A 72,089-nucleotide genomic window follows, 5' to 3' on the forward strand; every position below is an offset into this window, starting at 1 on the left:
TTCTATTGTTTGCAATAGTTTCAGAAGGAACAGTACCAGCTCTCTTTGTATCTCTGGTAGAATTTGACTGTGAATCTGTCTAGTCCTGGGCTTTTTTTGGTTGGTAGGCTATTAATTGCTGCCTCAATTTCAGAACTTGTTATTGGTGTATTCATGGATTCGACTTCTTCCTGGTTACTCTTGGGAGGGTGTATGTGTCCAGGAATTTATCCATTTCTTCTAGATTTTCTAGCTTATTTGCATAGAAGTGTTTACAGTATTCTCTGATGGCAGTTTGTATTTCTGTCAGATCAGTGGTGATATCCCCTTTATCATTTTTTATTGTGTCTATTTGATTCTTTTTTTCTTACTAGTCTGGCTAGCGGTCTATTTTTTAATCTTTTCACAAAATCAGCTCCTGGATTGATTAATTTCTTTAAGGGGTTTTTGTGTCTCTGTCTCCTTCAGTTCTTCTCTGATCTTAGTTATTTCTTGTATTCTGCTAACTTTTGAATTTGTTTGATCTTGCTTCTCTAGCTCTTTTAATTGCAATGTTAGGGTGTGGATTTTAGATCTTTCCTGCTTTCTAATGTGGGCCTTTAATTGCTATAAATTTGCCTCTTAACACTGCTTTAGCTGTGTCCCAGTGATGCTGGCACATTGTCTCTTTGTTCTCATTGGTTTCAAAGAACTTTGTTAGTTCTAGCCTTAATTTTATTATTTACCCAGTAGTCACATTCTGGAGCAGGTTGTTCAGTTTCCATGTAGTTGTGTGGCTTTGAGTGAGTTTCTTAATCCTGAGTTCTCATTTGATTGCACTGTGGTCTGAGAGACTATTTGTTATGATTTTCATTCTTTTTCATTTGCTAAGAAGTGTTTTACTTCCAATTATGTGGTCAATTTTAGAATAAGTGCTTTGTGGTGCTGAGAAGAATGTATATTCTGCTGATTTGGGGTGAAGAGTTCTGTAGATGTCTATTAGGTCCACTTGTCCAAAGCTGAGTTCAAGTACTAAACACCCTTGTTAATTTTGTCTCGTTAATCTGTCTAATATTGACAGTGGGTATTAAAGTCTCCCACTATTATTGTGTGGGAGTCTGTCTCTTTGTAGGTCTCCAAGAACTTGTTTTCTAAATCTGGGTGCTCCTGTACTGGGTGCATATATTTAGGATATCTAGCTCTTCTTGTTGAATTGATCCCTTTACCATTATGTAATGCCCTTTTTTGTCTTTTTTGATCTCTATGGGTTTAAAGTCTGTTTTATCAGAGACTAGGATTGCAACTCCTGCTTTTTTTTTTTTTTTTTTTTTTTTTGGCTTGGTAATCTTCCTCCATCACTTTATTTTGAGCCTATTTGTTTTTTTTTTTTTTGTTTTTTTTTTTTTTTTTTTGAGACGGAGTCTCGCTCCATCGCCCAGGCTGGAGTGCAGTGGCACGATCTCGGCTCACTGCAAGCTCCGCCTCCCGGGTTCACGCCATTCTCCTGCCTCAGCCTCCCGAGTAGCTGGGACTACAGGCGCCCACAACCGCGCCCGGCTAATTTTTTGTATTTTTAGTAGAGACGGGGTTTCACCTTGGTCTCGATCTCCTGACCTTGTGATCCGCCCGCCTCGGCCTCCCAAAGTGCTGGGATTACAGGCGTGAGCCACCGCGCCCGGCATTTTGAGCCTATTTGTGTCTTTGCATGTGAGATGGGTCTCCTGAGTACCGAACACCAATAGGTCTTGACTCTTTATGCAATTTGCCAGTCTGCATCTTTTAATTGGGGCATCTAGCCATTTACATTTAAGGTTAATATTGTTATGTGTTAATTTGATCCTGTCATGATGTTAGCTGGTTATTTTGCACATTAGTTATACAGTTTCTTCATTTTATCCTTGGTCTTTATATCTTGGTGTGTTTTTGCAGTGGCTGGTATCAGTTTTTCCTTTCCATATTTAGTGCTTCCTTTGGGAGTGCTTGTAACGCAGCCCTAGTGGTGTCAAAATCCCTCAGCATTTGCTTGTTTGTAAAGGATTTTATTTCTCCTTCACTTATGAAGCTTAGTTTGGCTGGATATGAAATTCTCGGTTGAAAATTCTTTTCTTTATGAATGTTGAATATCGGTCCCCACTCTCTTCCAGCTTGTAGGGTTTCTGCAGAGAGATCTGCTGTTAGTCTGATGGGTTTCCCTTTGTAGGTATCCTGAACTTTCTCTCTGGCTGCCCTTAACATTTTTCCCTCCATTTCAAACTTGGAGAATCTGACAAGTATGTGTCTTTGGGTTGCTCTTCTCAAGGAGTATCTTTGTGGTGTTCTCTGTATATCCTGAATTTGAATATTGGCCTGTCTTGCTAGGTTGTGGCAGTTCTCCCGGATAATATCCTGAAGTGTGTTTTCCAACTTGGTTCCATTCTCCCTGTCATTTTCAGGGATGCCAATCAACGATAGGTTTGGCCTTTCCAAATAAGTTTGCCCTGTTTCAGTAAGTAGGCCAAATAAGTTTATTTCGGTAAATAGGTCAAATAAGTTTGGCCTATTTCAATCGTAGGTTTGGCCTTTTCAAATAAGTTTGGCCTATTTCAGTAAGTTGATCTTCAATACCTGATATGCTTTCTTCTACTTGGTTGATTTGGCCGTTGATACTTGTATATGCTTCATGAAGTTCTCGTGCTGTGTTATTCAGCTGTATCAGGTCATTTATGCTTTTCTGTAACCTGGTTATTCTAGTTAGCAGTTCCTATAACCTTTTGTCAAGGTTCTAACTTCCATGCATTCAGTTAGAACATGCTCCTTTAGCTCAGAGGAGTTTGTTATTACCCACCTTCTGAAGTCTACTTCTGTCAATTCCTCAAACTCACTCTCTGTCCAGTTTTGTGCCTTTGCTGGAGAGGAGTTGCAATCATTTAGAGAAGAGGCATTCTGGTTTTTGGAATTTTCAGCATTTCTGCACTGGTTTTTCCTCATGTTCATGGATTTATCTACCTTTGATCTTTAAGGCTGATGATCCCTGGATGGGGTTTCTGTGTGGGAGTCCTTTTTGTTGATGTTAATATTATTGTTTTCCGTTTGTTAGTTTTTCTTCTAACAGTCAGGCCCCTCTTCTGCATGGCTGCTGCAGTTTGCTGGAGGTCCACTGCAGACCCTGTTTGCCTGGGTATCACCAGCGGATGCTGCAGAACAGCAAAGATTGCTGCCCGCTCATTCCTCTGGAAGTCCCAGAGGGGCACCAGCCTGATGCCAGTTGGAGCTCTCCTGTATGAGGTGTCTGTCAACCCCCTTTGGGAGGTGTCTCCCTGTTAGGAGGCATGGGGGTCAAGGACTCACTTCAGGAGGAAGTCTCCCCCTTAGCACTGCTCAAGTGCTGCGCTGGGAGAACTCTCCTTGTCAAGATCCTCTGCTATCTTCAGAGCTGGCAGGCAGGAATGTTTAAGTCTGCTGAAGCTGCACCCACTACTGCCCCTTCCCCCAGGTGCTCTGTCCCAGGGAAATGGGAGTTTTATGTATAAGGCCCTGAATGGGTCTGCTGCCTTTCTTTCAGAGATGCCCTGCCCAGTGAAGAGGAATCTAGAGAGGCAGTCTGGCCGCAGCCACCTCGGTGTGCTGTGTTGAGTTCTGCCCAGTCTGAACTTCCCAGCCTCCTTAACACTGTCAGGGGAAAACTACCTACTCAAGCCTCAGTCATGTTGATGCCCCTCTCCCTACAAAGTTCAACCGTCCCAGGTCAACTTCAGACTGCTGCGCTGGAAGCAAGAATTTCAAGCCAGTGGTTCTTAGCTTGCTGGGCTCCTTGGTAGTGGAACCCACTGAGTGAGACCACTCAGCTCCCTGGCTTCAGCCTGCTTTCCAGGGGAGTGAACAGTTCTGTCTCGCTGGGGTTCCAGGCACCACTGGAGTATGAAAAACAAAAACAGAAAAAACTCCTGCAGCTAGCTCAGTGTCTGCCCAAACAGCCGCCCAGTTTTGTGCTTGAAACCCAGACCCCTGGTGGTGTAGGCACACGAGGGGATCTCCTGGTCTGCGGACTGCAAAAACCATGGGAAAACTGTAGTATCCAGACTGGGTAGGACAGTCCCTCATGGCTTCCCTTGGCTGGGAAAGGGAGACCCCCCTCCCAGCTCCTTGCACTTCCCAGGTAAGGCGACACCTTACCCTGCTTTTGCTTGCCCTCTGTGGGCTGTACCCACTGCCTAATCAGTCCCAGTGAGATGAACAGTGTATCTCAGTTGGAAATGCAGGACTCACCCACCTTCTGTGTTGGTCTTGCTGGGAGCTGCAGACCGGAGCTGTTCCTATTCGGACATATTGCCAGATCCCCACATGCTTCTTTATTTTGAGATGGAATTTCATTCTTGTTGCCCAGGCTGGAGTGCAATGGTGAGATCTCGGCTCACTGCAACCTCCACCTCCTGGGTTCAAGTGATTCTCCTGCCTCAGCCTCCCGAGTAGCTGGAATTACAGGTGCCTGCCACCATGCCCAGCTAATTTTCTTTTTTTTTTTTAAAGTAGAGATGGGATTTCACCATGTTGGTCAGGTTGGTCTTGAACTCCTGACCTCAGGTGATCCACCCACCTCGGCCTCCCAAAGTGCTGGGATTACGAGCATGAGCCACCATGCCTGGCTGCACATGCTTCTTTGAAGGCCTTTTCGTTCAAAGAATTCCTTCCATATATGTTTTAATGTAGAAATATATGTTTGGGTGTAAGAGGGACAATGAAACACATGTCTTTCCCTCCCCTCCCAAATCCCACTGAAATGACAGCAAAGATTCACAGAAAGGAATAAACCTGCTACTTCTCTGATAATAAAACCAGAACCCATGAGTAGACAGACTTAGACACTTTGATAAATTTCTGTAGGAAAGAAAGGGGAGAAGAGTGTATCAAACAACAAACCAGAATGCAGGGAGCTACAGCCCAGAACACACAGAGAAGGCCAATGGGACTTTTCTATTCTGCTGACAACCCCTCCAAGTCTCCAATCCGTGATCAAGATAAATGGAGGAGTGCATATGGGACACCTGGGATATACCGTCTGCACTGCACACATACAGAGTGACTGGCAGCAGTTAAAATCTGTCCCGTGCTGAAATCTCTTCTTCAGTGAAAATGCATGATCTGCCTGAAGGGAGCCAGTGTTCTGGGTGTTGGTGTACAGGGTAAAGCCCTTTGGGTTTTTGTTTTTGTTTTTTGAGATGGAGTCTCACTGTCGCCCAGGTTGGAGTGCAGGGGCGCAGTCTCAGCTCACTGCAACCTCCGCCTCCTGGTTTCAAGCGAGTCTCCAGCCTCAGCCTCCCAAGAAGCTGGGATTACAAGCAGGCACCACCATGCCTGGCTAATTTTTGTATTTTTAGTAGAGATGGGGTTTTGCCATGTTGGCCAGGCTGATCTTAAACTCCTAGACCTGCCCGCCTCAGCCTCCCAGAGTGCTGGGATTACAGGCAAGCCACCACACCCAGCCAACCTTTGGGTTTTCACATTGAGGGGAGGAGAAAGCCTGCCTACCTGCTCCTTGTTGGAGCACATCCTGCAATAAAGCCTGCTAATCAGTACCCCTGCTCTCACCACACACACCTCCAACAACTTCTGTTTTGTTAACTATTGCTGCTTAACAATTTATTCAACATGCTGTGGTTTAAAATATCAGCCATTTTATTATATTTCATGGTTACTGGCTCAGGAATTCAGGCAGTGCTCAGATGGACATTTTTTCTGCTCCCTGTGGCCTTGGCTGAGGTCGCTTGGTAGAATTCAGATGGGGGATGGCTGGTCTAGAGGGTTCAAGGGGTTTCATTCACATGTTTGGCACCTTGACAAGCGTAGGTGGAAGACTGGGCTCAGCTGGATGGACCACTGGAGCGCCTATATATGACCTTTCCTACATGGGGGTCTCAGGGTAGTTGGACTTCTTATATGGTCACTAAAGGATCCCAAAAAGGATGTACTAAAAGACAGGAAAAGCCAGGCCCGGTGGTTCACGCCTGTGATCCCAGCACTTTGGCAGGCGGATCACAAGGTCAGGAGATCGAGATCATCCTGGTTAACATGGTGAAACCCCGTCTCTATTAAAAAGTGCAAAAAAAAAATTAGCCAGGTGTGGTGGCAGGCACCTGTAGTCCCAGCTACTCGGGAGGCTGAGGCAGGAGAATGTTGTGAACCAGGGAGGCGGAGCTTGCAGTGGGCTGAGATCGCGCCACTGCACTCCAGCCTGGGTAACAGAGCGAGACTCCGTCTCAAAAAATCAAAAGACAGGAAGAAGAAACCTTCAATTTTGTAAGGCCTGGTTCCAGCAACCTGGACCATGGTCCCAGTAACATGGTCACATTTACCATTTTCTATTAGTCAAGCAGTCAGAAGGTCCATCCATATCCCAGGGAAAGGAACATAGACCTTGCCACATATTCTAGCAGGGAAGGGAGGAAAAAAAACAAGCCATGAAATACATAAGACACTTTGAGCTATGAAGAAAAATAAAGCAGTCAAAGGGGTTAGGAAGTGCCAGGAAGGTAGGAGGGATACTATTTATCCAGGGCTGTCATGGGGGTCCTCACTGCTTAGGTGGCCTTCGAGCAGGGACTGGAAGGAAATGAAATACAGCCATGTAGATTTTTGGCTTTTATTCTAAGTAAAATGGGAAATCCTTGGAGAGTTTTCATCAGAGGATTAATAATATAGTCTGATTTTAGCCAGGCACAGTAGCTCACGCCGGTAATCCCAACACTTTGGGAGGCTGAGGCAGGTGGATCACCTGAGGTCAGGAGTTCGAGACCATCCTGGGCAACATGGTGAAATCCTGTCTTTACTAAAAATCCAAAAATTAGCCAGGTGTGGTGGCACATGCCTGTAATCTCAGCTACTCGGGAGGCTAAGACAGGAGAATCGCTTAAACCCAGGAAGCAGACAGAGGTTGCAGTGAGCTGAGATTGCACCACTGCACTCCAGCCTAGGCAACAGAGCAAGACTCCATCTCAAAAAAAAAAAAAAAAAGAAAAAAGAAAAAAAAATACATATATATATATATATAGAGAGAGAGAGAGAGAGAGAGTCTGATTTTAATTTGAGAGAGACAGTCTGATTTTAATTTTAAAGGCATACTCTTACTGCTAAATAGACTGCAGGGGAGATGAAGGGGAAAGTAGGGATGCTAACTAAAAGGTTATTTTGATAATCTGGTCAAGAAATCATAATGTCTTGGACCAGCAGTGGATATATTAAAAAGTGGCCAGTTCTGTAAAGACACTCTGTAGATACAGTGTAGATACAGATGTACCTACAGATGTAAGTTAATGAATTAAATTTTTCATTGATATATCATAGCAAATACATAGTTTATAAGTTCTTGGTAAGAAACCAATAATATAAACCAATATTTCTTTTTATTGAAGTATAGCTTACATTAATGTGTGCAGATCTTAAGTGAACCTTCATTTGTTCATTTTCACATATGTGTACACTTATATAATCACATACTAATAGAAGAGTCCCTCCTGGCCCTTTCTGTCAATATTCTCTTTAGAGATAACCACTATTCTGACCTCCATGAGTAAAGATTGAGCTTGTCTGTTTATGCTCTTTATATTAACAGAATAATATAATACGTATGCCTTTATACCTGGCATATTTCATTTAATATTAGCCTATGAGATTCATCTATCTTTCCATAAGCAGTGGGTTCATTCCTTCTCATTAATGTGTACTGTCCATTGTATGAATGTAGCATTATTTATATATTAAAGATAGCTAATAGTACTTGCTGATGGTTTGAAAAAGCTGAGAAAGCAAACTAACACAGGAACAGAAAACCAAACACTGCATGTTCTCACTCATAAGTGGGAGGTGAACAATGAAAACACATGGACACAGGGAGGGGCATCATACACCGGGGCCTGTCGGGGGGGGGTAGGGGACAAGGGGAGGGAGAGCATTAGGACAAATACCTAATGCATGAGGGGCTGAAAACCTAGATGCTGGGTTGATAGGTCCATCAGACCACCATGGCTGATGTATACCTGTGTAACAAACCTGCACATTCTGCACATGTATCCCAGAACTTAAAATGCTGAGAAAGATAGAAATAATTTTTAGCCTGAGTTGTTAGAAGGCTTGGAATTACAATGGAGAAGGCTGTAAGAGGAACAATTTCAGGTGAATGAGCTGGAAAGTAAATCTGTTTGGCGCATGCTACATATGAGATGCTTACTAGACACCAAGTGGAGAGACTGAGAAGACAGTTGGATATGCAACTCTGAAGTGATGAGATAGCTCTGAGCTGAAGATACCCATCTGGGAGTCATCAGTGTGTATAGATGTATCCAGACTTTGGGTCTGGACAAGGTCAATCAGAGGGTGAAGGTAGCTGGAGAACAGAAGAGACTGAGGACTGAGCTCCTAGCAACATTGAAAGCTCAGGGAGGTGGACGAAAATACAAAGGAGACAGAGAAGGCGTGGCTAATGAGGTAGGAAAAGAACCAAATGGCGTGTGAAAAGTAAAATAGGAAAGTGTTTCAAGGAAGTGAACTGCAGCAAAGGTTGCTGACAGGCCAATAATGACTGGGATTGATGTGACAAGAGCTGTCTCATTGGAGAGCTGGAGAAAATGCCTGATTGAACTCATGTGGAAGTAACTGGACTCCATCCAAAAGCCATGTGCTGTTCTTTTTTGGTAACAAGAATTCTAGTTTTATTTAAAATGTACCCAGTTACATTTTTCAATCTTTCTCTCTTCAACAAATGACTATGTGACAAGTAATAAGCAGAGGTGTGGGGGGCATTCCTAAGAAGCCAACCAATCTAGCCACGAGGCACCCCTGTGCCCTTCTGCATTAGTCATATTTTTACTGTGACAGTACTAAGAAACAACCCAAAAATACATCAATAGCTTGCAACCAACATTTTATCTCATACTTCTGGATTAGCAGTTTGGCTTAGCTAATCTGAGCTGAGCTTAATGGGCTTGACTGGGTGAGCCTGTACTCCAGGCTTTGAATGAGATCTGGGCTGCCTCAAAACCAGGCTGGAAGAAAAGCATGTTGTTCCTATTGGTAGGCTTGGAAGCTCCAAGAGAGCTTATGGAAATGTGCCAAGACTCCTAATGCTTCAGCTCAGAACCTGTACGGTCACTTCTACCCATTGGCCAAAGATTTTGCATGTCTGAGCCCAAAGTCAGTGAAGAGGGTTATTACTCTCCACCCATTGTGAAGCCATTGTGAGGCAGGTGAGTGGGAGTAGGCATTATGACTATACCTGCTTTTGTTGATGCCCTCTATGCACTAAAACTCAGTGTGATGGCTGGGGTACCACTAGCCTTTGTGGACCATGTGACCTTAGAAGCACTAAGCTAAGATGGTAGAGTAGAAAGGTGTATCCCATATGTCCGTGGAGTCACCACACCAACCCTAACCAAACTACCTCTCACCTTGTTTTATGAGAAACAGAAATTATGACTATCTTTTCATTTACTTTTATGTTGTATTTTCTACTATATGCAGTCAAACCTAATACTGATAGACACAAGTGGGTTTAAGTAAGAAGAGGAGGAATGTGGACAATACTTCTTCCAGAAATTTTTCAATACAGAAGTACAGAGAAATGGGATAGTAACAGGAAAGGGCAAAGTAGTAAGGGAATTTTGTTTTTCACTCTAAGTTGGAAATATTATACCATATTATATGATTATATGATAATGAGAAAATCCAGTAATAAAAAAGTGCTTAATACAAGAGAGTACTTATTGAAGTTTTATCCTTCAATAAGCAAGTAAGAGTAAGTAAGCAAGAAGAGAAGGGATCCCGTATATACCTTGACCTGTGGTACTAAAAGGTGCATTTGTTTTTACTTAAATCCGTGAAATTCGTACTGATTATACAACCTAAACTATGTGAATTCCATGAATATTTTCAAAGAGTTTTTGAGGTAACTTCCACACAGTAAAAAATTTGTTGTTGTTTTGTTTTCTTTGAGATGGAGCCTCACTCTGTCATTCCAGCTGGAGTGCAGTGGTGAAATCTGGGCTCACTGCTGCCTCAGCTTCCCAAGTACCTGGGACTACAGGCATACACCAACGTGCCCAGCTAATTTTTTTTTTGTGGGGGGGGGGGATTTTTGATAGAGACAAGGTTTCACCACGTTGGCCAGGCTGGAAAAATGTTTTTATTTGAGGATTTTTGTATAAATAATAATTGAATCTTTCACAGATACTAACTCCATCCCTCCTCACATTGTTTTTCATTTTCAAGTGAGAAAGATATTGTTTGGGATCATATGAATAATCAAAAGATTGCCCAATAGCCTAAATTAAAAGAAATTGCTCATTAAATGGCATAAAGCATCTTGCAAATAAGAAATGCAAGACACAGAAAGCTGATAAAGCAAGTAAAGAAAAATCCTATTTTTTCTGAGTCCCCTGTTAAAATGGAATTTTTAAACCCACAGATGTTCAAAGGAGGTAAAAATATATTTCTTCTTTGATGGAATTGCTACAATTCCAAATATATAAATCCACCCACAGCATTAATTAAAGTTTTAAAAAATGTTCTCCCTCTGGTTTGAGAAGCATAGTATTTTTACCTGAATAAGCCACTTTTTTTCTTCCATATTCTGTCATGTAAGATTCAGTATCTTTTCCCATAAGGAACAAGTATTAGGAGAAATATCAGAAATTACATTTGAGATCTGTTACCTTTGAGATACCCATTATCACCCCAGTGGAGATGTCAGTAGGAAGTTGGATATATGGATCTAGAGTTCTGGTAAAGATCCAGGCTGGAGATAAAATTTCTGGAGTCATCAGCCTTTAGTATATTTAAAGCCATGGAGCCCATCATCTAGGGATTTCATGTATGTAAATTACAACAAGGACAGGTTTCTAGACTAAGCCCTGGAGCATATTTTGAGGTTAGGAGACAGGAAAAAAAAAAAAGGGAGACTGAAAAGGAGCAGCTGGTGGTAAAGGGGGAGAAAACAGAAAGAGTGGGATCCTAGAGGCCAAGAGAAGTGTTTCTGAGAGGAGGTTTGTGTATTTTGATAAGTAAAAATGGAGAAAGAGCATTAGATTGTGCAAAGTGGAGGTCATCCGTGAGCTTCACAAGAGCATTCAGAGTGGAGGCTTGGAGGGAACGCTTGTTTGGAGGGAGTTCAAGAGAGAACTGAAGAGAAAAAGGGGGAACTGGAATAGATGATTTTCCCTAGAGCTTTTCTGTAAACAGCAAGAGAAAGAAATTGGGTGATGAGGTCAAGGAAGTTTTGTTTGCTTTTTAAACAGGAGAAATAACAGCATGTTGCTGCATTTATAGTAATGACCCAGAAGAAAGAGGGAAGACAGATGATGCAGGAGAGAGATGGGAAAATTCCTAGAGGGATGTGATTAAGAGGGGATGGGATCTTTTGCACAGAAGAGAGCCTTGTTTCAGCTGGAAGATGAACAATTCATCCAGAATGATAAAAATTTATAAAATATATAGACACCAATGCAAGTAAGGAGTTAGATGCAGTGGTAGGAGTTTGTGGGAGCTCTTTAACTTATTCACTTTTCTCAGTATCATCAACTAAGTGAAGGTAGGGAGAAAATATGGGAGGTTTAAGGGTGGTAGAGAAAGTAAGAAACATCTATCTAGAATAGTAGGAAGGAAAATTAACCTGGAAAATACGATGTGATCGCCTGGCAGCTGTAAAGATACACTTGAGATTATTGATCATGGATGTAAAGTGAGAGCGGTGAGCATGGTTGCATATTTTACTACAGCCATTTCATCAGTGGTTTTACTGAGCAGTATGACAAACTGAAAAGAGTCAAGAGAGTTGAGGGTGTATGCAAGAGAACCATTAAATGACTGACCACAGAATTTAGGCTTAGCTCATAAGGGAGAGGGAGATATGAAGATGATAATGAATTAAAGCTCTAGGTGGACACTGAAATTACTGAAGCCAAGTACTAAAAGGGATGAGCAGGAAAGCTGATGGGAGAGTTGTAAAGTGCTTGAAGTCACAGTTTTAGAGGGGATGAAGTTTTGGGGCAAGATTGAGGCTTACCACGAAAGTGAATACCAATGTACAGAAAAGGGTAAGATCACTAAAGAAAAGGTTAAGTAAGGCACCACAAGTCCAGGGAATTGGAAGATTATCCAAATGTGTGTTTAAATTACCAAAAATTACAATAGGAGTAACGGAGAGAATGACAGTGACTGGAAGCCAACACCTTCATGGACATGACCTGGCAGCCATAGATGGCCACATGAAGATGAATCCTGGCTGGGCACAGTGGCTCACGCCTGTAATCCCAATACTTTGGGAGGCTGAGGTGGGTGGATCACCTGAGATTAGCAGTTCAAGACCAGCCTGGCCAATATGGTGAAACCCCATCTCTACTAAAAATACAAAAATTAGCCATGGTGGTGGGCTCCTGTAATCCCAGCTACCTGGGAGGCTGAGGCAAGAGAATCACCTGAACCAAGGAGGCGAACATTGCAGTGAGATGAGATCACGCCACTGCACTCTATAGAGCCTGGGCAACAGAGTGAGACTCTGTTTCAAAAAGAAAAAAAAAGATGAATTCTGATTGGCCAATCCCATAGTCTAATGTTGACACGCAAAGCTCAGGGTTTTTATGGTGAGAGCAGGAAGAATGGTAAGAATTTGCCATGAGAAGCAGGAAGGACACTTCCCCACCTCTGAGGTCCAGCGGTGTGAAGACTGTGTGAAGGAAGAGAGCGACTTTTGGGAGAGCTGCCAGGAAGCAGGGTCCTGAGGTGAAGGCCAGGCTTCAGTTTTAACAGGAACACTCTGTTCATTGTGTTTAAAATGAAGTCACGCTATGGGTAGAAACAAAATGACAACTTAGGAAGCGGCTATTGCAATAATATAAGCAAAAGATGATGGAAGTTTATCCCAGGAAGATGGCAGTAATGCTGTTAAGAAATGGTCAGATTCTGAATATTTTTCATATGTCATATTATACTGCATCATTGATTTTACGATGTCTCACTGTTTTGTGTCACTAAGAAAGAAAACAATGCTATCAGTTAAACAATATTATTTTTTATCAATTTTAAGATGCATTGAAATCTCAGATATTAAAATATGAAAATGTGCATCTTAGAATTGATGAAATATGGTATATCGGTTAAATATACTACTGTACTGAGGAAAAAACTCTCTTTCCAAGAAACTGAGAACTCCACAAACTGAATTTCAGCATCTTTGAAAGCTTGCTAGAAAAATTCACCAACAGCTGTTTGAGGAAAAGCAAGACTGTGTTTCTGTTAGCTGACCTCACTTGATACATTTTGCGTGTATTTACTAATTGGCTCCTGACAAGAAATAACTCCTTGTTGTTTGTTATGTCTAATAGCCACAAATCAATTTGCTTATCATTTGCATCTGCATATACTGCTTATTATTTGTAGTTCATGGTCATGTCTGATCATTATGGGAAGATGGCTCAGAATTATCCATGTTGTGAATTGAACCCTGTCCCTAATGAACAAGGCCATGGAAGGCAAAACTGCAGTCTGTGCTAAGTTAGAAGTCTTATATTTGTACACCCATTTTTTCCCATATTGTTGGGAATAAGAGCTCCAAGTGGCAAAGAAAACCAGCACTTAGACTGAGAACGTCTCAGCAAGGCAAATTTACATCTGCAGAAGGGTCCATCTCATATATGGAACAATGGCGAGAGCACACAGAACAAAGGAAAGCAGGGGTTTTTAGTATCTCTAACGCAGCTTCTGCTTCTGTGTATTTCTCCTATTGGTGAGGGTTAGACTGCACTGTCTAAACTAGTCCCAACTGGCTAAACATTTAAACTTTCTCAGATAAGGTAGGCACTTAAGGTAGGTGAGAAAAGAGAGAAGGGGGGTCATTTACGGGGGGATACGAAGGTAACCTATTTCCTAATAAGGAAAGGAATGTGGACTGGGGTTGTAGAAAGTTCAGGCATGCCTAGGCATATTCAGACAAGTTGGGGTGCAGCAAAAGCAAGGGGTATTTGGAATTATAGGATAGAGAATGGGGAAACTGGATAAGCTGTTTGAAGAGGGAACCTAACTGGATCTAATGAGAGGTGACAATGTGCTAGCAGCCCTCACTCTCAGCACCTCCTGGGTCTTGGTGTCCACTCTGGTGGTGCTTGAGGAGCCCTTCAGCCTGCCACTGCACTGTGGGAACTCCTCTCTGGGCTGGCCAAGGCAGCGCCAGCTCCCTCTGCTTGTGGGGAGGTGTGGAGGGAGTGGGACAGGCGGGAACTGGGGCTGCGGGCCTCGCTCCCAGGCCAGTGCGAGTTCCCGTTGGCCTGCGGAGTAGCCAGCCGGTGCCATCAGCCAAGGGCAGTGAGGGGCTTAGCACCCGGGCCAGCAGCTGTGGTGGGTGTGCCAGGTCCCCCAGCAGTGACAACCCCCTAGTGCTGCACTGGAGTTCTCGCCTGGCCTCAGCTGCTTCCCTGCAGGGCAGGGCTCAGGACCTGCAGCCTGCCATGCCCCAAGACCCCCAACCCCCCCACCCCCGCCCCAACCCACCCCACAGTGGGCTCCCATGCTGCCTGAGCCTCCCCGACGAGTGCCACCCCCTGCTCCACAAGGCTCAGTCCCATCAACCACCCAGGGGCTGAGAAGTACTGGTGCACTGTGCAGCACTGGTCTGGCAGGCAGTTCCCCCTACCGCCCAGATGCAGGATCCACTACTTGAAGCCAGCTGGGCTCCTGAGTCTAGTGGGGACTTGGAGAACTTTTATGTCTAAAGGATTGTAAACACACCAATCAGCACTCTGTGTCTAGCTAAAGGATTGTAAACGCACCAATCAGCACTCTGTCAAAACAGACCAATCACCTCTCTGTAAAATGGACCAATCAGCAGGATGTGGGTGGGGGTCAGCTAAGGGAATAAAAAAACCAGGCTGTCTAAGCCAGCTGTGGCAACCCTTCCACACTGGTGGAAGGTGTGTTCTTTTGTTCTCTGCAATAAATCTTGCTGCTGCTCACTCTTTGGGTCCACGCCCCCTTTGTGAACTGTAACACTCGCGGAAGGTCTGTAGCTTCACTCCTGAAGCCAGCAAGACCACGAGCCCACCCACCGGGAGGAACAAACAACTCCAGACGCACCACCTTTAAGAGCTATAACACTCACTGCGAAGATCTGCAGCTTCACTCTTGTCAGCGAGACCACGAACCCACCAGAAGGAAGAAGCTCCAGAAACATCTGAACATCTGAAGGAACAAACTCCGGACATATTTAAGAACTGTAACACTCACCGCGAGGGTCCCCGGCTTCATTCTTGAAGTCAGCGAGACCAAGAACCCACCAATTCTGGACACACTAACACATACTACGTCAAACTGGCATATCTTCCTCAGTGATTCATAATCCTGGCTGCACATTTGAAACACATTGGGGTGCTTTTAGAAAACTTACTCTTGTACTCCATCTCTGATCAGAGTCCCTGGAGGTGAGCTCCAGGCTTCAGTGTTTTTGAAAACTTCCCAGGTAATTTAAATATACAAAAATATACAATGAACCTTGAGAACCATTGGTGCTAAGTAGTTTCCTCATTAATGATAAGCTTTGATGTGTTCAGGTCGTCACACAATGTCATATAGCAGGCATCAGAAATGAATATGGAATATAGGAAGTTACAATGTGTTAAACTGTAGAGTATTAAGTTATGTCTATCGTATTTTTGAGAGTGTACACATGTCTAATAGCCACAGATCTCTACACCTATAATTTCCCTCTATATATATTGCTTATTTTCCAGTTAATGGTTTATATCTGACCATTTTATAGAAAGATGATTCTGAATCATCATGGTGCAAATTTAACCCTATCACCGTTGAATACAACTTGCGTGTGTCTGTGTGTGTGTATATCTCCATACATACACGTGGCATATATATACATACATATGATGAAGGGCTATAAAAAATGTTATCAACTTTAAATGCTCAAGATTACAGGAGTTTTTTGTTTTTGTTTTATTTTAATTTTGAGATGTTGTCTCACTCTGTTACTCAGGCTGGAGTTTAGTGGAGTCATCATAGCTCACTGCAACCTCAAACTCCCACGCTCAAGTGATCCTTCTCCCTCAGCTTCCCAAGTCAGTAGGACTACAGGCATATGCCACCACACCTGGCTAAGTTGTTGTTGTAGAGACGAGATCCTATGTTATCCAGGCTAGTCTTGAACTTCTGGTCTTGAGCAATCCTGCTTTGGACTCCCACGGTGCTGAGATTACAGGCGTGAGCCACCTCACCCAGCCTGCAGGACATTTTAATTTTCTTCTCTTTTGTCTTCATTTCCTAGAATGTAAATGCATTTTCTTTGTAATAAAAATTTATTCCCCTTGAAACAGCCAAACCTATTTATTAGAGAAAATATGGAAAATTCAAGAAATTATGAATAAGAAAACTAAAATGGTTCATAGTTCTACCACCCAGAGATGACTGTGCATTTTGGTTCATTCTTTCCAATTATTTTCTGTGTCTGAGAATGTGTATACAGAATTACACTTACATGGATTTTTAAAAATATTTTTAAATATTTTTGTCTATTTTTTCTCTTAAATGTTTTACCATATCATTAAAAATTTTTATAAAATATACTTTTAAATGAACTACATAGTAGTATATTGTGTGGATGTATCATTATTTATTCAAACTATTAAACTACAAGTTATATAAATATGTAGAAATATAGCATCCAATGTTGTTAAGAGTGCCGTGAAACAGTCATTTTATTCTTTTCTGTTGGTGCAAAAGTTCTAAAACCTCTTAAAAAAAAAAAAAAAAAAAAAAAAAAAAAACAGGCAAACAGTGCCTATTAAAAGCCTTAAAAATGTGTACATGGTTGGCCCAAGAAGTCCAATTCTAGGAATTCATATAAATGCACACCATTTGCATAGAAAGAATATTTACATTTAGGAAAAGTGATACATTCATATTTAGGCAAAATATTGGAAACAACTTAGAAGCTAAATAACAAGCCCTCCACCTCCCTGCCCCACCTTCACTCCTGGTATTTAGAAATGATTCTCTTGAAGTCCCCCTGCCTCCTGTTTCTTTACCATTATTAGTATATGATGTGCTAGAGTTGGTGGCAGGGCTTATTTTAAGACTAAAACCTTTCAAAAGACTGTCAGCTGGTAGATTTCTGAATTTAGAATATGGGTAAATGACAACTTTTGTCCCTGGGTTTAGGTACTAGCTATGATTCTTGGACAATGGAGCAGCCTCTGTGGACTCTTCTCTTTTCTCTTCTCTTTTCTTTTCTCTTATTTGAGACAGAGTTTTGCTCTTGTTGCCCAGGCTGGAGTGCAATGGTGCGATCTCGGCTCACCGCAACCTCCGCCTCCCGGGTTCAAGCAATTCTCCCGCCTCAGCCTCCCGAATAGCTGGGATTACAGGCATGCACCAGCACACCCGGCTAATTTTGTACTTTTTAGTAGAGACAGAGTTTCTCTTATGTTGGTCAGGCTGGTCTCCAACTCCCGACCTCAGGTAATCTGCCCACCTCGGCCTCCCAAAGTGCTAGGATTACAGGCGTGAGCCACTGTACCTGGCCTGCTTTTTCATCTTTTGTGGTTTCCAATGCCTTTAAAATGAAAGACTAAAATCCTTAATACGACTTCTCACACCCTCCTGGCACTTCCAGACAATTCTTAGGGAAGCCTCATATGCTTCATACCCTCCTCCCTCAGGGAGTTTATTCCCCATGTGGCTGTAAAGTCCCCAATCCTTCAATTGCTTAACCCCAGCAATCCTTCAGACTCTGTCTTGGGTGAAGCTCTTTCTGGCCTACACAGCGTGGTCATTACATACTTTCTTGTAGCATCCAGGCAGAGACAAACCATAGTGTGATGATCAGAGCTGGCAGGGAATGTTGTTCCTTCCAGAAACTGAAAATCACCCAGTATCACTAAAACAAAGTAATTGAAAAGTGGTCCTGGGTGATCTTAGAGAGTGGGTTTTAAGTACTGCTGTGACATGGTCAGGTGTATATTAAAAAAAGAAAAAAGAAAAATACTCTGTAACTTCCAGGAGGCAGAGAATGGAAAGAAGAAAAAGTAGTGCAAGAAGATTGATGCAGAAGTGAAAATGTCTTGGCCTAGGCCAGTGGTGGTAAAGGTGAAAAATGAACAAATTCACTAGATATTTAGTGGCTTCTAGTTAAAGATGACAGGTCCAATGCATCCTGCCCAGCTAACATGTCTCCCATTGCCAAATAAGGATGAAAGAAATTTGCCATGAAATTGATGGTGTTTAAAGTGCCTTAAAGATGGGAAGTGAGAGGCTCAACAAAGTAGTGAGGTCACTGAAATTCTGGAAGACAGACAGTGAGCGGGGTATGTTGTATCCTTTTACCTTATTGCCATGTCTTCCCAAGTGAAGGCAACAAAATGAGGCCCTGCAGTTAGTTGTACATGCTTTTAAGAAATACTGAAGTATCTCGGTGTGGCCCAAATGAATTACAAATTGCTAAATTCTCAGATGATGTCTCTATACGACTCACCCACCAGCTGTCTACTGAGGAGGTGGTGGTCCCAAGACCTTTGTACATACATATGTACATACCACCTATGTTCTTTCTCTTTGCCTGGAATGTGTCCCTGCCACCAACTCTTTAACAACCTAACTCAAATTCATCACTCATGCCTCGGCTGAAACATCACTTCTTCAATAAATCCTTCCTCGCTCCCCTTCCTGAATTGTTACCCTATTAAAACCCCTAATCCAAGCTTCACTTTTCCTTCAGAAACCCAGCACAATTTGTAATTATATATTTTCTTGTGTATTTGTTCATGTCTTACTTAGAATATAAATTGCATGAAAATACAGAATATGTCTATCTTTTACTGCTGTATCCCTTATGTCTTGGAACACTCAATAAATATTGAATGAATGAATGAAATGTATAAATCAAGGACTACCAGGCCATGGTGCCATTTGTAGGAGTTAGGCTAAGCAAAACAAAAGACTTTAAATGTCTTCCGTGTAGAATTTTCTTTTGGGAGAAGGAAGCGTTGTTGATCATTTTCCAACAGAGTTGCACCAACTGCTGCAGTCAGCTGGACCTATGTTGCTCTTCTTCTGACTAGGAAAAGGTCACCCTCTTCCCCATTAAAAGGCCAAACAGGTTAAAAAAAAATACCATGAGCAATAAATGCAGTCCAGTTAGGTCTTACGCCAGAGAGGATCAAGGGGGCAATAGTTTGGGAGATTAGAGAGCTACCTGCCCTGGCAAGCAGAAATGTATGTTTTTATCTTTGAGTGTCCTCTGCTTGTATCTCCTGAAAACTTCAACAAGGGAGCTGTGAAGCAGGTGTCTCTGACATTTCTGGATGGAAATCCTGGCTGTTTCACCATATAAATACAGTTAATAGCTCAGATAATTTGGCAAAGTGAGGTGAGTTAATAAGAGGTTAAAAGATGAGACACTAACCTAGGTTACCACAGTGTATTCATTTCCAAGGCTAGTATGCCTACACAGCAAGAACAGCATCCTATTTGGTTATCAGCACCTGTGAAAAGTGAGATTCATCAATGAGGTCACCAAAGGTACTTGGGGGAAAAAACTAGACTTTTTGTTGGGCCCCATGCACTGTTGGAGGAAAACATTTTTGCTGCCCCAGATTTTCCCTCATTAACTTATTCTTAGCCATGGATGGATGACTAGCATAAGGAATACAAGGCTATCAATCTGCTGTAGGTGATCTGTAATTTTTTTTTTTTTTTTTTTGAGATTGATCTCTATCGTGCAGGCTGGAGTACAATGGTGCAGTCGTAGCTCACTGCAGCCTCAAAACTCCTGGGCTCAAGTGATCTCCCTGGTAGCTCAGACTAAGGTGCACACCATCACACCTGGCTAATCAAAAAAAGAATTGTAGAGATGCGGTCTCACTATGCTGCTCAGGTTGATCTTGACTTCCTGGCCTCAAGTGACTTCCCTGCCCTGGTCTCCCAAAGTGTTGGGATTACAGACAGGTATGAGCCATTGTGTCTGGCTAGTTATCTATTATTAATATGGAATCTTTCTGTTCTCATGATAGCTGAGGCTGTGTCCTGGAAAAATCCAAAACAAGATAGAACTGGGATTCCAGAAACAAAGAAATATTGTATTATTCAGGGTTCTCCAAAGAAACAGAACGAATGGGGGGTGTGTGCGCATGTGCATGTGTATGTGTGGAGAAAGAGATTATGAAGGCTAAGAAGTCCCCCAATCTGCCATCTGCAAACTGGGGACCCAGAAAAGCCAGTGGAGTGATTCAGTCCTGTGAGGCAGGGGAGCTGATGGTGTGAATCCCAGTTTGAGGGCAGAAGATGAGATGTCCCAGCTCAAGTAGTAAAGCAGAAAATAAAGGGGACACATCCTCCTTCCTCCACCTTATGCTCTATTGGGGCCCTCTATGGATTGGATGACCCACACTGGGAATCATCCAATGCCCAGGGCCGTCTGCTTTACTGAGTCTACCAATCAGTGTGAAATCTGGAAACACCCTCACAGACACACCTGGAAACCATGCTTAGTCTAGACACAAAAAGTTAATCATTACAATATGAATAGGAGGGGAAGGGTATGCAAAGGGAGGGATGGAGAAGAAATAAATGGTCAGAAATGTGAAAGAGAAGCTGTAGTTGGAGCCATGAGCCAAGCCACTCTCCCAGACCAATGCCAGGGGCCAGTCAGTGCCATGTGCAAGTGCACCCTATCTGAGGAACATGAGCTGCCACTTCAGTTCCCCTTCCAAATCTCATACAAGCAGCGCCTGTGGCCAACCCTCACCTGGAATCATAGAGGGAAGAGAATTGAGAGAGGTATTAATAGCTCCACTTTCGCTAACTTGGACAGCTCAAAACCTCCACAATTTTCCCAAAATGATTGACAGTTACATCCCTTCAATCCTCCATCTCATCACTTTCTGCTTTGTCCAAAAGATAAATTGACTTTATTAGCTATTTGTTTTCTATCAGAATGAAATACATTCCAATTCTCTTTTCAACATTTATTTAAATGAGTACCTTCTATCAGTACACCGTTTTTGCAGTTTTGTTTGAATCAGGTCATGGAGTAGCACAGTGTCACGATGGCTTTCCCCTGTCAAGCACAGACCCTTCTGTAATGCACATTTTTCTTTTCTTGGGTGGGTCTTGGCTGAGCAGGTTCATATCTCAGTTCAATTCCACTTCTAAATTCTGACTGTAGGCAAAATTCTAGGAATCCTTATTGCTGTCTTTCCATTATCACTTTGTAATTTTTTAATTTTCAAAAAACTTCATTTCAAATCATCTGCACACAGCAAACTCATCAACTCTCTCTTTGAGAGAGTTCAAATTGCATGCTACCTATAGTCTATACACACTTTCTGTAATTAAAAAATTGTTAAAAGTGAATAATAGACAATTGAATATAGACAATTTCCCCCTTAAGATAGACACTGTTTTACAGTGTGATATAATTGGGGGAGAGAGTAGAATTGGGACACTTCATATTTAATTATTTTTCCTATTATTTAAAACTTAAAAAATAAGATTTTCCTAGTCTATTTATTTCATTTCAGAAGAGTGTATTTCAATAAGTAAAAAGCAACTTAGTAACAAGTCAATTGTTTACATTCTGCCAGATCAACGTATTGTGAAGATTCTTTTGTGTTTATCCATTATTATGGTACATAAGTGTCAGATATTCCAAATTATACTTCTAAAATTACACAGCACCTGTGCCACATTTGTTTTCTTCCAATATTTTTTAGCATGACTCAAAATCTTATGCTTCTGGTTAACACTTTTCTACTTAATGTCATTGAAGATTTCATTGGAAATAGTTTTCTAGAGCCCACAGATGTTTTATTCCTGGCCTTTGACTTCCAGGATTAAATTTCAGACACCAAGCTTCTTTGTAGAATCAGTAATGTGTTATCAAACAAAACACTCATGATAACAAGTAGATTAAATATTTCTGAAATAGGAAACAATCATTTGAAGGAAGGAGAGCTAAGTGCTATTAAATTGCAAACTTTATGTGTTCTTCTAGACAATGTACCAGGCCCTTTTTCCATCTTCCTGAACTACTCACAGTCCACAGGCTCTCGGAAATAAATATTCATCAATAATTGATGACATCGGGCCCACTCTACTCAGCATCTAATACCCTTGGATGTTTACTGAGCAGCCAACGTCAGTGAAATTTTCATCCCATGGCTCAAATGGGTTCCCTGCCTCCAAGATCTCCTCGCTGCAATCTGCCCTGTGTCTCAATATAAATTAATCTTTCCGAAGCCCTACTTTTATAATATCACTACCTTGTTTAAAAGTATGTAATGCATGCTCTTTGCCAACTGGGCCACGTCCAAATCCCTTAATGTCACTGAGAAGACCTTTCATATCCTGGCCCTGTCTCCTGCCAACCACCTCCCCACCAGCTTCTCCCACCCTCTCTACTGCCAGCCAAACCCTAAAGCAGCTAGGTCTTCAAATGGGTCAGGCATGCTGTGTCTTCCAGGCCTTTGCTTCAGCTATTTGTTGCTTTTAACAGCCTCTCAATTCCATGCCCTGATTTCCTTTGCCTAGGTATTTTCTGTTAATCCTTCAAATGCAGCATTTGTATTCCTTACTCCTTGAGAAGCCATCCCTCGATCTAGTCGACTGGTTAAGCCCTCCCTGCTCTGTGCCTCCCTAGCACCTTGCACTTCCCTCTCTGTGGTGGCTGGATATGACTGCTCAAAGATACTGAGTCCTAATCTCTAGAACCTGTTGGTTTTATACAGAAAAAGAGTCTTTGCAGATGTGATTGATTAAGGATCTTGAAGTAGGAAGATTATTCTGGATCATCTGTGTGGACCCTAAATGCAACAATCACAAGTCTGAATAAGAGGGAGGCAGAAGGAAATTTTACACTGAAGAAGGAAAGACACGCCTAGAAGAAGAGGTGGTGTGAAAATGGAGGCAGGGATTTTCTGCCAAGGGTGGCTGCCAAGGGATGCCAGCAGCCACTCAGGAGCTGGAAGAGGCCAGAGACAGACTCTCCCCTGAAGCCTCCAGAGGAAATACAGAGCCATAGGACATCCTAATTTCCACCCCCGTGATTACTGATTTCAGACTTCTGCCCTCCAGTAATTTAACAAAACAAATTTCTTTTAAGACACCGAACTTGTGGTAATTTGTTGCAACAGCCTCAGGAAACAAATACACTATCACATCCTATCAGTCAGGAGCCCATCAGGCAGCAGATGGCACAGGTAACAGTGCTAAGTGAGGGGAGGTGGAAGCGCTCCATGGCTTCCGATACCAAGTTGCCATCACTGCTTCTGAAGGAGCAAGAAAAGAGGGCAGTTACCAGAACTCAAAAATGGGCTGTGTGGAGAGGGCTCCCCAGTAGGAGCCATGTCCTTCAATGGAAGGACATTGCCAACTCAAAGTGACCAGGAGAAAGACAGCTGGGGAACAAGTGTCCCAGCCTCATCCTCCACTCTCGAACCTCCCAGGAGGCCACGGGCAAGCATTCCACAAAAGTCAGAGCATTCCACTTTTCCTGCATTCCACAAAAGTCAAAGCACAGAGCAAGGTGGAAGGCACTAGTGGAGAGTGGATCATTGGGGAAAACAGATGACATCCTACACAACATGGATTGTTCTATTCTATTCAATTGCTCATTTCATCATCTGATTCTTCCACTCTGCTTTAAATACCATGAGTGTGACTACCCCAACCACCCTCTGTATTATGAATGCCAGTGCCCGGCAGGGTGTCACGGTGTCAGGCACAGACTGGGAACCTTATAAATACTTATTTAACAAAACTAATTAATAAAATACAGACAAGAGACTCTCCACACAGGATCTAGTTTTCTATTTCTGGTCTCATTTTCCATGATTTTCCTTTATGAAACTTTTGCTGGAACCCAGAATGGACCACAAAATAAAACTCAACAAGCTTCATTTTTTTCCCATCACTGTACCTCTCCTTGGGGCATTTCCTCTTCCTAAGCCACCATCACCACATCTATGGAATTGCTATTACACTTTGAAGACCATCTTATATGCTACGTCCTCCATTATGTCTGTCTGGACCACCTTGTCAAAAATGATCTCTTCCTTCTTGGCGCTCTTTCAGGTCCTATGTGTATTTTCCTTGAACAAGTAACATTTTATTGTTGTGTCTTGTTGATATGCCTGCAGTGTCATAAGTCAACTTGAAGACCACAGTTCCCTGGAGAGCAGCCTCTCAGTCTCATATTATGAATCCTAAACAGGATTTAGCCAATGACTTTCAGAAGTCAGTTCACAATCAACATTGTTGAATAAATAAATTAACTGGAACCTTTCTGGTAATTAGCATTTCATGGTCACTTATTTATCCTAGTCACTCCTTGGCTTTACTATCGAAAGCAAAAAGAATCTTTGAATGTCAATTCTATTTCTTTCAATAACAGTGGTTTTATTATTTAATAAAAGTGATTCAAGAAAAGGCTTGCAAACAAAGTTTAGGTTCTTGCTCTTGACTTAGTAGTTAATAATCCATAACAGTACTGTGTGTTTTATTGTGAAGCATCATTACGGCAGATTTGCCTCAGGGGTGGTGGGTGGTAGAAGTAGGGGCAGTAACAGATCTTTAGGACCACTCTGGCATCCCTGGGGTTTGCCTGAGGTATGAATTTACCAGTTTTTGGCATTCCTCAGAGCAATTTAAAACTGCCTTTTAGTGCAACTGTGTATAAAAAAAAGAAAACAGCTATTGGGATTCAAAGGAGTGGCATGTACACTAACTGAGTTCTACGACATTTTAATAAAAGTTATATTAAAGGAACAAATACCAGATTCAAGGCTAAAATGACATATTCTGCCACAAAGTGAATATACCTCTTAACATCAGAGTAAACATTTAAAACAATCCTTACCCATGATTACCAGGAATATTTAGCAACACTTATGATAGTTTATGAAATTTGCTGTCTCATTTTATTATAGTATCACCTTAAAAGAGAATATAGAGCTGACTATATCTCCTGAAGGACTATAAAGGATGGCATGAATACTTAACATATTGACTTTATTGCTGTCAAAAAATAAAGGCATACTTTCACACATAAAAGCTATGTAGTTTAGTAACTCTATTTTGCAAATGACTGCAGCACCATAATGACATCCCAGAAAAACTCATATTTGAATGTCTTTTGAAATGTTTAAGCTCTTTAATATTTGAATTGCTTATAAATGTTTATCTGTTTTGTGTTTTCCTTCTGAAACCTACCAAGCTTACTTTGTTGCAATGCATAAGTCAATATTTGCATATGGATGTGGGTAAACACAGCTTTGCAGTAGATTCATTTAGATGCAATGGGCAGAATAAAATATATATTTTCTAAAGAAACCGATTCTCTTGGCTATTCACTTAGGGCTCAAAAGCAAATAAATGTTCAATGTTTCACAGCTATTTAAGCCAGTGGGGACTTAACAGCTAAATTTCTGAAGAAGAAATAAAGTGATTTTAAAAGGAAGAACCTTGTCAGCTTACTCAGAACTGAAGTGGCCCATTCTTTGAGCATGGAGGCACTATTCACTCTACTTTACAAGGCCTTGTATGGGCCCTATTACTGAATTGGGACTTTTATACCCAGCAGCTAAAGTATCTTCTGGGTCCTAAGATAACCTAGATAAAACCAAGTTGATGCCGGTTACTACTAAGTTAACTCATCAAATTAATTGCACAGCAGAGTAAAATGGAACACCCCACACTTATTTATGTAGATGTCTATAGATTATAGAAGCCTCTCCCCCTAATTTTCATTTGTTGTGATACAAATGGGTCCTCCATACATTGCAAACTATCCTGAAATGAAGGCTTCCATCTTCCTTTTGAAGATTCTAAATCACTTAACATTTAGATACCAGTGTATAATCTCAGCTGCTATGCCCAAGAATAATACAAGGGACTAGCAGAGATGTCCTAAAACAATTAATCTGTTAAAGGGAATGAGCCAAAGGAACATCTATGTCTGAGTCTTAAGCTCTGGCATCTTAAGATAATGGCAAACCCCTAGCAGCAAAGGAGAGAGGGAGATTTCCAAGGTTTCCTGCTTGACCCCATAATATCTTCCATTTTGTGTTACTATTAGACTTCAGGATATGTAAACAGGCACCAGGAATAAATGAATATGTAGAATGAGAGAGATACATATAGATAAACAGTAAATCTAAGTATACTTTCTTTAAAAAGGCAAAAAAGTGAATTCCACTCTTAGGAACTCCCCAGCCTACTAGTGGAAGCAACACATGAGCATTAGGAGTTACCAGTTTTTGTTCAGTGGAGAGAAGCAATTCCAGGTGAGTGATCAGACAATGCTCCACAGAGAAGATAATGGAGGTAGGTCTGGGAACATGAGTAATATTTGGGCTTATAGACATAAAGAGAGACTGCATTGCTGAGAGTGTAAATAACATCATAATAAGGCGATGAAGATGATGATAGTGTAGTTATTATGTATCGGTTAACAAACTCAGGTGTTCAATAAATATTTTCCTTATTTTTCCTAAACCAACAACAAACTCCTTTGCTAGGCTAATGGGAAATAGGTCTTTAATCACTCTTGAGCCCTCAATCCTTTCACCCTAGGGTTATGCCAAAGTTCTAAGGCCTTAAAACTTCAAAGGTATCAAGGGTACCTCTTTAGTAGTAAGTCACCTGCCCCCACTGATGCTTGCTTGCACACTGACTGTCTTTCCCCACATGGTCTCTTGAGGCTCTCATTTTGCTATTTCCTTCTAGGCTTTTGATACAATCTCTGGAGTGGCTAGAATCGGCCTGAATCCATTCCTTCAGGTCCTACCATTCCTCTAGGCATTACACGATGGGAAAGGGCAGGTTTCTACTGCCTGTAAGAAACCTCTCTGCTGCCTGAGACTGTCTGCAGGCATTCCCTCCTGTTCTCCTCATTTCCCTCAGAGGCCTTCCTGAGCTCTTCAAACAAGGTTCCCCTCAAAAGTCACAGTCCATGTGAAACTAAATCCAGAAAGACTTGACTAAAATCTACCTCCACCTCCTCCCCCAGATCCTGATAGGAGGAAGAAGAATATAAAGAAAAACATGATAAAACTTAATATTTCAATAAAGTGTCTGCCATCTTACCTGGTATTTACTAAGCATTTGCCCACTTTCTGCCCTGCATGTTCTCTCAATCAATCCTTTTGACACATATCAGGAAGATACTCTTATCTCCACTTTACAAACAAACGGTGTTAAGTAACTTGCCCACGGCCTCACAGCAGGTAAATGACAGAACTAGGAGGAACCTGGATTCAGAGCTTGCACATGATGCCGCTGCACCCACTGCCTCCCCTGGATATGGACAAAGACGAAAAAGGGAGTAATCTAATCTCAAGAGGTAAAAGACACGCCAGAAAAGTAAAAAATATTGGATGATTGAAGGTAAACTGCAAACAATAATGCTAATGACAAGGTTGAGGGCAAATTGTGAAAATCTTAAACAGCCTTTGTTTGCAGGTGACAAGATTTTCTATGAAGAAGATCTGAAAGTACTGACCAAAAATATTATGAAACTAATAAATAGTTTTAGCAAGTTTGTAGGACATGAAGTTAATATTCAAAAGTCAACAACTTTGTATGTAACACCAATGAACAAGTAGAACTTGAAATAAAAAACACTATCATTTATATTGGTACCCCCCAAAATAAAGTACTTAGGTATAAATTTAACAAAACATGTACAAGATCTATATAAGGAAAACTATGCACTCTGATGAAAGAAATCCAAGAACTAAATACATTATAAGATATTTCATACTTAAGAATAGAAAGCCTCGGTTGGGTGCAGTGGCTCATGCCTATAATCCCAGCACTTTGGGAGGCCGAGGTGGGTGGATCACTTGAGGTCAGGCGTTCAAGACCAGCCTAGCCAACATAGTGAAACCCCATCTCTACTAAAAACACAAAACTTACCCTGGTGCGGTGGCTCGTGCCTGTAATCCTAGCTACCTGAGAGGCTGAGGCAGGAGAATCACTTGAACCCAGGAGGCAGAGGTTGCAGTAAGCCGAGATTGTGCCACTGCACTCCAGCCTGGGCAACAGAGCAAGACCCTGTCCCCCCCCCACCCAAAAAAAAATAGACTCAATATTTGCCAAGATGATCTATAAACTTAATGCAATCCCAATCAAAATTTTAGCAGCTATTTTGTGGATATCAACAAACTGATTCTAAAGTTGATACAAACAGGCAGAAGACCCAGATGCTCAACACAATATTGAAGAAGAACAACAAAATTGAATAATTGACACTACTGGACATCAAAGCTTATTATAAAGGTACCTAAATCAAGACAGTGTGATATTGGCAATGAAACAGAGAGCCCAGAAATGGACCTACATAAATATAGTCAACTGATCTTTGACAAAGGATCAAAAAGAATGCAATAGAGCAAAGATAGTCTTTTCAAACAATGGTGCTATAACAAATGGACTTCCACATACCAAAAAATGAACCTAGACACTGACCTTATATTCTTAACAAAAATTAACTCAAGATGTATTATAGACTTAAATGTGAGATGCAAAATTATAAAACTAGGAGATAATCTAGATGACCATGAGTATGGCAATGACTTTTTAGATATAACAGCAAAGGCATGATCTGTGAAATAAATAATTGATAAGCTGGACTTCATTAAAATTCAAAAATTCTGCTCTATGAAAGATATCGTCAAGAGAATGAGAAGACAAGCCACAGACTGGGAGAAAATCTTTGCATGAGACCTACCTAATAATGGACTATTGTCCAAAATATACAAAGAACTATTAAAACTCAACAATAAGAAAATGAACCCAATTTTCAAAATGAGCAAAAGACCAGGACACCTCACAAAAAAAAGATATACAGATCACAAATAAGCATATGAAAAAACGCTTCACATCATCTGTCATTAAGGAAATGCAAATTAAAGCAACAATGATATACCACTACACACTTATTAGAATGGCCAAAATCCAGAGCACTGAGGGTACCAGAAATGCTGGAGAGGATGTGGAGCAATGGGACTTCCCATTTATTGCTGGTGGGAATGTAAAATGGTACAGTCACTTTGGAAGATAGCTTTGGTACTTTCTTACAAAATTAAACATACAGTATTTCCCCCTTACCCATGAAGGATATATTCCAAGATCCCCAGTAGATGCCTGAAACCTCAGATAGTACCAAACCATATATATACTATGTTTTTCCCATATATACATACCTATGATAAAGTTTATAAATTAGGCACATAAGAGATTAAAATTAAGAACTAATAAAAGAGCAATTGTAGCACTAAACTATAATAAAAGTTGTATGAATGTGGTCTGTCTCTTTCTCTGTCAATATCATATTGTACTGTACTCACCTATTTTCAGACTATTGCCGAACTTGGGTAACTGAAATCATGAGAAACAAAATTGCAGATAAGGGGGGACTACTATAATTTTACCAGTGTGATTCTGCACTTACACTCTCTTGTATTCACCCAAGTGAGTTGAAAACTTATGTCCACACGAAAACTTGCACAAAAATGTCTCTATCAGTTTTATTTATAATTGCCAAAACTTGGAAGCAACAAAGACGTCCTTCAGTAAATGAATAGAAAAAGGGATATTCTATCATCTGGTGCATGCTGATAATAGATTATTATTCAGCACTAAAAAGCAATAAGCTAACAAGCCATGAAAAGATGTGGCAGAAGCTAAGATGCCTATTACTGAAAGAAGACAATCTGAAAGGCTGCATATTACATGATTCAGACCATATCACATTCTGGAAAAGCCAAAACTATGGAGACAGTAAAAAGGTCAGTGGTTTCCAGTGGTTTCCAGAGGCTAGTGGGAAGGAAGGAATGACTAGATAGCACAGAGCATTTTTAGGACAGTGAAGCTATTCTGTATGATAATATTATGGTAGATACAGGTTGTTATACATTTTTCAAAACCCATAAAATGAACTGAAACGTCAACTAAGAACTTGAGTGATAATGATGTGTCAGTGCATGTTCATCCGGTATAACAGATGTAGCACTCTGATGTGATGTTGACAGTGTGGGAGACTGCATGGGACGGGGCAGAGGGTACATGGGAACTCCATACTTTCTGCTCAATTTTGCTGTGAATCTAAAACTGTTCTAAAAGATAAGGAAAAAATTCTAGGAGGCCTATAGTTACTACTTTATTTGTAATCAGTGGTGATCCACAGAAGAATTCTACAAACACAGAAGTTATATAGTTCTGCTTCCAAGGGTTAATCTGGGGGCAATGCACAGTAAAGACAAGAAGAGAGAGGGAGAAGGGAATAGACTCCCCATGTGACTGTACACTAGCTGGCCTACGTAGAAGATTGCAAGGGGCTAGATCAGGCCATAGCCCTGGAATGAAGGGATGGGAAGACAGATTAATGACTTCACGGTGATGGGACCCACATGGCTTGGCATCTGGTTAGATGCCACCATTCAAACATGAGAATGAGAGGAAAAGTAAAAGGGAACAAAAAGTCCTAGGGAATGTGAAGAATGATGTCCCAAATAAAATAAGTATAGGACACAGAAGGATAATTAAAGAAGGATCTAACAGTTCTGTAATTTAGTTAATGCACATTCTACAATGGACCTCTAGAGTATAATTCTAGACTGATATGTCTAAATCACATTCCCACGGTACACAGATGAGGGGTTTTGCAGATGTTTTGTATGACTGTCTAACAAGCAACCAATCTTTCCACTTGCTCTGTAGCTGGGACCCCTGGAAACAGCGAGTGATGCTTTACAGAAACCAGTTCCTCTGCCTTGGGGGGAGAAAATTGGTTAAATCAATCATACACAGCTAACCTAAGAAGCTGTGCTCAGGGAGAAAGCTGTGCTGTCAGGGAGAGGGAGTTGGATTTTAAATCAAAGGACCTGAGTTTCAAGCACCATTTCTGCCACTTAATGAACTTGAACCTGGAATAAGTTATTCTCCTCTCTTATCTTCAGTTTCTTCTTATTTAAAATGTGAATACTAATGCATATCTCATATGATTGTAATGAGAATAAATGGAGTACTCTATATGAAGGGGTTTTTTAAAGAGCCATGCAAAAGTGAAGGATTTAAAGTTATTTCTACTCAGCAGGGTGAAAATCCCATAATTGATTGTAGTTTCTGGATGCAAAATAATTCACTAAAAGGAGGGAAATAAGTTTTATGTTCACCAAAGCAATTTCAAGTTACTGAATTCATTATGCATACACAGCCATCCCTCAGGATTGCCATGGGATTGGTTGCAGGACACCAGTGTATACCAAAATCCACACTTACTCGAGTTCTGCAGTCAGTCCTGAGGAACCTGGGTATAGGAAAAGTCAGCCCTCTGTACACAGGGGTTTTGGATTCTGCAAATACAGTATTTTTGATCTGGGTTTGTCTGAAAAATAATCCACATGTTAAGTGGACTGGCCTAGTTCAAAACCACATTGTTCAAGGGTCAGCTGTATACGCAGCATTGTAAGATGCCCTCTTTTGGCACAAAATAATAAAGGGTACCATTCCTGATCAAACAGTCAAAATACTTGGGTCAGAGATGGCCCTGCTATGCATATCCATCTTAGGAACTCAGAAGTATTTGTGACAAGCCCAGGGACATTCGTTTACAGGAGAGTCCCTAATTCTTCTAGAAGAAACTATTAAAACATTTTGGGATTTGTGGCCCAAATTCCAAATTAGCATCTAGAAACAAATACTGAAGATGGCTGCAATCACAATTCCTACGAAACTCCCATGGCTCTAACTTTCTCAGCCAAGAGTGTTATAAACAAGCATAAGATATCTCCTGAAAAACATGTTCTTGGCTAGCAAGGCCATTTCCTGGTCTTTGAAAGAGTAATAACATGGTGGCATGTAGCCATGGGGACCAGATAAAAAAGAGGCCCCCTGAATTAGGGCCTCCCCTACCATAGATGTGAACTCCTACCCTCTCCCCTGAGCTGCTTTCCCTGGTACCTCCGTGATCTGTCACCTTGGTCGTCCTGCCCCCACTTAGTCCTGTTGGATGACCTGCAGATTTAGACATCAATACCATTACTCAAAACCATCTGATTCAGCTAACACTGAACCATAACAAATCACCTCCAAACTTAATGGTTGACAAAAACCACCACTTATGACTTCTCACAAGTCTATGATTAGGGAGCAGTTTTACTCATGGAGGCTGGGCTTAGATGATCTTATCAGGGGCCATACATGCATTGGAATTCAGTTGGTATATTCATGGGGACTGGCTGCTCTATGATAGTCTTAAGTGGGACAGCTTGGCTCTACATACATGCCTTACATCCTTCTAGCACGCTGTGGGAAAGCTTGGCTCTACATACATGCCTTACCTCCTTCTAGCAGGCTAGCCTAGGTAGGGCAGGGTCCAAGAAAGAAAGAGGAAACACGAGAGCATTATTTTCAAGCCTCAGCTTGCACCAAAACCACACTTTCAGATACTAACTATTATGTACTACTCTCTGGAGGTGAGTTATAACTTACTCCCTTCTCCAGCATTTATTATTTTATTATTTATCAATATATGATCAATTTACTTGCTATTACAAAATATTCCTCTAAAGCAGGGATCAAATCTTGCCTACTGCATGCATTTTTATAGCTTGTGAGCTAAGAATTGTTTTTACATTTTAAATGGTTGGGGGGAAAATATGATTTTGTGTTGAAAGAAAATTATATGAAATTCCAACTTCAAGGTCCATAAATAAGTTTTACTGGAATACAGCCATATTCATTTATTTATATGTTGTGTATGGCTGCTTTCTCACTGCAACAGCAAAGTTAAATCATTGCAGTTAGAGAGCACATGGACCCCAAAGCCTAATATATTTGCTACCTGGCCCTTTACAGAAAATGTTTGCCAACCCCAGTTCTACGGTGTGACTTCCAAAGGCTGAACAGTGATGTGATTTTTCTTTTGTGTCAGTACTGTCAAGATCTAAGCTACAAATGTTGAATATGAAGGTCATGTTCAATTTTTAGTATTATAGATAACAACTTTCAAAAGGAAATATCATGTGTACTTCTGAATTATTCATTAGTTCAATTCTTAGAAATGGAATTGTTGAGGCAAAAGATAAGCACATTTTAAGGCTCTGATGCATATTACCACTTTGACATACCTTTAAGATAGATATAAAATCATCTGAAACATAATTTTATATTGACTTTTTAAGCATTATTTTCATTAGGAATGGATATGGGATTTGCTCAAAGGACATTTTGATCTTTAATTGAGATAATCATTTGATTTTTCCTTTTGCTTAATGATATAATCAGTTTTCTGAAAAAAAATACAGTTTTTACTTTCTTAATCACCTCTGAATGCAAAAAAAGATTTATTGAAATATTTTATTTAATACAAAATTATGTTAGTAACTTCTCCATAGGTTATCACTACTCACCAGGGCTCCACTTCTACATTTCTAAGATGGAGAGCTGATTCTTAGACACTTTGCCTCCAGGTTCTCCTGGCTTCCCATGAAATGTACAGCAAGGCCACATCAGGCATCACTCACTGATATGGTTTGACTGGGTCCCCACCCAAATCTCACCTTGAATTGTAATAATCCCCACATGTCAAGGGCAGGACCAGATGGAGATAATTGAATCATAGGTCAGTTTACCCCATACTGTTCTCATGGTAGTATGTCTCATGAGATCTGATGGTTTCATAAATGGGAGTTCCCCTGCCCAAGCCCTCTTGCCTGCAGCCATGTAGGACATGACTTTGCTCCTCATTCACCTTTCTCCATGATTGTAAGGCTTGACCAGCCATGTGGAATTGTGAGTCCATTAAGCCTTTTTCTTTAAAAATTACTGAGGGATTGCATTGGGAGTTATACCTGATGTAAATGACGAGTTGATGGGTGCAGCACACCAACAAGGCACAAGTATACATATGTAACAAACCTGCACGTTATGCACATGTACCCTACAACTTAAAGTATAATAATAATAAATAAATTTAAAAAAAAATTACTGACTCTTAGGTATGTCTTTATTAGCAGCATGAGAACAGACTAATACATTCACTACTTTGTTACTTTCTGTCATCCATGGGAAGAACCCTTACCATTCTGGGGATTTACCACTTAAGTGGCCCATAAGAGTTTTGCCAAATGCCATTGCTTCAAAGTGGCAGAATTCTGGTTCCAGACAGATTATTCTCAATCTGGCCATGGCCTGCACTCTTCCCCAGCCCACATTCTGAATGAGAGGGGACCAGGGTCACCAACATCTCCTCTAATAATTTCCTGTGATAACTCTTTTGCATTCTCAGGAAGGCAAGCAGCCTGGCAGCCCTTGGCACCATTGCTTAGTTTAGTGGCAGTTATAGATAACAGAATTTTATTAGACTTTTTGGCATATTGGTAGTTCCTCTACAGTATTTTTGGGTCAATGCAGGTTGTTCTAAGAGTTTATTTTTCAGATGGATTCTGGGAGGGAGGAGTTGACACCTGTGTACAACTCAACATCCTTTCAAAAAGTCTTCCTAAAAGGCAAATTTATGTGAGGAAGTGATTATACGAGCATGAAGGGAGTTTTGAAAGTTAGTTCAGTGAAGTAAAGATGGAATGAGAGAGAGCTGAGAAAAAAGAGAACATTGAGACCCATCTTTTAACCAAGTATAAAATTAAACACTTAATATCTTAGCAGAAAAGGCCTGAAAGGAAGGTACCCTCTCAGCATAAACTTATTAAATAAGGTCTAAAAATTACCCAGACAGTAACAGAATGTTTCCTTGGCAATATTGGTGGTCAAGAGACTGTTACCAGCCTCTGAGGCAGAAAGAATTAAAGAAGGAGTGATATCCCACTGTATTCCTTAATGTATGTAGACTAAATTATAGGGCATTCTCATTGTTTAAAAAAAAAAACATAATTTGCTTAAAAACTATATATCTGTGATAGTTAGCCACACCTATGCGAAAGACTCGACTCTTTTTTTTTTTTTTTTTTTGAGACAGAGTTTCACTCTTGTTGCCCAGGCTGGAGTGCAATGGCATGATCTCGGCTCACTGCAACCATCGCCTCCTGGGTTCAAGCAATTCTTCTGCCTCAGCCTCCCAAGTAGCTGAGATTACAGGCATATACCACCATGCCCAGTTAATTTTGTATTTTTAGTAGAGATGGGGTTTCTCCGTGTTGGTCAGGCTGGTCTCGAACTCCCAATCTCAGGTGATCCACCCGCCTTGGCCTCCCAAAGTGCTGGGATTACAGGTATGAGCCACGGGCCAAAAGCCTTCTCTTAATGTGCATGAGAACAGACTAATACATTTGACTTTTTAAGCATTATTTTCATTAGGAATGGATATGGGATTTGCTCAAAGGACATTTTGATCTTTAATTGAGATAATCATTTGATTTTTCCTTTTGCTTAATGATATAATCAGTTTTCTGAAAAAAAACTGGTACCCTTGTCCACCTGATGATGGCTTGCCCAATAGCAAGAGGCTTCTCTATCTTTTACCAGTAATCTAAGTATTTTATTTCCCTGTTCCCTCTACCCCAACTTATTATTCCCCCCAAAGTTTCCATCCCAATACCCTTTATTTTTTCTACAGTATTCTGTAGAATATCTACAGATATCCTCTGTATAGCCTGGGCTAAATTCAGTCTTCTTTTTACCCTCAAATAAAGTTAGACCCAACCAGGATATTTATTGGAAAGACGAACATATATCATAATGCAAAAAAAGAAAGGAGCATAAGTGTGATCTAAAGATCATGAAAGATAGCCCAGAATCAAAATCTGGTGAGACTACATTCAAATGCCAAATTCTAAGGACAACTCTCAAATCACAAGTGTGATTTTGAGGCCAGATTCAGAAGCCAGAAGGCAAGTGATAAGAACAAGAGGCATCAGAAACATACATTCCAAGTCAACTCCTATTACCATCTTCAGAGTGAACATGGCTTACATTTTTTGGATGCTGGGAGGATCAGACTATCTTAAGATAAAGACAGAGTCAGAGTGGATACAAGTTTCAACCAAATATAACATTTAGCAAATTCCAGAAGATAACTCTGTAAATCTGAGTAATCAATAAAGTAACTGTCTTAGTCTGTTCAGGCTGTTATCTAAAAATGCCATAAACTAGGTAGCTTATAAACAACAGAAATTTATTTCTTACAGTTCTGGAGGCTATGATGTCCAAGACCAAAGCACCCACAGAGTAGGTGTCTGCTGAGGGTGTCTGCTGTCTTAAGATGGCACCTTCTTGCTGTGTTCCCACATGGTAGAAGGAGGCAAGGCAGCTCTCTGGGATCTCTCTCAGAAAAGCACCAATCACCTCCTAATACCATCACCTTGGGGGTTAGGGTTTCAATATATGAATTTTGGGGATGTACAAACATTCAGACCATTGCAACTATAAAATTTAAATTTCCTTCATTTAAATTTCCCTGTTATAAGCAAAGATGATTTTCTATCTTGGCCTACATGAAAATTATATGTTTGTTTATCCTTGTATATTTTAAAAGGTTGAAAAGTACCATCTTTGAATTCACTCAATTACAAGTTAAGTAGTATGTATATTAGAATCAATTATTGAAGTGATTATCATATAATTGTTCTGAGTAATAATTTGAAGCATACAGTGCCTCAAAGACTCAGTTTCCTTCAGGGTCAAGCATAACTAGCTCACAGGCTTGCTGAGAGCCCAAGATTAAACACTGTCATCTTTAATGGAGTACTTATTTCTTAAAATGCTGCAAATGAGGTGATGATGAGGACTGAGAGGACATAAAACAATCCAAACCAAATAAAACAATGATGTCTGCCAAAGTCAGATATTCTCTCTCTCTGTCTCTCTCTCTCTCTCTCTCACACACACACACACACACACACACACACACACACACACACACAATCACAAGATAATTACAGAATATAACCTGGGAGTGATAAAGGTTGTTTAAAAAAATTAACTGGAAGGTCATTAGCCTGAGACGGCTCCAGCACAAATACACAAATAAGTATGAGTAAAACTGGATAAAGAAGGGAAAACAATATCAATGCCGATACCCTGGTTGTAATATTATATAATAGTTTTGCAAAATTGATCAATGTGGGAAACTGAGCAAAGAGTATAAGGGATCCCTCTGTGTTATTTCCTACAACTGCATGTGAATCCACTCCACAATTATCTCAATAAAAGTTTTAAAAATAAATATTAATCATAAATAAGACTAAAGACTAACCATATTAGTTATTATAAATATAAGTTAAATTCCCACATTGAAATATGAGTATTCAAATCAATTTTTTAAAAAGCTACATGTTATTTGAAAGAGATATTTAAAAGAAGATGATTAAAAATAATAAATGAAAAGATATGAAAATCCTTAAAGATTAAGGAAGTGTAACAATATTGATATCAGAAAAATATAACCTGAGAAGAACCAAGTAGAAAATAATTCAAGTAGATATAAATATAAAAGGAAAAGAAAACATACATGAACTAAACACAGCTCCCAAAATAAATGAAAAACTGACAGAAATACAGAAGGAAATAGAAAAATAAAAATAGTAGGATGCAATTATAACTCTCTCAAACCGTGAGATCAAGTAAACAAAAGGATAACATAATTTGAATAACCAAAAAATGTCATCAGTATGGATAAGACAAAGGTATCTGAAACTCTCTACCCAATTGAGCAACCATATTCCTTGAAAACACATAGGAAAACATGGATAAAACCTTATCCTCCATTAAGCCTGAGAGAAAAAAATCATTACTTTGCAAACAACTGAAATCATGGAGACCATATTCTCTGTAAGCAGTATAATAATATTAAAAACAGAAGCCAGAAAAATTACACTCACTAGAAAAGCCTAAAACACCAAATCTTCCGTGAAAGAGACAAGAATAGAAAGTGCATGTACTTAGAAATCATCAATTTTGAGAGCACGAGTATCAAGACCTACAAGTGCTACATTACTAAATTGCGAGATAAGCCCAAGATGATGCTCAAAGAAATATTTACAAATGCATAGATTAGAAAAGAAAAGGCTTTTTCTTTTCACAGTTTAGGAGTACACAGTTTAGGATGCTACTGAATTAGGAGTAAAAGATTGTTTTAAGATAGAAAAGGGGGAAATTAGAAACCTAAGTTAAAATAAAGAACAAAAGATGTAGACATCATCAATAAAACTTTGAAAAAACTAAAACCAGACATTTGGCAGGCCTGAACAACAAAGTGAAAACTCACACACACATTTGAAACAGGAAAAGTCAAAGAAATGGCAGATTATTTTTAATTATAAGAGATTAATAGGTATAATTTATAATAAATTTGAGGTCTTATACAAAACATGATTTTCTAGGAAAGATCAGTGAAAATCATTTAAAATGTATCAAAACTGTAATCTTTTAAAATGATACAGGGTCTTAGCAGAAGTTTTTAAGGACAAGTTTTAATAAACTTTCAAATATGTGAAAATTGCAATGTGACCAAGCTCTTCCAAAACAAACAGGGGTGAAATGAAACACTTTTTAGCTCACTTTAGGAAAACAGATTAACCCAATGCCCCTGAATCAAAGTCAGAACAGGAGAGCAAAGAGGGAGGGCACGTAGGAAAAAAAGATGGGATATTATAAGACTGAAAATGCAAAAATCCTAAATGAAATTTTTGCAAATGGAACCCATGAGTATGCCAAAAGGGTTTATCTTAGCAATGCAACTATGATACCACGTGAAATCTCTTAATGTAGCAAAATATATTTAAAGACAAAAAAGCTGTGTGATCTCTATAGTAGTTAAAAGTTTTTAATCAATTTCAGTACATAGTCTTACTACGAAAAACTAGTAAACTAGGTAGAAAAGAAAACTTTAATCGGATCAGGTGAATCTGCCAGAGCCTACAGTAAACAACAAAATTCATGGAGAAACATTATTAGTATTTTCATTAAATGTATACGATAAAGGAGCTTGCTAATAGCATTATTATGTGATACCATAATATAGGTTCCAGAAAATGCTTTAAAAAATTAAATAGATAAATGGAAAGATAGAAAGATGTTAGATCATATTGATATAGATACTACATTTGCTAAATTAAATTTCACCCAAAACAGTAACATGGAGAACAGATAATAAAATACTTCCTATTCACAATGCAAGATGTTTAACCTGAACTTATATTTTACTAACTACAGCAAAATAGTGCTGATGCCAGAAGAGACAAATCAGTGAACCAGTGTTAAACCAATAAATAGACCCTGTTACATCTAGGCATTTTTTGATATGCTAAATGTATCATTTCAAATAAGTGAAGAAGACTAAGCAAACATAGTTATCAGATATCTGCTCAAACATATACAGGCAAAAGTAATAACCTCAGTATTCTTTAGCTGAATGTTCTATAATCTAGACTACCACTCATCATTAAAATTATATGACAAAATATTCAAGAAAATTTCCACAGTAAAGTTTTGTGTAATTTTTTTTTTTTTAGACGGAGTTTCGCTCTTGTCACCCAGGCTGGAGTGCAATGGCGTGATCTGCGCTCACTGAAACCTCTGCCTCCTGGGTTCAAGCAATTCTCCTGCCTCAGCCTCCCAAGTAGCTGGGATTACAGGCGTGAGCCACCACACCTGGCCATGTTGTGTAATTTTTAAAAAGAAAATAAAACAGTATTTTGTTATTTTAATTTCATAAATATAGAGAGATGTAAAAGGTCATGCACAGAAAAAAAGATGGGAAAAATGTGAAAAAAATTACAATGGTTATTTTGAGGGAAGGCAGTTACGTGTGATTTTATTATTTCTGTTGTGCTTTTCTGTGTTTTCTTTTCCTTTTTGAGACTGGTCTTTCTCTGTTACCTAGGCTGGAGTGAGTGCAGTGGCACAATCTCAGCTCACGCCTCCACCTCTCAGGCTCAAGTGATCTACCCACCTCAGCCTCCCACTGTAGCTGGGACCACAGGCACACACCACCACACATAATTACTTTTTGTTATTATTTGTAAAGATGGGATCTCGCTATGTTGCTCAGGGTAGTCTTCAACTTCGGGCTCAAGCAATCCTCCTGCCTTGGCCTCCCAGGGTGCTGGGATTACAGGCATGAGCCACTGCACCTGGTCCTTTTCTGTCTTTTCTGACAATTAAATTTGTAATTAGAATATAAATTTTGAGTTGACTTATTTTAGCTGAAATGACAACTCTGTTTCGTGAACAGGAGAGAAAAAAACAACACTTATGATAGTATGAGTGAAAGAATATGTAAGATTCACATGAAAAAAATATCTGAGAATATCTCATGAAATAATATATATGGTTATATCATTTTATTCATTCAAAACTTTGCCTCATAAAATGAACTGGCCAAGGAGTGAGTCTACAGTAAAATTTTAGGATAGATATAAAGGTCTCTACATCACCCATGTACTTGGCTTCAGTAGGATGCATTATGTATTAGCTGATAATATGTGTTGCAGGAGTCAACAAAGCAGTTAGATTTGTGGAAGCTTAATTAGCTTCACAAGAAAAACAAAGCAAAAAAGCAATCAGAGGTGTTCTTGATCTTTAGTACAAATGTGGATGTGCTATTGTTTTCCCTGGAAGATCTGTTGAAAGGCCATTATATCTGCAAGGCTACTGTGTCTCAACTCACTTGGGTGCAACGGGGCTGACAATGAGATGCAGGATGTCCTTCCAGGTAGCCAGCTAATTTCTCTGCAGAAGTACCCATGAGCTGCCAGGCAGGGACTGTGCTGGTGCCAGCAATCTGACTATCAAAAGCCAAATCTATTATGACCCAAGGCAGGCAATAGTTAAGTAGTGACAGCATGAATTTCTCTAGATTCTGAGTTTTCTGCACCCTCTAGCTGATCACTACTCAAGGAAAACTATGAACAGAAACAGCATTGGAGGGGGAAGCAAAAGCTAGTGTTGGGGGCTGCATTGTGTCTCCCCAAAATTCATCTGTTGAAGTCCAAATTCTTAGTACCTCAAAATGTAACTATATTTTGAGACAAAGACCTTTAAAGAAGTGATTAAGATAAAATGAGGTCAGCTGGGTGGGCCCCAATCCAGTGTGACCAGTGTCCTTATAAAAGGAGGAGGTTAAGTCACAGACAACATACAGACCAAGGGGCAGCCCTGTGAGAACACAGTGAGAAGACGGCCAGCCGCAAGCCAAGGAGAGAGGCCTCAAAAGAAACCACAACTACGCGTATCTTGATTTTTGACATTTAGACTCCAGAACTCTGAGAAATACATTTCTGTCCTCTAAGCCACCCAGCCTGTAGTATTTTGCTATGGCAGCACTAGTATACTAAAACACCCAGGAACACTCAAATTTCAAAAAGCTCCTATAGTACTTCTCTCAAAAGGAAAATGTATTTTAAAAATACATATCAAGGGAAAAAAATCTTACTGTATCAACTCTAATTGTTTTTGGAAGATACCTTGGCTTCTTTGCTTGAAAATAAAATAGCAAAAAATAAATTGTACACACAGATGTATATATCTGGCAATGTGTTTTATACTTATTAGAAAGAGATTTGCTCTTTCTCCTAAAACATGGTATGCTGTGATCCTTGCTAAATGCAAACCCTTGTCCCCAAAGTCATCTGTGAGACCCTGTCATGCAATAATCTCTGAAACCTTTGCTTGCAAGGAACATCATCCATCATCCCAACAGTGAGGAAATCTTTTCCATAGTGTCCTTGACAATGTGGATGATCTCTGAGAGCGTACAGGTGCCCAAACACAGGGGACAGCTTCATTCACTGACAGAATTCCAGTTTTCAAAAAGTTCATCCTGATATTTAACTTAAACCTACATCCATTATTCCAAGTTCTACCTTCAGATTTGCACTGAAAATGTTTACCCCTCCTTCATGTGCAGTGTCCCAGGTCTTCACATCTGCTGCCTACCTTCCTTCAAGCACACTCTCCTTTGACTCTGTCCTACCTCTGGTAGTGTCCACAAAGTCAACACTCTATCTCCCCTAAAGTCCTCTAACAAAAAGGCAGCATGAGATCAACTTCTGGCATGACCACATGAGGAGCTCAGCTGACCTGTTCCTTAGTGAAACTACTGAAATTTTATACACACACAGAATTTGAAGCCTCTGGAAGTGGGCCTGATAGCAAACAGCAAATGAGAAAACATCTATTCAAGAAAATCTAAGGCAATTCTGTAACAAAGGCAAGTCTGTGCCTAAATTAAGGGAAAAAAAAAAAAAAAAGAAGATCCCAAATCAATAACCTAACTTTCCAATGTAAGATACTGGAAAAAGAAGAGCAAAGCAAGCCTTAAGCAGGCAGATTGAAGGAAATAAAGATTAGAGCAGAAGTTAATGAAACAGAGAACTGAAAACAACAGAGAAAATCAATGAAACCAAAAGCCAATTCCTTGAAAATATCAACAAAAACGGCAAACTTAAGCTAGATTGGCCAAGAGAAAAAGAAAAGACTCAATAACAACAAAAACAGAGACATTGCTAATGACCCGACAGAAAAAAGACTAAAAAGGAATACTGTGAACAATGTATGCCAACAAATCAGATAAATTAAATGAAATGGACAGATATTTTAAATGATACAAACTACCGAAACTGACTCAAGAAGAAATAGATTATATAAATAGACTTGTAGTAAGTAAAGAGATTGAACCAGTAATCAAAAAACTACCCACAAAGAAGCACCTTCTGTTCTTCCAAGCCCTGGGCCAGGCCTAGATGAAGAATTGATGAACTATGTTTTCAATTTGGTCTGGAAGTTGATGACATTACTTCTGAGAAGGAAATAAGTAATGAACAAGACAATGTAAATGCTGAAGGGCCCTCTAATGTTTTTTGCAAAATCGACATCTCTGTCAATTTTGATATGATCTCATGTGTCTGGAAGGATTGATTTGAGGGCTTCAGGTCTTCAAAGAAAGGAAAAAGTCTCTGGCATATAAACAGGTAATGCCTAATGGAAAAATCAAGAAGTTGTCACAGAAAAGATAGTTAAGGTGTGTCCTTTACAGTAGCAGTTCTCCAAAATCTAAAGCTTACTAAAGATCAATATGACAGCTTCCTTGAACATCAGGAGAAATGACATCAGGATATTTGCTGGAAAAGAGCATTGGTTGCTACTGGAACCCATGATTTGGACACTTTGTCACCCATATACTTGTACTGTGCAAAGTGTCCTTTACAAGCCCTAAATAAGGCCAAGGAGTATACAATCTGTGAGCCAATGAACATGTACAAGGCTGACAACCACCTTAAACACTATTAACATGTCACTGGAAATAAACCCCTGTACCCAGTTATCTATGATAGCAAGGGTGTCATCCTTTCAATGCCTTCCATCACCAATGATGATGACTCCAAAATTAAATACTAGAAAGGTATTTATCAAATGCACAGGAAGTGACTTTACTAAGGCAAAAAGAGTTCTTGATATTATCTGGACACCATTTTCAGTGACTATATTGAGAACCAATTTATGATAGAAGCAACTGAGGTAGTTTTCCTAATGGAAAAGCATATACTTTTCCAGAACTAGCTTACCAAAAGAAGATAGTGAGGCTGGGCTTGGTAGCTCACACCTGTAATTCCAGCACTTTGGGAAGCTGAGGTGGGAGGATCACTTGAGTCCAGGGGTTCAAGACCAGCCTGGGCAACATAGTGAGATCCCATCTCTATAAAAATATTTTTAATTAAAAATCGTTCAAAAAGATATAGTGAAAGCTGATCTCATTAACAAAAAAAATGAAATCAGAGAAACTCCAGAAAATCTTGCCTAGCTTCTGACCAAGATTTATTTGAAGTCCAAAGTCATAGGCAATGGGAATCACATTGAGAACAAAACCCCTTTGACCACAGCTGACATTATCCATCCATGTGATATTATAGAAGATGCAGCTATTGCTTGTGGATATACAATATTCAGATGACTCTCCCATAAACACCACAGCTAATCAATTTCCACTTCATAAGCTCAAAAAATGTATCAGACATGACATGGTAAACATGGATTCATTGAAGCACTCACCTTTGCTCTCTGCTCCAAGAGGATATTTCTGATAAACTTGGCTTGGATATCTCTGCAACAAAAGCAGTCCAGATAAGTAAAACTAAAACAGCTCAATTACAGGTGGCATTCATTACCCCTCTTCTTGGTGCTCTGAAGACCACAGAAATGAATCAGAAGATGCTCCTTCCTCTGAAACTATTTGAAATCTCTAACACTGTAATAAAAGATTCTAGCAGAGATGTAGGTACAAAAAACTACAGGCATCTCTTTGCTGTTTATTACAACAAAAATCCTGGGTTTAAGGTCATCCATATGCATCTGGACAGAATTACACAGCTGCGCAATGTACCTCCTATTGAAAATAAAGGGGGATATGTGATCAAATCATCAAAAGGGACTACTTTCTTCCCTGGGTGAAGCACAGAGATCTTTGCCAGGAATCAAAACATCAGGAAGCTTGGAGTCCTTCATCCTGATGTTATCACCAAATTTGAGCTGACCATTCCCTGTTCCTCCCTGGAAATCAATATTGAGCCCTTTTTGTGAAGATAGGTCTTTGTTGTGTGATTCTCTTCCCAAGTATCCCTTTCTCCTCCCCTGATGTCCTTTAGTCCTCCTCCACAGAAAACATTCATGTGTGCTTTAATGTTTAGTAAAGTCAAAAAAAACAAAAAACAAAAAAAAAACCCCTATCCACAAAGAAAAGCCCAAACCCACATGGCTTCACTAGTGAATTCTGCCAAATATTTAAAGAAGAATGTATACTAATTTTTCAGAAACTATTCCAAAAAGTAGGAGAGAGCACTTCCCAAATTATTTTATGAGGCCAGTATTAACCTGATACCAAAACCAGGTGAAAAAAATGACAAGAAAACTATAGACTAATATATCTTATAAATATAGATGTAAAATGTCCCAACAAAATACTAAAAAAGCAGATCCAGCAGCATATTAAAAGGATTTTATTCCATTGCTATGTGGAATTTATCCCAGGAATGCAAGGTTGATTCAACATCTGAAAATTAATTTAATACATTATATCAATACAATAAGAAACAAAATTACCTAATCATTCCAATAAATGAAAGAAAAGATTTGACAATATCTGATGCCCATTCATAATAAAAAGTAATAAACTAGGAATAGAAGGGAATTTTCTCAACATAATGAAGGGCTTCTGAAAAACCAATAGTTAACAAAACTGGATGCTTTCCTTTCTAAGAGCAGGAACAAGACAAGACTGTCTGCTCTTACTACTTCTATTCAACACTGTACCAGAGGTTCTAGTCAGGCCAATTAGGAAAGAAAAAGAAAAGGCACCCAGATAGGAAAGGAAGAAGTAAAACTATCTCTGCTCACATGTTATAAATAGAAAATCTTAAAGAATCCATTAAAAAATACCATAATAAACAAGTTTAGCAAGGTTGCAAGATACAAGATCAATATACAAAAATCAGTTGTACAATTGTATTTTGTACATTTGCAAATGAGCAATCTAAAAATGAAATTAAGAAAACAATTTCCATTCAAAATGACATCAATAAGAATAAAACACTTAGAAATAAATTTAACAAAAGAAGTTCCAAACTTTGAAGACTACAAAACATTACTGACATTAAATAAGTGGAAAAACATCACATCTCCATGCATCAGAAGACAACATGATGCCAATACTCCCTAAACTGATTCAGAGATTCAATGTAATCACTACCAGAATACCAACTGAATTCTTTGTGGAGATTAATTAGCTGATTATCAAATTCATATAGAACTTGAGGAACCAAGAATAGCTAAATAATCCTGAAAATGAAAAAAACAAAGGATTCATACTTTCTGATTTCAAAACTTTTTTCTTTTTCTTTTTTTTTTTTTTTTGAGACAGAGTCTTGCTCTGTCGCCAGACTTGAGTGCAGTGGTGCGATCTCGGCTCACTGCAACCTCCGCCTCCCGGGTTCAAGCGATTCTCCTGCCTCAGCCTCCCAAGTAGCTGCAACTACAGGTGTGCACCACCATGCCCAGCTAATTTTTGTGCGTTTTGTTTTTTGTTTGGTTGTTTGTTTTTTAAGACAGAGTTTTGCTCTTGTTGCCCAGGCTGTAGTGCAATGGCACAAACTTGGCTCACCACAACCTCCACCTCCCCAGTTCAAGTGATTCACCTGCCTCAGCCCCCCGAGTAGCTGGGATTACAGGCATGCACCATCACACCCAGCTAATTTTGTATTTTTAGTAGGGACAAGGTTTCTCCATGTTGGTCAGGCTGGTCTCGAACTCCCAACCTCAGGTGATTCACCCTCCTGGGCCTCCCAAAGTGCTGGGATTACAGGCATGAGCCACTGCGCCTGGCCAATTTTTGTGTTTTTAGTAGAAACGGAGTTTTACCATCTTAGCCAGGATGGTCTCGATCTCTTGACCTTGGAATCCTCCCACCTCAGCCTCCCAAAGTGCTAGGATTACAGGCAAAACTTTCTACAAAAGAATGGTAATCAAGGTATTGTGGTACTGGCATAAAGATAGACATAAATCAAAGGAATAGAACTGAGAGTCCAGAAATAAAACCATACATCTATAGTCAACTGATTTCAACAAGAGTGCCAAGATCATTCAAAGAGGAAAGAATAGACTTTTCAACACATAGTGCTGGGACAAATGGATATTCACATACACAAAAATTAACTTGGATATTCACATACACAAAAATTATCTTCCTTCACACCATATACAATATTAACTCAAAATGGATCAAACACTTAAATGTAAGAGCTAAAACTATAAAACTCTTAGGAGAAAACACAGGAGTAAATTGTATGTCTTCACGACCTTGGGTTTGGCAATGGATTTTTACATACGGCATCCAAAGCATGAGCAACAAAAGGAAGTAAAGTAACTTTCCACAAAATTTTAAACCATGTGCTTCAAAGGACATGACACAATGGAAGAAAATATTTGCAAATCATATGTCTAAGAGACTTATCTCTAGAATATATTCTTTAAACTCTTACCTTCTCAAAAGCAAACAGTCTAGCTGAACAATGGGCAAAGGATCTGACTAGACTTTTTTTTCAGAGAAGATATACAAATAACCAATAAGCACATGAAAAGATGCTCACATCAGTCCTCAAGGAAATAAAAGTCAAAACCACCATGAGATACCACTTCATGTCTACTAGGATGGCTCAATCAAAATGTCATATGATACCAAGTGCTTGCAAGGATGTTGAGAAATGGGAAATCTTACACAGTGCTAGTGGGGATGTAAAATGGTGAAGACACTTTGGAAAACAATCTAGCAGCTCCTCAAACATAAAGTTGTTATGTGACCCAGTAACTTCACTCCAAAGTATTTAGCCAAGAGAAATGAGAACACACGTGCACACAAAACTGTGTACAGAAATATGAAGAGTGGTATTATTCACAATAGCCAAAAGATAGAACCGACCCAAATGTCCACCAACTAATAAAGATACACTATACACTAGAATATTATTCAGCCACAAACAGGAAGGAAGCACTGATACATGTTACATCTTAGGTGAACCTTGTAAACATTATGCTAAGCAAAAGATTCCCCTCACAAAGTCCACATATTATACAATTTTATTCCTATGAAAATCTAGTACAGGGAAATCTACAGACACATAAAGTAGATTAGTTCTAGCTTAGGGTTGGGGTAGATGGGGGAATACAAGGGTGATAACTAAAGAGTACCGAGTTTCTTTTTGACATGATGAAAATATTCTAAAGTGTTCTGTGAGGCTGGGCATAGTGGTTCATGCCTGTAATCCCAGTGCTTTGGGAGGCCAAGGAAGGAGGATTGTTTAATGATAGGAGTTTGAGACCAGCCTGGGCAACATGGCAAGACCACATCTCTACAAAAAATTTAAACATTAGTCAGGCATAGTGGTGCATGCCTGTGGTCCCAGCTACTTGGTTGGGTTGATGATGGGCTGAGGTGGGAGGATTGCTTGAGCCTGGGAGGTTGAGGCTGCCTTGAGCCGTGACTGCATCACTGCACTCCAGCCTGGGTGACAAAGCAGAACCCTGTCTCTAAAAATGTATATATATATTAAGAAAATAAAGTGCACTGTGGTGATAGTTGTACATATCTGTGAATATTGTGAAAAAAATATTAAATCGTATACTTTTAGTGTGTAAATCATATGGTATTTAAATTATATTTTAAAAGACTATTTTTTTGAAAAAACGAAACATCCTGATATCAAAAGAGACTGTTCTTAATTTTAAACCTTCCAATATTTTTCTATATGGCATATTCAACAACACATTGAGCAGTAATCTCAATTTAACCCCAAAACAAGGTTTCCTCAAGCATTTGACCGGACGTGTAGAGCTTAATTATGAATTTCTACTAGATTTACAATGCCCCATCCCTGCCAAGATCTATTCAAAAACTGCTAGCTGTGGACCAGGTCTGCGGTACTTCGTGGCACCTCCAATTAACAGGCAGGAGATCCAGCCCCTATCTTTATCTCCACCACTCAGTCACACATTACTGGGCTTCAGTTTCCTCATCCATGCATCTGGCACGCTAGCCCTGGCCCTAACAAGTTCCCCAGTTGGTTGTGAGGATTAAATGAGATAATGAAAAGCTCTTTGAAAAGACGAAAGCATTATAAAAACAAGACATTATTCCTTAGCACTCCCTGCAAGACGCTTTACCAACTACCCCCCTGGGGAGAGAAGATTAAGAATATATAAATTAAAAATAAAACTTTACCTAGTGTTTTCAACCAAATTCAAAAAGTGTTTTACATTAATTAAGCTTTCAAGTTGATAAACTACTACATCATTTGAATATTTCCATCAGTCCTATAAAGTAAGAAATGATGTCACAGCCTTTTTCAGAGGACTGAATGTTTTCCAAGCAACGTATCTCATGGATACAGGACAGAAAAGTAGTAAGAATTATCAAATTCCATCTTTCTTTTTTAATATAATAATAATACCAAAAAAAGCCCTTAAAATTAAAAAATAATCTTTGTCACACTTTGAACATACTTAGCATTCCTTTTAAAGCATTTTCCCTGCTGGCAATGAATTTTGGGTTGCAGAGCTTTAAGCAGAAAAAGCAAATCCAAAGAGAAAAGGGGGAAAAAAAAAAAAAAGGAAACAAGCCAGATGCATCAGTTGTAAGCAAGCACTTTACAAAGGGAATGAAAAAGGAGGTCTGGCAGTCTCGCCTTCAGGGTTCCTCCCTTGAAGGATCTGGCCATTTATGCTACCACATTAATTCATAACAGGAGAGGGAGCCAAGTTCTCCAACTATGATTCTCTGTATTAAAAATATTTCTATTTTCCAAGTCATTTTACATAATTATCCCTTTTGATCATCACAGTATAAGAGAAGCAATGTTTTCCTACTCATGAATTGTAGAACCAGGAATAGTATGCAACACTCCAACTCTTTACCTCTCTGTACTGTCCTATGACCTACACAGACAGCTGAGGGCTCCCACCCCTGCACTGAGAGACTTGGCCAACGCTGACTTGCCTTCTGCTTGCCTAAGCCAAATTCCTGGGTCAACCCAGCACAGCTTTGAGTTCCTATCTGAAGACTTGCTCAAGGCTGTCAAAAAATTTACCTTTTGTTCTAGTCAACACCTGATGATAGGCCACTGATACTCCCTTCCACTTTCCTAGAGCATTTACTTAAAAAAAAAAAAAAAAAAAAAAAAAAAAAAAAAAAGCTTACAATTGCAAATCCTCCCTCTGTCCCTTTGAGATACATATGGTCCGTGACCTACTGTGGTTCAAGCTGTGATATTTTGGCTTGGCAATGGTGTGAAGGTGATACACATTCAGAGAAACTGTGCTTCAGAATGGTACAACCATTCTGTTTTTCACTTTCAGACATGAGATATTCAACACTTTATTATAAAATAGGCCTTATGTTAGATGATTTTGCCCAATGGTAGGCTAATGTAAGTGTTACGAACACACTTAAGGTAGATTGGGCTAAGCTATGATATTTTGTAAGTTAGGTGTATTAAATGCATTTTTTACTTATAATATTTTCAATTTACAATGGGTTTATCGAGACAAAATGCCATAGTAAGGTAAGAGCATCTGTATCTCCTGTAACTCAGGTGTGTCCTTCTCAAGGACCTGAAAGCTATTTCTCTGAAATGTAGTCATCAAGAAAAATAGAGCCTCTGTGCCCCAGCCTCTGGAAGAGGATACAATCCTAACTTCGGTGATTTCCAGTAAGCAGACACAGCTGGCCTCATCATATTTACACTGACTACCTCTCTTAGCCCCTTTTTGTACTTTTTCACTTCCCTGACTCTACTGAGCCCCTGCTTGCTTCCATTCCCTGTTCCCTCATTCTCCCTTTAAATCGCCCAATCGCCTCTGTACAAATTTGAATGGGCTCAGCTCTTTTTCCTACTGTCAATTTTACTGAATAAAGTATGTTTTTATCATTTTTAACTAATGTCCAGCTTTGTTTCTCTTTGACAACACAGAGGTAAATGTGGTCAAATCCTGTCAGCTCTCCTCTTCATTGCGTCTTGAACCTGACCCAAGTCACCAACACTGCCCTTCCTCTCTTTGCACCACCCCCAATACCCACCCCCAATATTCAGGGCTTCCCATCTCTCCCAGTGGACAAACCTCCTTTAAATCTCTCTCTGCCTCAAATCTCCCCCCTCCCAGGCAATCCCCTCTGCGTTTTCCTCCCAAAATGTGGGTTGCATCATATCTCCCTCTCTTCGAAAACATCTATGGTGTTGACAAGCTCATTAGCATTTAATACTCCGCACTGGCTGTTCTAAGCCTCAATTTCATTTATATCTCTAAGCTAATCTGCCAAGGGAAGGCAGGGACAGGAAGAAGTCTTTCACAAACTTCCAAGGGCTCAGAGTGTGACAGCATGGGGGATTGGGAAAAACATGTGGCCCAGCCATTCGCAGAAAGCCTCAGCCCTGTCCCAGCCATTGCCTGAAACTGTCCCATGAAAAAGAGTCATTATCTCCTGAAACAACACAGCAACTCAGCAAATCCTGCCTCATAGAGGCTAGAATTTGTCATTCTGCATCCTTTACTCTTTGGGCTTGCACAAAACAAACACCAAAATTAATGATACTGACAACCAGTATTTATTGAGTACCTTCTCCGAACCAAGTGTCTTGCCAAATGCTTACCTGTATTTTCCTATTTAATCTTCATATCATAACCATGAGGTAGGTACTCATTATTATTCTCATTTAACAGATGAAGAAATTGAAGTTTAACATGGATCTGCATCTTGTCCTATGTCTTTTCTCGTTTGTAAATCTACTGCTGTTACCCATTTCTCTTAATGTTTTTAAGGAGCAGCAGATTTACAAAAGAGAAAACACATTCCCATAAGTGGTAAGGCTGGGACATGAATCCAGGTCCCTGTGCCCCCAGAGCTTCTTAACTACTGCACATGCTGACAAGCATCCTAAGGGTTTTAAACAGCTGTTATTCAGCTTATGGTCTTCAAGCCATTTCTCATAACACATGGACTGCATTCCTTTTTGTCATCCTAGGCATTTTCCTCCAAATGTGGGCAAGTAAATCTAGAATGGAATAAAAATAGCACTCTAAGGAAGGTGTGGGCAGGTCAGAGTGGAGTGGGACTGCCCATCACCTCTCTCAATTCATCAAGGTAAATTTCAAATAGATTAAAGAGTTAAATATTTTCTCAAAAAAATCAGTGAAAAAACAAGAAAACAGAATGACAAATTTTTCAAAGCCCTGAAAGATTATTTTCTCAACCTAGCAGTAATACGGTTCTTGTGTTTTCCGTGTTACAAAGGACAATATTGAAGGATTTGACTACAAAAAAATTAAAGCCTCTGAACATAAAAAGTAACTAAAATATAAACACAAACAGCACACTGAAATAATGTTTGCAGGATGTATGACAAGGGTAAATAACTTTATTAAACAAAGAGTGTGTGCCAATAGATAAGAAAAACATTAAGGTAAATGGGTATCAGCAGGAGATTTACAAAAGAGAAAATACAACCTGTAACTAACATGTTGGGGAAAAGTTCAGCCTTACGAGAAACAGAAATGTAAATAACAAGCTCCTGATTTTCTTCTAATAATTAGCAAAAGATTAAGAAAAGATGTTCAATTCTCTTAGCGGATGTGACAAAACCAGTAGTCTTCTACTTTTTCTACAGGCAGTATACACTGGTAGAGACTTCTGGAAAAAAAAATTGGCAATAAATTTCACAGCTATGTTTTTAAGTCTTACAGTTAGGCTACTTCCCATTTTGTAGTAATATAAAATACACAAAGAGCTAAAAGGTGTAAGATAATCATAGTAGCTCAAGTTGGAAGTATTCAAAGATTACAGTAATAGAAGTATATCCATGTGATTTGCGCTATGTAAGTTATATCCACTTTATAAATTACTATTTTATAATGTAAAATAGCATGTCTATGGTTTTTAACATTAAAATATGTATTGTATGCAATGAATGGGCAGCATGAATATGCACACCCTCTATAACTATGCACAAACACTCATCCGAAAAAATAGGTGGACTAGGGAAGCATGATAAGGATTGCTGAGTCAGCCATTGGTGTTCATGGGTAACTAGGATTTTGTCTCATTTTGCCAACTTACATGCATATATATACATATATATACACACAATTTTATGCTATGTATCAATATTTCTCTCAAATTTTGGTTTATTATGTTTTATTTGAAAATCTTTTATTAATATTGTTTGAAAAAATTAAAAAACATAAGCACAAAAAGAAATACCTTGAAATTGTAACTCTAAATCATTCCAACTATTGTAAACAGCTTGATATGCAACTTTCAGTACTTTTCAATAATAATGGTAAATCGTAATAATAATTGACCTTTGTATGTCATTTACTCTGTGCCAGGCACTGTTCAAAGTTCTTGATGTATATTAACTCACTAATTTCTCACAAAAATCTTATGAACTAGGTTCTATCATCATCCCCATTTTACAGATAAGAAAACTGAAGTATAAATAAGTTATTGGCTGAATATTACCCCACTAGATATTAGTAGGGCTAAAATTCCAAATATTTTGATCATTTGTATGTCATTATTTATTATTATTCTACATCCCAGTTTTAACAGTCGTTAAAAAGTAAAAGTTAATTAATGAGCAATGACTCATTATCCAATCCATTGTTTTGGACCGTCTACAATTTTCCAGTTTCCTGAGAGTATAAAAAATAATGGTAAGTGTTTACATTTATAAACAAATTTTTACACATTAGAAGTCAATTTCTCAGAATAAAATTCTGAAAGAAATATTGCTGAATTAAAAAGTAGAAAATTTTTATTGTCTTTTGGCTAAAAACTTCCCATATTTGGCAAAAGACATAAATATACAGATTTAAAGAAGTTAAGTGTATCCCAAAGAGGATAAATCTAGGAAATCTCCATCAAGATACAGAGAGTCAAACTTCAGAAGACAGAGAAAATAAAGAAGTGAGAGAGAAACAACACTTTACCTAAAGGGGAAAATAATTTCAAAGAGAGCAGATTTCTCCTGAGAAACCATGGATGCCAAAAGGAAGGGGCACAATATTTAACGTGTGCTGAGAGTAAAAAATCGTCAGCCCAGAATTCTGTCTCCAGTGAAAATCGGTTTCAGGAATGAAGGAGAATCAAGCCATTCTCAGAAGAAGGAATACTAAGAAAATTTCTCACTAGCAGACCTACCCTAAAAGAATGGCTAAATTAAGTTATCTAAACAGAAAAGAAACATTAAAAGAAGGCAACTTGGCACTTCAGGAAGAAAGAAGTTAATACGAAAATAAATGAGTAAACACAACAGACATTTCTTCTCTTTGAGTTTTCTCCATTATGTTTGATAATAGAAGCAAAAATTATACTACTGGATCATGTGATTCTAAATGTATATAGAGGAAATAGTTAAGATAACTATAGACAGGGAAGAATAAAATGATGATAAAGGAGGTAAGATTTCAACAATCATTTGAACTGGTAAAATAATGGCATCAGTACACTGTAATAATTTATGCATATATATAACAAAATACCTAGAGTAACCACTAAAAAAGCTACATAAGTATATTTAAATACTACACATAAATAAAAAAGGGAATTCTAAAAAATTTCTAGTAACCCATAGAAAGTATGGGAAAAGGAAAACAGAAAAATAAAAACAACAAAGTGAACAAATAAAAACAAAAACTAAAATGGGATACTTAAACCCTAGCAGACCAATAATTCCATGAAGTGTAAATGGTCTAAATACACAAATTAAAATACACAGATAGGCAGAATAGTTTTTAAAATATGACCCATTTATATGCTGCATATAAGAAACTCACTTCATATATAATAATATAGGAACATTGCAAGAAAAGGAATTGGGGAGGGATAATATATTATGCAGACCCTAATCAAAAGAAGGCAGATGTGGCTATATTAATATCAGATAAGGTAAACTTCAGACCAAAGAAAATGACCAGAGAAAATAAGCAACATTATATGATGATAAAAGGGTCAATCCATCAAGAATACATTGCAGTCCTTAATATGTATGCACAAAAAATCAGAGCAATAGATGAAGTAAACAAAAACTGACAGAACTGAAAGGAGAATAGACAAATTCAGAATTAAGGTTGGAGACTTCAACACACCTTTTGCAATGACTGAGAGGACAGTTAGACAAAAAAATCAGCAAAGACATAGAAGAACTCAACAACCCCCATCAACCAACAGGATCTACTCAACAATTGTAGCACACACTACCACAGAACAGCAGAATGCACAATGTTTTCAAGTGCCTATGAAACATAAACCAAGATATATCATATGAGCCATAAAACTTCAACAAATGTAAAAGAATGGAAGTCATACAAACTGTGTTCTCCAACAGCAGTGGAATCAAACTAGAAGTCAATTAACTGAAAGATAACAGAAAAATCTCCAAACACCTAGAATACACTTCTAAATAATCTAAGAGTCACAGGGATATTTTAAAAGTGCATTGTACTAGCCAGGCGTGGTAGCTCACACCTGTGATCCCAGGACTTTGGGAGGCCGAGGTGGGCAGATTGCCTGAGGTCAGGAGTTCAAGAACAGCCTGGCCAACATGGTGAAACCCTGTCTCTACTAAAAATACAAAAATTAGCCAGCCGTGGTGGTGGGCGCCTGTAATCGCAGCTACCCAGAAGGCTGAGGCAGGAGAATCACTTGAACCCAGGTGGCGGCTGCAGTAAACCAAGATTGTGCCACTGCACTCCAGCCTGGGTGACAGAGCGTGACTCCATCTAAAATAAATAAATAAATACATTGTACTGAAAGAAATTAAAATACAGCATATGCAGATTTGTGGGACATAGCTACAGCAGCACCAAGGGGAAAATTTGTAGCACTAAATGCCTACAACTTTTAAAAAGAAAATCTCAGATTAATCATCTAAGTTCCCATCCCAAGAACCTATAAAAAAGAAGAGCAAAACAAATGCAACCAAGCAGAGGGAATAAAATAATAAAGAACAGAAATCAAAGACACAAAGACAACAAAGAAAATAGAGAGAAGGAATAAAACAAAAGTGCATTTTGTAGTTTTCAGCATACAAGTCTCATACATGTTTTGATGGATTTATACTGAAGGGTCAGATGTGCACAAGACTGGGTCTCTGCCAGCAGGATCACAAGTAAGCAAATAATCACAATACCATGAGACAGATGAGACCAAAATAGGCTGATGTGCCTTAAAGGAATGATGACAATCCAACTCCCTCTGCAACCCAAGATGAATGCTAGGACCAAACACACCAAGAAGTTATAAGAATCTGTACCAGGAATCAAAATTAGGAAAGGGCTCTGCCCACGTGGCATACACCTTGAAGATTTTCTGCTGAATATGTTGACAACTGGGGCAGTGTAAATGAACTCACAAGGGACAGAGTCCGATGACATTTGTGGAGGTGCAAAGACTCAGGTGCACCATGGGCCAAGAGATCAACTTCTCTAGTGCAGTAGATGGGAGTGCAAAGGGGAGACACAGGATGGGGAGGGGTGTGTGTGTGTGTGTGTCTGGATGGGGGCTTCACATCTGAGGAGACCACAAACAATGACAGACACGCTGCTTCTGTGGTCACTTCGTCAACCAGGGGCTCAACACTGTGACTGGAAGTTATCACAGGTGCTTTTTGTTCCTTTTCTGAGTGTTCATTCAACCCACATTTTAATGGTAAGTTTGATGAATGTGTAGTAAATAGTTTGGAAGACTTCATTTTAGTTAACAAATGAAAATAACACAAAAGCAGTACACAGCATTCCAATCCAAACAAAAACTTATTGCAACCAAAGCTTTAAGAAAATAAGTTGAGAAATTCTGAAAATAAGCTTCTATTTTTGAAGTGCAAGGTCAGGGCGAGTAAAGAATGCAGGCCCTCCTCCCTGCTTCATTTCCCCCAGGCCCCTCCAGACTTCCTGCTACCTACAAAGAAGTATAGAGGCGGCCTCTCCTCCTTACTGGGCAGTGTAGGTCGCCACTAAGGGCAGTCACTACAAGTTCCATGACTGGTGCCCAGGGTCACACTTGTTCACCATCTCATACTGCCCTAGACCCTCACTGTGGGAGATTTAGGCACAGAATCCTTGAGCCACCCAGAGCCACCACTTTGCCCTGGCACAGTTGACATTACCAGGTTTGCCAAACACATGAAAGCTTTCCATGCCAGTCATGAGTATATGAGCCTAATGACTGTCCTGAATGCAATTCATATCCATTTTACAGCTTTACTATGTGGCGCATCCTTTGAAGAAATGACATAGTGTCATCTCCATCCTACAAATATATAAACTGAGACTATGACAAAAAACAGTTGATCCCATATTTTGGCCTCTATTAGACCACTACTTAGATTTTCACTGTCGAAGCATAATTAATTGGTTGATTATAAAACAATTTAGGCACTACTACATTAGGGTTTAAGGAAAAATCCAGACAATGGCATACGTGTATGTACATTATTTCATTTCTTCCGAAGTTTAGGATATTTGCAAAATGAAAAAGTGTCAATGTTGATATTCTTATGCCGGTCATAATGCATTATTTCTTCTGAATAAGTAGTTCTATTTCAAGAGAAACTGGACATATTGTATTGTGATTCCTTCAAGGGATGGTGCAGCAAGGCATGACAAGTTACTATAACACTTCAGAGATATTCAGCCTTCAGAGATAAATTTTGCAAAACCAGAATAGAGAATGCCAACAGTCTTCCTTCAGTCTTTTTCTTCCTACTCCTGTCAAAATATCACAAAACTCAGTAAGACAAGAAAGAGAAAACTGGCCCATATCAACCTTTACCTGTCTTTTAAAAATCTTCACTTTTTCTATCCGAAAAAGGAATGTAATTTAAAACTTTCCTTCATATGAATTAACCTGTAACTTGTTGCATAAATTATAACTGTGCCTAAACCATACAGCCAAGAAACCCCTTCTCAATACCTACACTCTGTTGCCTCCAAAAAACTTAGGAAAAAACCTAGGAAGTCAACTGAGAGTGAAGAATTCATCAACTTCCTTTCTTTCATTTGTTTTGTTTTTTGGTTTTTTGTTTTTTTGAGACAGAGTCTCACTCTGTAGCCCAGGCTGGAGTGCAGTGGCACAATCTTAGCTCACTGCAAGCTCCGCCTCCCAGGTTCACAACATTCTCCTGCCTCAGCCTCCCGAGTAGCTGGAACTACAGGTGCCCACCACCACGCCCGGCTAATTTTTTTTTTTTTTTTTTTTGTATTTTTAGTACAGAGAGGGTCTCACCGTGTTAGCCAGGATGGTCTCACTCTTCTGACCTCGTGATCTGCCTGCCTTGGCCTCCTAAAGTGCTGGGATTACAGGCGTGAGCCACCAGGCTGGGCCAACTTCCTTTCTTTCTAATTCTTATACCTTTTCATCCCTAGAACAATGAACTTAGAGTGTTTAATTTTTTTAATAAAACTTCAAGAATCAGCGTGATAAATGAAGATTTGAAGCTGGGATCCTTGATTTCATTTCCAGGTCAGTTATTGAAAAGCTAGCCTTAGGAACCATCTTTAACCCTGAGAAGCCGTCAAAAGGTATAACAACTAAACATGGAAAAAGGAGCAGATATTTTGTGTTTATTTTGTTCAGGAAGTAAATATGGGCTTTATTTTAGATATTTATGATTTTTTAGCAATACCTCTTCCATGTGCTTTAAGATATGCAAGGAGTAGTTGGATAAGCCAATGAAGGAAAAATTAAATGGGGGCAAAGTAGCAAGAAAATATAACACAGCAGAAACTAGCTGTGTGACCTGTGGTAATCAGCATGGAAAGAAAGACTTGCAGATGAGTAAAGACACACACACACTCACAGTACACACCTGTTAAAAAATAAAGCATAAAATTTTTATTTTTATTTTAATGATGACCTTCTTTTCTAATCCTGCACCCAAGCAGTTAATTGCTGTCAGAGAACCCAGACAACAGGGCAAATAGGAAATGCCATAAATCTGGGATTGCTTCCCTTCAACGAGCCTACGGCACTCAGGGCTTTCTGACTATACTGCCCTCGTCCAACATCTGACCCTCTTCTATGAACACCTCAGAACTTGTCCACCCTCATCCAACCTGAACCATTGTGATGGTTAATTTTATGTGCCAGCTTGGCTAGACTACGGTATCTACATATCTGGTCAAACACATCTGGATGTTGCCGTGAAGATATTCTTTGGATGAGATTAACATTTGCAATCAGACTTTCAGTAAAGCAGATTGCATCACATAATGTGGGTGCGTCTCATCCAACGAGAAGAAGGTCTTAGAGAAAAGAAAAGTCTGAGGCCCTAGAGAAAGAGAGAGTTTTGCCAGAAGATTGCCTTCAGACTTGAGCTGTAACACTAGCTTTTCCCTGGATCTCCAGTCATCCAGTTGTGCCTATCCTGCAGATTTTGGACGTGCCACTCTCTAAAATCATGTCAGCCAATTCCACACTCATGTCTGAGCATCCAAAACACTCCATGATCCTGGTTTTCCTTCTTTCGCTCTAGATATTCCAGAGAGAAAGAAAGTACTTTCTCAGGGTGCTTTGAGGTTTTATCCTTCCCAGTCCAACTTCAGAGAAATCCTTTTCAATGCTGGAATCCCTTTCTCTTCAGAGCCTATTCTCTCCCCAAAAGACTTCATGCAGAAGCACGGTTTCATTCACCACCCACGTGCTGCCCAGGTTTCTCTGGGGTCCAACAGCTCCACCTAGACACTCTGTCACCTTCTGACAGCTCTACCTAGACACTCAAAAGTTGTGATTTTATTTTGCCAGATGAGAAGTCCAGTTTTCTGTGGAAAAAGGGAGCTAGCCTTCCTAAGAGGCAACTGGGTGACATTTTGCTGTAAGTTTGTGCACAAAGTTTACTTCCTATTTATAGTTGCAATCTGAAGACCAGTAACATCCTTCTCCAACTTGGATAATGCCACCTTAGCCACTTCTGTGGCTTCCAGCTCACAAAGAACCCCAGCTGAGCCAAGTATAACCTGGGAGTGACCACCAAGTCCAGCCATGGCTGGGCATGGTGGTACACCCCTGTAATCCCAGCATTTTGGGAGACCAAGGTAGGTAGATCACTTGAGCTGAGGAGTTTGAGACCAGCCTGGGCCACATGGCAAAACCCTGACTCTACAAAAGTGAAAATTGCACACATATAGTCCCAGCTACCTAGGAGGCTGAGGCAGGAGGATTGCTTGAGCCAGGAGGTCAAGGCTGCAGTGAGCCCAGATTGTGCCACTGCACTCCAGCCTGGGTAACAAAGCGAGACCCTGTCTTAAAAAAATAACAATAAGAGAAAAAAGAAAAGAAAAAAAATTAAGAATACCCATTTTGCTTAACTCAGGTACATACCTATAATCTGGAGCATTGATGCCTAGGAAAACACTAGCCACAAAGCACATCTAACAAACGTTATGAGGAGAAAAAAAGGAAACGAATGGCCTTTAGCTTTAAAATCTTTCTCTAATAGACAAAGTCCAATGGCCCTTACTTAGTGTTCTTCCTTCTGCTACAATCCACCAGCCTAAGGCTGGGATATCTGCTGCCTGTATCTCCTTGCTCCCTTCTGCTCTTAACTTTCCAAAGCATCTCCACATTTTAAGGGAAAAAGGCTGTGTCCAATGGGAGCTCTTTAGTACATGAAGAGATATGAGATTATCTGGTCTGGGTAGATGAGGAATCCTGATTGTGAGAAATAGCAGCAGTGATGAATGTCTGTTGAGTTCCACATAAAAAGCCCAGTAACCGATCAAGTGCACAGTCATAAATAGCAAGCCTTTATCTTCATGCTTTGGGACAGTCTTGTTTTCATAGGTAGCCCATGAAGATGATCAAGATTTCCCAAGAGTGATGTTAGTTTTCAGTTTCCACATGTAATATGAAAACAATTTTTACCCTTAACTATAGCTTTCAAGTTCCTTTTTTCTCTAAGGAAATATCTAGGCATATTGTGAAAATTAATCGCTGCATTATATTTACCAAAAATAACCTTTTCTAGAGACAGTCACAGGGGCCTTCTTATTCTTTCTGTATATAGTCTTGCTTTTAGATTTTAAAAAGTAGCTTTGTGGTAAGTTTTGAAATAAGAAGTGTGAATCTTTCAACTTCATTAGTCTATAGTATGCTGTGTGCTTGGTATATTGCAGACCCAAAGAAAGTCTAACTTATCAAACTTCATCATCAGGATTTCTTTCAGGTGAATGATGTTTGATTGTTTGATTTTAGGCTCCTTAGCTTCTTCAGAGCTGGTGGGGGTGAGGTGGGCTGTTTATCTTTTTTTTTTTTTTTAACCTCTCACCTTCACAAACGCAAAGAAAAGATTCTATTTAAAGCCTTGCTGCTGGAAGTATAATTTGCAGAACAGCAGCATCAGCATCACCTGGGAGTTTGTTACAAATGCTACTCTCAGGCCCACCCCAGACCTACTGAATCAGAATTTCTTTTTGAATCAGTACCTCTGGTGGTTGATGCTCACATTAAAATTGGAGAAATACCGATTTACAACACTGAACATGATCTGGGTTTCTATATCCTGAATCTGTAAAATGGGGGTAAAATCAATTATGTCTGTCACAGCACATTATGAAATTTGAATAATATAGGGAATGTGGAAGTGATATCCAGATGAAGAAAATTAAAATCAGTTAGTAGATTAAGCAATTACAGGGTCATAGTGCAGATGAAGTGAAATGTGCACAGCACAGTGCTTGGTAAAATGTAAGATGCAATCACAGAATTAATCATTCACTTATCTAATCAATGTTTATTAAGCTTTTATTAGATGCCAGGCACTGATCCCACCCCTGCTCTCACAGACGTAAGAGGTGACAATAGACAAGAGGTCCACAGCCAGAGGAATTCTTCAGGGTGGGTAGAGGCCAGATTCTGTGGTGCAAACCTTTTCCCACATTCTAATCTTACCAAGAGATTAAAAAGGTGTTTTTAGAGCCTAGTGGAAGTGACTTTGAGCATATCCTGAGTCAGAGATTTCTCTTCTCCTCTCTGAGTTGGTAAATCCCTTTTACATTTAACTCTGCTACGGTGATTCAGAAAAAAACAAGCACCAAAAATGCACACTAGCACAAGATGCTGGGGAAATAAAGTATCTATTATCCCTTGACATTTGCTCTACTCTTACAATGCATGATGCAACTAAAATCCATGGTGCACAGACATAGCCTCGGCTAATGAATATCTTCATAGAAGCAAGCATATCAGGCTTGCAAGTACTACAACAGTAAGAAACTGAGTACACCCCATGGTTGGAAATAACTTTCAAAAGCAAAGAAAAAGCTCAATTATTGTGAAAGGGGACTTTCTTGGATAGAGACCTCTTCATTGAATCATTTTCTTCAAAGAGCTGAAGAAATCTGAGACAAGGCCTAGTCCAAGGGACACCAACACAAAGGCAGGGAGAAGAACAGTGAAAAAAAGCAGGGGAAAGAGCATTGCCAATAATCACAGTTGAAGGCAGTAAAGAGGAAAGTGTGGTCAGCTCAGACCAGTCAGTCCACACACTGGCACTTGGACTTCCTGATCTGTTCCAACCCCTTCATTTATAGACAAGAAAGCAAGTTCCAAGAGATTACACTTCTAGGTTTTCCATATCACTATGGATTTTAAAGACATCCTAACTACACTGGAAAAACTTACCATCTACTTTGGAAATAATTCATGCTGATAAAAACATGTCAGGTAGTACCTGTGGCCAGGGAAAACAAAAGCACTATGATCAGGGTGGCCAGGAGAAGATATCAAGAGCTGGTTTCTGCAGAAATTAACAAGCTGATCCTAAACTTCATATGGACCCAGAAGAACCAAAACAATCTTGAAAAAGAAGAACAAAGTTGGAGGAGTCACTCTTCCTGATTTAAAAACTTACTACACAAAGCTATACTAATCAAGGCTGTGTGTTGCTGGCATAAGGATAGACATATAGATCAATAGAATAAAATTGAAAGTCAAGAAATAAACCCTCACATTTCAGGGTAAAAGATATTTCACAAGGATACCAAGACACTTCAATGGGAAAAGAAAGTTCTTGAAAAATTAATCTGGGACAATATCTACATGCAAAATAATTGGTATGGAGACCTAACTCATACCAATTAACTCAAAATGGATCATAAACCTAAACATAAGAGCTAAAACTATAAAACTCTTAGAAGAAAAATGGGAATAAACCTTTGTAATTTTGGGTTAGGAAAAGCTTTCTTAGATACTGCACTAAAAGCATAAGCAACAAAAGAAAAAATAGATAAATTAGACTACATCAAAATTAAAATGTGTTTAATAGTGATCTCCAAACTCCAGATTAACTATATTCAAATATTCTAGGAAAAAAGAAAAGGAAGCTATATAAAAATATAGAATCCCAGGCCGGGCGCGGTGGCTCAAGCCTGTAATCCCAGCACTTTGGGAGGCCGAGACGGGCGGATCACGAGGTCAGGAGATCGAGACCATCCTGGCTGACACCGTGAAACCCCGTTTCTACTTTAAAAATACAAAAAACTAGCCGGGCGAGGTGGCGGGCGCCTGTAGTCCCAGCTACTCGGGAGGCTGAGGCAGGAGAAAGGCGTGAACCCGGGAGGCGGAGCTTGCAGTGAGCTGAGATCCGGCCACTGCACTCCAGCCTGGGCGGCAGAGCGAGACTCCATCTCAAAAAAAAAAATATATATATATATATAGAATCCCAAGCCACACCATCAGAAGGTATGAAAAGCCATATTTTTATAAATCTCAAATTATACTGATGCTAACATACAGCTGCAGGTAGAAATTCTCATTCTAGAAATTTAAACAAAACATAAAATAGAATGAGAAGAAACATAGATGAATATCTTATGTCAGCATAAGGGAACATTTTCAATATGTAAAAGCAAAGAAATAAGCTATTTATTTATTTATTCATTCATTCATATATTTTTGAGACAGTGTCTTTCTCTGTCATCCAGGCTAGAGTGCAGTGGCATGATCACAGCTCACTGCAGCCTCGACACCCGGGCTCAAGTGATCCTTCCACTACAGTCCCCCAACAACCGTAGCTGGGACCACAGGAAAGCCACACACACCCCCGGCTAATTTTTTAATTTTTTTGTAAAGACAGGGTCTCACAATGTTGCCCAGACAGTTTTCAACTCCTGGGCTCAAGCAATCCTCCTGCCTCAGCCTCCCAAAGTTCTGGGATTACAGGTGTGAGTCACCGCACCCAGCCCATTGATTTATTAAGCACATGCTTACTGGGACTATCAAGTACATGCACTTTTCGACTACATGAAATGTTTAAACTTCTGTGTATCAAAAATTATCATTACAAATAAACTAGGAAAAACTATTTTCAATGTCTATAAGAAATAATGTCCTTAATAAGTTTTTTTTTAAATACACTTGTAATCTACTAAGAAAGGCAAGTAATGAAATAAAGTTAGGAAATTGACATAGTTCACGAAAGAAAATTCCCAAAATTAAAATGGAAATATGTGAAAAAGTGTTTGGCTTCTCTAATAGTTGTAGAAATGGAGATTATTTGGATAAAATACAAAATACATGTGTGTCTATCAAGATGTTAAATATAAAAACAGTGGAATGAATACCAGGGTTGGCATGGGTGTAGTTAAAGGAGAGCTTTCCTTACACACTCTTAGCAGTTGAAATTGCCACATATGTGAGTCTCACTCTTCTTGTCTGTCAACTTTCATCCAGTTATGTTGTGGTAGCAAACAACCCCAAAGTCTCAGTGGCTTACAACAATAAAGTTTTATTTCTCACTCATGGTGTATGTTGGCTGTAGGCTGACTGGGACATTGCTCCATGTGTCTCCTTCCCTCTAGGTTTCAGATTGCTAATATGAATATGTCACTATCTGAATAGAGGAAAACACAGCGTTGGAAACAGCGATGGTTCTCAAAGTTTCTGCTGGGAAGAACTTCATGTCACTTCTACTCATGTTCCATTGACCAATGCAAGTCATAGGTTCAAAGAATAGAATAGAAGAGCACAAGAAAGGGTCTCTGAAAGAAGGCAGCAAGTAGAGGGTAGCAAATCCTTTGAACAAATTATACAATCTTCCATAATCTGCCTTCCTGATCACAGATATTCACTTTCCTCCCTTTGGGTTAAAAATACACTGTCTCACACCCCAAGGAAAAATATTTCTCAAAGGCCTAGCTAATTGTGGTTTCAGACCCAAAGCCCAAGATCTTTAGTAGTTTCTGAATCTGAGTCACAAGGATTCTCTTGATATACAGACCTTGATATAGAGATCTATGCACCTGAAGAAAAGTTATCTACACGCACATAAGCACATCCCCTCCCCTCCACATACACATGCATGCTCACCCAGCATTCAATGGTGCAAGAAGGACAGTGTGATCAAAACGGGCACTTCTACGTGGAAAGGGAAAGACTAGGAGGTCACAATTTACACTGGTACATAAATTCCTGAAATCCTACTGGACAGATTTTTTAACAAAGTCCTTTAACCCGAAGTTGAGAATCCATTGTTCTTAACAGCTGTCCCCTCTTGCAAATCCTCCCTTCTTATCTATCTCTGAAAATGGCATTGGAGAATATGCCCATGTTACAGCCTGGGTAGCTATTTCTTATAGAAGACTGGAGGGCCCTAGGGCCATTTTAAATACTCAAAAGTCTCAGTTTCTTTAACACACGCTGGTGTCTCTTTTGGCTGTAGGACTCTCTCAAAAATGTAGCTTTTTATCATTGGATCCAATCAACAATACATGTAAAGTGGCACCCACAGTTCTTGAGTCATACCAATGCACTTAACTTTATGTTGTATGAGTTTTAAGTGAAAATCAATTGCATCTTCCAACCGTGTAAACCCTGAAATTTCTAGACTTTCTATATTCCCTTTCAATTCTGCTTGAATATCAGCCAATTCTTTACTGAGCTAACCTCAGTCTTTTAGAACATTTCCAATAACAACCAAGTCATGCTACAACATGCTAATTCCTCACTTTCCTCATAAAGCCACAAGTTCATTAGTTCGGGTACTGCCCCATATTTTAGATTTTGTTGATGTTTTTGTTGTTGTTAGGCAACATCACTTATATGGTTCCAATTTCCATATTGGTCAACTTTTTGCTAAGTTTTGCTACCATAACAAACCCCAAGATCTCAGTGACTTACAAAAAGGGTTTACTTCTCACTTACATACATTTTGGCTGCATCCTGGTATGTTCTTCATTCTGGGACTCAGGCTAAAGGATCAGCTGCCCCTATCTGAGCCTTGCTATTCTCATAGCAGATGGAGAAGAGGGATAGCAGAAGCGGCATGGTTTTTAAAGCTTTTGCTAAGAAAGAGCACACGTCATTTATGCTCATGTTGCATTGGCCAAAGCAAATCACACAGCTGAGGCTAACTCCAGTGAGAGAACCTGTAAGACCTTCCCATGGGAAAAGCACTAGGGACCCCTGTAGGAATGGGGCATGGGTGGGAGGAGGCCATCAATATTTAAAATAGGTAGTACAGGCCAGGCACAGTGGCTCATGCCTGTAATCCCAGCACTTTGAGAGGCCGAGGCAGGCGGATCACTTGAGGTCAGGAGGTCAAGACCAGCTTGGCCAACATGGTGAAACCCCGTCTCTACTAAAAAACACAAAACTTAATCGGGCATGGTGGCAGGCACCTGTAATCCTAGCTACTCAGGAGGCTGAGGCAGGAAAATTGCTTGGACCTGGGAGGCAGAGGATGCAGTGAGCCAAGATCACACCACTGTACTCCAGCCTGGGCAACAGAGTGAGACTCCATCTCAAACAATAAAATGAAATAGGTAGTACAGTGTTCCACACCTCAGTCACAAAATAGTCTGAATATAATTAGCAAAAGTTTCCTGGAACATAGGAGTTGCTCGATAAATAATAGCTTATTTTCCTTTTCATTTTTATCTCCCTTTTCCTTCCCAATTCTGAGATTTTAGTGTTCTATGATTTTGCTGATAGCATCTGCAACCAGTGAATGAGAATAATGGAATGAAAAAGATAACAAATATAATCATCAGAGTGTTTCTTAATTTCCAATGTGGAGGACATGTAGGAAATCATCCTGATCACGACCTAATTTTCCTATCATTATCTTGCAGAATTATAGACCAACCTTCTCTTCTGTACCCTTTCAACAAATTCAATAAATATATGCTTTGTATGTTTTAAAATCAGCACAAAAATTTAGGAAAACAGGTGTCATGAGGGTTTTCTTTGGTTTTTATTGCTAACAATCAAATACACTGTCCTCACTTAAAGACCTAATTCTAAAATGATCTGTGCCAGCAAAGAATGAATTTCAAGACAAGTGTCCCAGTCACCATTTGCTTTATTTCCTGAATTGCTTTCTTTGAGCCACTGACTATATATAAGCCACCATCATGCCATGACCAAAATAACTGGATTTCTGGGACTGTTTTTCTCTGTAAACATATTGGTAGAGCTACCAATAAAAATAGAAAAGAAACTCCTGAAGTTAAACATTGTCCCAAGGCAATGTTATTCACCTACTTACTCAAAATTTTTCCTCTATTACTGAGTGCGGACAGTATCTTTATGGAGTGACAAGACACTAGTCCATTTTCTCCATCTTTCTTCTACCATGTTATGCAGCCAGAGGATGTAATCATGGGTAATCCAAATTGGTAGGATTTTATTTACTCTCACCCTTTCCCAAAAAGTTATTTTTAAAATATAAGGCTTCTGTATTAGTCCATTCCCATGCTGCTATGAATACCTAAGACTGGGTAATTCATAAAGAAAAGAGGTTTAATTGGCTGATAGTTCTGCATGGCTGGAGGCCTCAGATAATTCACAATCATGGCAGAAAGGAAAGCAAACATGTCCGTCTTTACATCTCAGCAGGAGAGAAAAGTGCTGAGCAAAGGGGGAAAGGCCCCTTATAAGACTATCAGATCTCACAAGATCTCACTATCATGAGAATAGCATGAAAGTAACCACCCCCACGATTCAATTACCTCCCACTGGGTATCTCCCACAACACATGGGGATTATGGGAACTACAATTCAAGATGAGATGTGGGTGGGGATACAGTCAAACCATATCGACTTCTCTTTATAAAAAGTCACTTCCCTCATTCCAAATTGCAAACAAAAACTAATAGAGAATTCAATTGTGATGACCGCTTATCTAAACACCTGCCACCAAGGACATTCCAACAAGGAGCAGCAGGGGACAAAGGGTGAGGATGTTGAGGCCAACTGGGAATTCTAGAAAGTAATCTGATAAAAGAGCTAGAGGTTTATACATTGACCTGGAACTCCACACAAAACAAGAACACTGAGAACTTGGCCAGGATGCCCTTCACCCACATGTCTCTAAGCCAAAGGTGTGCCAGGGCCAGCTTGTACCAGCTTGAGAAAACCAGTTGTCAAATTTTTGATAGCTTGAAATTGCCCATGCTGGGAGTGTTTATACCATGGAAATTGTAAATGCTACAAACAAAAGCTTTAGTTTCCAGAGGGGCGGTTGTTAATGTTTACCAGCCCATCACGACGCCAGGCTGTGTTTGCTGCTCTCCAGCTGAAATCCCGTTGAAATGGGAGTATCATATTTCCCTCTCCCTGGATACTTGCTTCCAGATCCTGTTCAGAAAGCAACAGAGAACATTAAGAAAATATGACCGTCATTACCCTGTCACTGAGCATTAACCACAAAGTCTAACCACGTGTGCTCTGCATAGGAAGGAGGGCTCAAATTCATCCTCTGCTGATATTCAGAGCCATGTCATCACCTGAGGTCAGGAGCTGTTGGTTTTTATTCACTGTTGTTCCCGCTGTTCATACTGAGCAAGAGAGTCTTGAAGGAGAGTGAGAAAAGTAGGGGCATGAAAAAGATGGGATTGAAGCTTTGCCTGTGGCATTGCAAATCATGTAAGACCAGGAGAGGTGGTCAAACCTCACTCTGCAGGCTGTTTCATTTCTCATTGGAATGACACCACAGTAAGAGAAAAGGCTTCCATGTGGGAAGAAGACCAGGTCTGACTCCACCTCTGACACTGACTCACAGTGTGACCTGCAAAAGTGTTCAACTGTCCTCCCAGGGCACTGTGATTCTAGCGATTTTCATAGAACCTACCACTTGTGGAAGTACTTAGAGGATAATGCAAAAACAAACAAATAGAACTACATCTAAAAATCAAAAAGAAAGAAAGTGGGGGGGAAAGTAAAGAGAGAGAAATGTTTTAAAAAGGAAACAGAGAAAAGAATATTGGAAGCTGAGGCTAAAATGGTTTTTTTCATCCATAGGAATTGAAACAAAAAGTTCATTTTTCCCAAGTTTCCTTAAACTCAATAATTGGCTTTAAAATAAGTAAATGTCAAAACTGTGAACTTAATATCTATATATGAATAAAATATCATTTTGTATTTTTTAATATATCAAAGACATTTACATAAAATTTTGTTCAGGGAAAAAAGCTCCAGTGCTGAAAAATAAGTGTGAAAGCTACCCAGAGAAAGAGAAAAATGGAGGGTTACTAATCAATGGGCATAAAGTTTCAGTTCAGCAAAATAAATCAGCTCTAGAGATCTGTTCTTCAACATGGTGCTTATAGTCAGCAATAATGTACTGTGCACTTAAAATGTTTTCAAGTAGCCAGACATGGTGGCATGTACCTGTAGTCCTAGCTATTTGTGGGGCTTAGGCAGGAGGACTGCTTGAGCCCAGGAGATGAAGGCCCGCCCGGACAACACAGCAAGACACCGTCTCAAAAGAAAAAGTTAAGAGAGTCGATCTCATGTTAACCGTTATTACCACAATTAAAGAAAAGAAATAAAGAAAACATTCAACCAAATATTTATTGAGCAAGTATTTTATTGTGAGCTCATTACAAAGCTAGCTGCTAACCCTATGTGTTTATCGATTAAAGAGAAAATGCAAATATTTTCCTCAAGAAACTCAAAGCTAGACTTCTAATCCAAGGTTTATGCTTTAAACTACCCCTAACACTCTCAACAGATCAATTCCATTTAAAAATTTTAATTGTAGTTTTTAAAGTCAATACAATACCACTTTCTGAGAAAGGAAATTCCTTAGTGGTGGACCAAAAACAGAAAACCAACCTAATCAGATGCTAAGAAGGCACTGAGCCCATAATCTTGTTGATTCCAGGTCAAAACTAGAAGTGGCTGAGAGTTCCACTACAGGGGTAATGGAGATCCCATCCACCCACCTCCAGCAGTGACTGAGGGAAAGAGCCATCTGCCACACAAAACAGGACGTGGACTGGCTCCCTCAGATGAAAGAAGGCTGAAAACAAATTGTAACCATGCCTGGGTCTGCAACTTGAAGCATCAAGAACAGCACTTCTGGGAGGGAGAAGAGAATGCTGTTTATGAAGGACCAACTCCTGTGTGTGCAATAACTCTGACACCAACACAGCATGGGAGTCCTGCACGTGGAGTTCCATTTGGCCATAAAACTGCTGGGCAGGGAGAAGTGAGTGTAGACAGTGGGAAAACAAAAACCCTACTCAGTACGAGCCCAGAGGAAATGCAAACTCTAAAAGGTGGCCAAGAAAATTAATAATAAGGGGATGAGTTACTACCAACACAATGCAAAACAATCTCACAAAGGCTATAAAATAAGCATATTTTAAGACCTTGGAAGAGTTCATGCAGGAATGACATTCGTCTTTTATTTATTTATTTATTTATTTATTTATTTATTGAGATGGAGTCTTGCTTTGTCACCCAGGCTGGAGTGCAGTGGTGCCATGTTGGCTCACTGCAACCTCCACTTCCTGGGTTCATGCAATTCTCCTGCCTCAGCCTCCCAAGTAGCTGGGATTACAGGCATACACCACATCGCTCAGCTAATTTTGGTATTTTTAGGAGAGACAGGGTTTCACCATGTTGGCCAGGCTGGTCTCAAACTCCTGACCTCAAGTGATCCACCTAACTCAGCCTCCCAAAGTGCTGGGATTACAGGCATGAGCCACCATGCCTGGCTACATTCATCTTTTAAAAGAACAACAACAAAAACAATATGAAACAGAACAGGTCACTACCAACAAAGGACCAGCGAGAGTACCCAAGCAAAGGACCCTTCATTTCTGACTCAAAGTCCCCATAGAAAACTCACCATCTTCCCGGCCCAGCACATGGATGAAGCTGAGTTTCTTCTAGGCATGCTGGGTTTTCCGGCGCTCATTCTGTGCAGTGCTTGGCCCTGTGCAGGATCACTCCATGGCATTCAAAAGATAACGTCCCAAAATCATGGCCAAGTTTCACCTTTTTTTTTCACGGATGATAAAATTTGAAAATCTCACCCTTCTCCTTATAACACAGATATTCCAAATATGAAGAGAAATGAACATCACCGGTTTACAATCAGGATGGTCCCTGTCATAGGTCTGGTTCCCCTGAAGCCAGCTCTGAGCTAGAGATCATAAGCAAATGATGTGTTAAGGAAGTTCTCCTAGGAGAACCAGTAAGGAGTGGAGAGCAGCACAGAAAAAAAAAGAAAGTACAGGGCAAGGGTGCAATGGCAAAGTTAGTCAGTGTGATCTCATGTAAATTACACCTCAGAGATTTTCCTGCGCTGAGGCAAAGCAGCTGGGCTTTCATACTCCTGAACTAGTCATTGGCATAAACTCCCAGGCACTTTCCTTTCTCTGGGCCTACTGCGAAGGCAGCTATATCATAGCCCACAGATAAGCCTTAAGATGGCCATAAGTAGTAAAAGCACCCAGAAGCCTGAGTTGGTGATGCAGGGCAGGTTCTTGGCTTCATTGGGAAAAAATTCAAGAGTGAGCCAGCAGTGGAAGAATACACCTTTACTGAGTTTGCAGCAGTAAACTCTGTGACTGCTCCTGCAGAGCAGGGTCAGCTCACAGGCAGTGTGCAGAGAGTAGCAGTGTATGGGTGGTTGGCAGTTGCATTTATATTCATTTTAATATATGTAAATAAAGGGGCAAATTATTCAGAAATCACTAGAAAATGGGTGGTAACTTCCTGGCATTGCCATGACATTTGGGCAACTGTCATGGTGCTGGTGGGAGTGTCTTATGCTGATGGGCAGCAAGGGCAACTAGAGGTGGCCTTCAGCATCACTTACTGGCTTGGGGCTGTGATATGGTTTGGCTCTGTGTCCCCACTGTAATCTCATCTCGAGTTGTACTCCCTATATGTTGAGGGAGGGGCCTGGTGGGAGGTGATCAGATCATGGAGGTAGTATCCCCATGCTGCTCTTGTGATAGAGAGTTCGCAGGAGATCTGATGATTTAAAAGTCGCAGTTTCCTCTGCGGGCTTTCTTTCTCTCTCCTGTCACCTTGTGAAGAAGGTACCTGCTACCCCTTTGCATTCCACCATGATTGTAGCTTTCCTGAGGCTGCCCCAGCCATGCAGAACTGTGAGTCAATTAAATCTTCTTTATGAATTACCCAGTCTCAGGTAGTATCTTCATAGTAGTGTGAAAATGGACTAATACAGGCTGTCTTCATTCTGGTATGGAGAGCAAGTCCTGCCAACCTCGTACCTCAGAGGGATCATTGAAAAGGTAATGGGCATCTCAGAGCTCAAACATTGCCTTCTACAGATACCTTTTCCTGCTGCCAGTAACTA

At 39.7% G+C, this 72,089-nt stretch overlaps 1 pseudogene; it reads left to right on the plus strand.

Moving 5' to 3' along the window:
- The first annotated feature begins 27,246 nt into the window (after positions 1 to 27,246).
- Positions 27,247 to 44,601, plus strand: LOC102140730 (phenylalanine--tRNA ligase beta subunit-like; annotated as a pseudogene).
- The last annotated feature ends 27,488 nt before the right edge of the window (positions 44,602 to 72,089 follow it).

The sequence above is a fragment of the Macaca fascicularis genome, chromosome 9, assembly GCF_037993035.2.
Source record: "Macaca fascicularis isolate 582-1 chromosome 9, T2T-MFA8v1.1".
Taxonomy (NCBI): Eukaryota; Metazoa; Chordata; class Mammalia; order Primates; family Cercopithecidae; genus Macaca; species Macaca fascicularis.